Source organism: Eutrigla gurnardus, assembly GCF_963514095.1.
Source record: "Eutrigla gurnardus genome assembly, chromosome: 2".
In the NCBI taxonomy this organism is placed as follows: Eukaryota; Metazoa; Chordata; class Actinopteri; order Perciformes; family Triglidae; genus Eutrigla; species Eutrigla gurnardus.
In genome coordinates, this window is record NC_139916.1 from 4,947,291 (window position 1) to 5,019,379 (window position 72,089).

At 44.9% G+C, this 72,089-nt stretch overlaps 4 protein-coding genes across 4 annotated transcripts; all 4 read left to right on the forward strand.

Moving 5' to 3' along the window:
• Positions 1–12,501: 12,501 nt before the first annotated feature.
• On the forward strand, positions 12,502–15,170 carry LOC311031171 (tripartite motif-containing protein 16-like). The gene has a single exon (XM_084037315.1). The coding sequence runs from the start codon at positions 12,532–12,534 to the stop codon at positions 14,194–14,196; it is 1,665 nt and encodes a 554-aa protein (XP_083893441.1). The 5' UTR covers positions 12,502–12,531; the 3' UTR covers positions 14,197–15,170.
• A 20,096-nt stretch (positions 15,171–35,266) lies between these two features.
• LOC311031241 (tripartite motif-containing protein 16-like) lies at positions 35,267–37,473 on the forward strand. Its single transcript, XM_084037425.1, has one exon. The coding sequence runs from the start codon at positions 35,285–35,287 to the stop codon at positions 36,941–36,943; it is 1,659 nt and encodes a 552-aa protein (XP_083893551.1). The 5' UTR covers positions 35,267–35,284; the 3' UTR covers positions 36,944–37,473.
• A 5,772-nt stretch (positions 37,474–43,245) lies between these two features.
• On the forward strand, positions 43,246–45,986 carry LOC311027335 (dynein axonemal heavy chain 1-like; the record flags this gene model as incomplete). Its single annotated transcript, XM_084031324.1, has 10 exons — positions 43,246–43,340; positions 43,551–43,670; positions 43,775–43,857; positions 44,000–44,141; positions 44,323–44,478; positions 44,649–44,847; positions 44,958–45,211; positions 45,354–45,566; positions 45,658–45,822; positions 45,981–45,986. Exons 4-10 carry the CDS (start codon positions 44,040–44,042, stop codon positions 45,984–45,986), a joined length of 1,095 nt encoding a protein of 364 aa, XP_083887450.1. The 5' UTR covers positions 43,246–43,340; positions 43,551–43,670; positions 43,775–43,857; positions 44,000–44,039.
• Positions 45,987–58,046: 12,060 nt separating this feature from the next.
• Positions 58,047–60,329, forward strand: LOC311031196 (tripartite motif-containing protein 16-like). The gene has a single exon (XM_084037351.1). It carries the CDS (start codon positions 58,077–58,079, stop codon positions 59,739–59,741), a length of 1,665 nt encoding a protein of 554 aa, XP_083893477.1. The 5' UTR covers positions 58,047–58,076; the 3' UTR covers positions 59,742–60,329.
• The last annotated feature ends 11,760 nt before the right edge of the window (positions 60,330–72,089 follow it).

Genomic DNA, 72,089 nt, shown 5'->3' on the forward strand with positions numbered 1-72,089 from the left:
TGCAGTACTGCATTGCTGTTATGTACTGAAATGTTTTGATAATTCATTTCTTTTTTAACCATTACTCCTAAATGTACTTCAGTTTGCAAGTGACCTTGTTTTGACTTTGGTTGTAAGTTCTTGTCTCATATGTGCGTAGGCGGATGAAGTGTGCAACACATTGAGTACCAAGCTACATGAGAGGCCAAACAGCGTTGAGGAACTGACTGAAAAGAGAGAGTGGATAAAGCAAATCCCAGAACAGCTCAAGAGCTACAAGGTACACATGCACATGCATGGACTGGCTATTTCTGTTAACCGTCATATGGAGGGTTCTTTGTTCGTAGACCTGATTTTTTATTTTATTTTCAATCTTTCCAAAGCAGAAAACCCTTGGCACAACCCTGTCAGAATATGAGCTAATAGAATCACTTTTCTACTGTCTCTCAGATGATGATGCTCATAAAAAGTAAGTGTAAAATCATCCACATGCTCATGTTCTAATCTTTGAATTTGGACGCTCTGATATGAAATGAAACGTGAGTTGATGGGTTCTTAGTGGTTAGAGTGAATAGAGGAAACTGTCGACTGATTGCTTCACATGTCTGCAGGTTGACAGCTATTGTGTGGCCTCAAAGGATAATCAGCCAGATGGAAGCTGTCGCCGTCCAGCATGCGGAGGATGAGAAGCGCTTCCATGATATCCAGCTGGTCGACCAGAGCAACTATCAGAAGGACCTTGACTCCCTACAGGTCAGCTGAGCAAGACTCCGGAGAGTAGCCTCGTTTGGACGGATCCCTTTATTATATGTATTTTTTTGCTTGTGAGCTCTCATTTCTAAAGTCATCCACTCTAGAGCGTAATTTATTATTAGTTAATGTTAGAAATGTAAGGTTCAGTAGAAGTAAGTGTGTGTGTAACTGTTTTTATAGATGCTGGTTACTGGGTTTAGCGGTCATGCTGACGCTGACCAGGCCCATGTGATGGCCAACAAGGTGAGGCATATAAGCAAGAAACTTGAGGAGTGTCAGACAATGGCTCAGACCTACAACACCAGAGAACGTCTGTTTGGCATTCCTGTCACCAATGTAAGTGAAAGAGAATCCATCAAATGATGTCTAGATACATTTTGTCAATCAAGAGAATATATCCCCTTGTTTTGAACTGATAAACAAACAGGGAAATAATATACTATATATATACTATAATATTGGTCATGCTTTTTCTGACAAGGAAATTGTAAATATGTATTCCAGAATGATCAGCTGCAGAAGCTGCTTCAGGACTTCCAGCCCTTTAAAGACCTATGGATCACCACCTCTAAATGGCTATGTTGGCATGCGAGCTGGTTAAATGACCCCCTGTCTTCCATAGACCCTGAGCAGCTTGAGCGCAACGTTACAGATGCCCACAAGACCATGCAGAAATGCATTAAACAGTTCAAGGACATTCCTGGTCGGTGACACCTCTATCTGCATTCAAACTTGACAAAGTGTGATTGTTAATATGCCTGATGTATTTTATTTCTTGGCCCATTTTCACTTTTGTCTGACACACGTCCCCAGACTGCCTGATGGTCGCATCTGCAATCCACAGCAAGATAGAGGACTTCTATGCTCACGTTCCTCTGATCCGGAGCCTGAGGAACCCAGTGATGAGGAGCCGCCACTGGGAGAAGCTTTCAGAACTCATTCAAATGAAAGTTATGCCCAAAGCCAAGCTGACCTTCACCCACTACCTAGAGCTGGGCCTCCACAACCACGTGGATGACATCGCTCGGGTGGCTGAGGTGGCTGGGAAAGAGTATACCATTGAACAGGTACGTTTGAACAGAATTTCAGCAGTTACATTTTGATTTATTTAAACATTTTTTTTACAGAATGATGGTGTAACAGAAGCGTAGTGATTTGTGTTGTTTAGAAGCTCTACTCACTGATTTTTTCCCCACACTTTCTGTCTCAGGCCCTGGAAAAGATGGAACAAGAGTGGTCATCAGTAGACTTTGATGTGTTGCCCTACAAGGAGACGGGCACCTACATCTTGAAGAGCCCAGATGAAGTGTCACAATTGCTGGATGACCACATCGTCATGACACAGAGCATGTCCTTCTCTCCTTTCAAAAAAATATTCGAGAGCCGTATCAACACCTGGGAGAGCAAGCTCAGACTGACTCAAGTACGCACACTCACTGGTGGTCGCTTAGGGTCTTCTATCACTGCCGTGTAGTGTCTTGTGTTGTGCTACTGACCTCTTGTGGTGGTTGCAGGATGTGCTGGAGGAGTGGCTGACGTGCCAGAATTCCTGGCTCCACTTGGAACCCATCTTCGGCTCTGATGATATCATCCAGCAGCTGCCTGTGGAGGGGAAAAGATACCAGCAAATGGATCAGATATGGAGGGCCGTCATGAAACGGGCCTTCAAGAATCAAAAGGTCAGAGCTTCCATAGTACTTCGTATTGATAATGCATGTGGCAGATATTTTTGGCAACAAATTTTCAGGAATTCAGACTTATTTTCTGTAATAAGTCTATAATAAACTAAATGCAGCCTCAAATCAGTCCCCATTGTTTGATCCCACTTCCATTATAGCATAAAATCATACATATTATTATACTAGGCTCTCAGTTTAGAGTCCTGGCTTCACAATTGTAGTTTTTACTGGTATTTAAAATCACAACTGATATTGTTTAGAATAATAAATCAGTGAAAGTGTAAAATAATATTCATATATAACATATATAATGTTATGGCAGTTTGAATAAAAATGCTTGCTCGATTGTTGTTAACTGTTAATGTGTGTTTCTGCATTTCTCTTTAGGTGATTGAGCTTTGTCCAGATTCTCATCTACTAGCCAAATTGAAAAAGTGCAACGCACTATTGGAACAGGTACAGAAGGGTCTCAGTGAATACTTGGAGAAAAAACGAGGCTCCTTCCCAAGGTGAGCCTCACTGAAAGTGTCCTGAAGTTCCCCTGGATTTCTGGTGATAATAATAATAATAATACTACTAGAGTTAGGGTGCGTTGATCTTTTTTCATATGATGTGAACAAACTTGCCAGAGAGCAGCCAAAGAAACTTTGGGGGTGGCTGTGAAAAGAACTAGCAATACCTTGTATCAAAAACGAAATAACGCTACTTGAACAAACAAAGTATATGGGGACTGATTTGCTAAACTTTGACACACTTTTAGGTTTTACTTCCTGTCGGATGATGAGCTCCTGGAGATACTCTCCCAGACCAAAGATCCTACTGCTGTACAACCGCATTTGCGCAAATGCTTTGAGAACATTTCATTGGTTTGTTGTTTCTTTGATTATTAATTATACCGCTCATATATAACTAAAAATATAACATGCTTACTACATGAGACTGAAGCTCTTGTTGGTTCTCAGCTTAAATTCCAGCCAGATCTCCAGATCACACATATGTACTCTGGAGACGGGGAGGAGGTGAAGCTGTCTCTGCCGGTGTGGCCGACTGGAAACGTGGAGGACTGGCTAAGGGATGTGGAGAAATCTATGAAGACCACATTGAGGGATAACATTGACCGCTCGCTCAAAGTCTACGCTGAGGTCTGTGACACTAACTCTCACTTTGATGTGCTTTCTACTCTTGTATCACTTGTTTGTACAATTTCAAGGCAGATTTAAATTGTCCAGTTTTTGTATAATCTTTCTGTGCATCCCTCAGCAACCTCGTGAGAAGTGGGTGTTATCCTGGCCTGGTCAAGTGGTGATAGCTGGCTGTCAGGTTTTCTGGACTGCTGAGGTGTCGGAGGCCCTGGAGAAGGAGGACTTGGCCAAACGCCTTTATCCCCAACTACAAACACAGGTGTGGAATATGGGACCCCTATTCAAACTAAATAACACTTTAAATATCCATAACTGGTGAAAAATATACACGTTTACAAGTAACATTAACATAGTATGCTGACATTCACTTTCCCTTTTGTTTCTGAAGCTGGAAGACTTGGTGCAGCTGGTGAGAGGAGGTCTGTCTAAGATGCAACGAGCTGTGCTGACGGCCCTCATCGTCATAGACGTCCATGCTAAGGATGTTGCAGCCAACCTGGTCCAGCAGAAAGTCTCCAGCATCAATGACTTTGAGTGGATCAGCCAGCTCAGGTTATCTGTTTGTTTGTCACTCCCGCTTTAGACTCCACTGCATTCTATTATTCTACAGTATGGATGCAGAATGAGGGAAACGCGATTCCTTAGCCGTTTACACATTCTGAAGCTGAAAGACACCATTTTGAGAGAGCCCGCTAGCGAGGCTGCCATAGCTGCAGATCCAGCGAAGAATGCAGATTGTTATGCTCAACTAGTGAATGCACTAGATGATAAGAGCCTATCATTGATAAGGCATGACGCCGCTGATGATGGAAGGAAAGCCTTGAGAACATTATTCTGGAAAGAACAAGCCCAGGATTCTAAACCTGTACACTTCATTGACCACCATACAAATGGAAGGGAATGAGACTGTGACTGATTATATGATAAGGGCTGAGAATATAATTTCAGCTCTTCGTGATGCAGGAGAGAACATGAGTGACGGGCTGCTTGTAGCCACCATTTTGAATGGACTGCCAGACTCATTCAGACCACTGGCTGTCCACGTTACACAAAATGAGGATAACGTGACATTCAAGGACTTCAAGAGAAGACTGAGGGTCTATGAAGAATCTGAGAAGATGAGGACAACCGGACCTGCAGACAGCGTGATGAAGACCATGATGAAGCCTAGCACAAAGCAAAGCAAACAAGGCACCAAGACACACTGGAAGGAAGGGGAAGCCACTCTGACGTGTTACAAATGTGGAGAAAAAGGACATATCAGAACCAGGTGTACCAAGAAAGTGTGGTGCAGTCACTGCAAGAGTAACGCACACGCAGAGTCTCTTTGCAGGAAAAAGGGAAAAGACGGAGCCAGAAAAGTTGCAGAAGAAGAGGAGGACATCGACGACGGGGATCAATGTTTCATGGCCAAGCATGCAACCAGCGAGAGGCCACCTGTCAACGTGAAGAAGAAAGGGATAATGGTGGACGCCGGAGCGTCATCTCATATTGTGAACGACATCGCCAAGTTCAAGAGCTTTGACAACACATTCCAGCCCGACACCCATTCTATCGAGCTGGCTGATGGGACCAAGTGCAGTGGGATGGCGCAACGCAGAGGGACGGCGCTGATCTATCTGCTAGACAACGAGGGACGACAACAAAGAGCGCAGCTACAGGAGGCACTGTACATGCCAACCTACCCACACGACATCTTCTCAGTGGCGAGGGCAACAAATGCTGGAACGACAGTGACATTCAAGAAGGGAGACAGCCACATGACCACCAAGAAAGGGGACAGGTTTGACTTCCATGAGAGTGGTAATCTGTTTTACTTACCAACTGTTCAGAAGAATGTTGATAAATGCAATATGTGCCACGACATGCAAACCTGGCATGAAATATTGGGTCACTGTAATTATGAGGATGTACAAAAATTAATGGGTGTGGTAAGAGGTATGGAAATCAGAGGCAGTACAGCCAGGCCGGCACAGCTGTGTGAAATATGTGCAAAGGGTAAATTCACACAGACAAGAAATAGAGAGCCAGACAGAAAGGCTACAGAGCCCTTACAACTGGTCCATACTGATTTAGCTGGTCCTATGAGAACCCCAAGCTTAGAAGGTCACAAATATGCACAGTCCTTTACGGACGACTATTCAGGTGCCATGACTGTATATTTCCTCAAATGCAAAAGTGATGCAGTACATGCCACAGAGAGGTTCTTAGCAGACTCCGCCCCTTTTGGGGAAGTTAAATGTCTACGCTCGGATAATGGTACTGAATTTACGAGCAAGGAATTCAAAGCACTGTTAACCAAAAATAAGATTAAGCACGAGACATCTGCACCCTATTCGCCTCACCAAAATGGCACGGCAGAGAGAGGTTGGAGAACCCTCTATGAGATGGGCAGGTGTATGCTTTTTGACAGTAAACTACCAGACAAAATGTGGAATTATGCTGTACAGACAGCTGCCTATGTGCGAAACAGATGTTACAGTAAACGCACGAAGAAAACACCTCATGAGATGCTCACAGGCAGGAAGCCAGACATGTCCAAACTTCAGAAATTCGGATCTGTGTGCTTCACATACACACAAGAGAAAGGGAAGTTAGATCCTAGATGTGAGCAGGGTCGTTTTATCGGGTACGACAAGAACAGCCCAGCTTATCTTGTGTATTACCCAGACACAGAAAAGGTCCAAAATAACAGGCTAGTAAAATTCACAAACAAGACGGTCAACGAAAAAGAAACACAAACACATGGACCACACACTGAGTATCAGGACAGAGAGGTACACCCCAGGGTCCTTGATAATGAGGAAAATGATGATGAAAAAATGGGAAATACATCAGGTCAAAGTGTTCAAGATGATGTTTCTGTTTCTGAGATTGAAGGTGAACAGTCTAGCGCTGGGGGTCAGGGAAGAAAGAACCCAGCTAGAGCTAGGAGAAGGCCTGTGCACCTACAGGAATATGACATGGAAGACACAGCAGACAGGCTGGTAACTTGTATAGACGCATGTTATAGAGCAGTTTGCGACATACCACAAAATTACCAGGATGCCATACGATCAACCAGGTCACGGCAGTGGATAAGACCAATGAATGACGAAATGCAGTCTCTAAAAGAGAATGATACATTCAAAATCACCCAGTTTGCCACCAGGCAAAAAGGCAGTGGGGGGTAGGTGGGTGTATACACTCAAGAGTAATACGGATGGGTCAGATAAGTATAAAGCAAGATTTGTTGCAAAAGGTTATAGCCAAAAACAAGGCATCGATTATGAGGAAACATTCTCGCCTACTGCTGACATGACAACTGTCAGAGTAGTCATGCAAAAAGCAGTGCAGGAAGATCTAGTTTTACATCAAATGGATGTGAAAACCGCATACCTACACGCACCAATTGACTGTGAGGTCTATCTCGAACAACCTGAAGGTTATGAGAAAAAGTCAAAAACAGGAGAGAAGCTAGTATGCAAATTAGAGAAGTCCTTATATGGTCTCAAGCAGTCAGGCCGAAACTGGAATTCTCTGTTGCATGCATATCTCACTGAAAACGGTTTTGATCAAAATCCTGCTGATAACTGCCTATACACAAGGGAAAAAGAAAATGAAAAAGTGATTCTGATTGTGTGGGTTGATGATCTGATAATTGCTGCTAACAATGAGGAGGTTGTGAAAAATGTCAAAGTGATGCTCACTGAGAGGTTTAAAATGAAAGACCTGGGGAAATTAAACAGTTTTCTAGGGATAGATTTTAAACAGTCAGAGGATCAAGTCACAATGTCACAACACAGGTATGTGAACAAAATTCTCTCCAGATTTGGGATGCAGGATTGTAAGGCCAGAGAGACCCCATGTGAGTCAAAACTCGAATACACAGAAAATGCTGTAAAAATGGAAGAACCACGGATCTATCGAGAGGCAGTGGGGAGTTTGATCTATTTGGCTACTTGCACTAGACCAGACTTAAGTTATGTGGTCAGTAAACTTTCCCAGCATTTTGCTGAGCCAAGTGAGGAGCAGTGGAACACTGCAAAGCATGTGTTCAGGTATCTTAAAGGTACAACAGACCGCGGGTTATGTTTTAAAAAGGATGACACAGGTGAACTTGGTCTAATAGTCCACAGTGATGCTGACTGGGCATCTGAGGTCACAGACAGACGTAGCACCACAGGGTACTGTGTCAGTTTAAGTGAGAAAAGTGCACTCATTTCATGGAAGAGTCGAAAGCAACCAACAGTTGCACTGTCTACCTGCGAGGCAGAATACATGGCCTTAGCGTCAGCCATACAGGAGTGTATGTATTTGCAACAGTTACTCAAGGGTATTGATAAGTGTCAGTATGCACAAACCAAGGTTTACGATGATAATCAAGGAGCTATTGCATTAGCTAGAAACCCAGTAAACCGACAAAGGTGCAAACATCCATCCATCCATCCATCCATTTTCTACCGCTTATCCTGTATTTAGGGTCACGGGGGGGGGGGCTGGAGCCGATCCCAGCTATCATTGGGCGAAGGCAGGGTTCACCCTGGACAGGACGCCAGTCTATCGCAGGGCCGACATGTAGAGACAAACGGGCAATTTAGAGTCATCAATTAACCTATCCCCATGCATGTCTTTGGACTGTGGGAGGAAGCCGGAGAACCCGGAGAGAACCCACGCTAACACGGGGAGAACATGCAAACTCCACACAGAAGGAACCCAGGCCGACCCGGGAATCGAACCCAGGACCCTCTTGCTGTGAGGCGAGAGTGCTACCCACTACACCACCGTGCAGCCCAGGTGCAAACATATTGATATCAAATATAATTTCATACGTGAAACTGTGAATAGTGGGAGAATATGTTTGAATTATTGTCCTACTGACAACATGATTGCTGACTTGATGACAAAACCAGCCACTAAACTACAACTGAAGAAGTTTGCTCAGTATTTGTTTGGCACTTAGAATGCAAGAAAAGTATAACGTGTGCCAAAATGTGTTTTTGTTGTTTTATTTTCTATCAAAAATAATGTACCACAATAAGCTAAGAGCGAGTGGGGGTGTTAAGTATAGTACTGTTGTACGCCCTTACTCATCGTGTCCAATAGGGGGCAGTGTCGTTTTTACCTCTGTGTTACCTGACACCTACACTACCTGTTCCGGTGTCTCAGTTATTTTCCATGTGTGGTGATGCCGTGGAGAGCGGTAGCACGTTACGTTACTCCCGCCTGTTGATATAATAAATATGCCTACAAGGCTAAAGATAAAAGGTGTCTGATGAGAGTTCTATTACATCTCCACCGCAACGCACCAAGCTCATCAAGAAGAACAAAAAACCAACATGGGGTAGAAATAGAGGATTTCTTCCCGGATCTAACTTTGTTTTGCTCCTCGGCCCGGCTCCATATTAGCCAGCAAGAGTTGTCCGGTTTCACCAACCAAGAAGTCTATAGAAATTTGTAGTCAAGGTAAAAAAACAAATGAACAGTGATGGAAAATGCTCTAATGTGTGTTTTAATTAATTTATTGTTTTTAAGCCTCGTTTTTAACCTCTCACTCAACATGGATTGTTTTAGAGTGGGAAGTGTTCATGTGAACGGAGCCAGAGAGGACAAAAAAAGAGCAAGTATTTATGAAACAGCAAAAATGAAATGAATAGATATTTTATTTTTTTACAAGAAACACACAGAGACAAAGGCAATGAGGCAGACTGGAGGAGAGAGTGGGAAGGGGAAGCCATTTTGAGTCATGGCACTTCTCTGAGTGGAGGAGTAGGCTTCCTCTTCTCCAAGGCTTTTACTCCAGTCTCACTGGAGGTTGAGCATTTTATCGAGGGGAGGCTACTATTAGTCAAAGCTCCATTTGACAATTTTACAGGTGTTTTTATTCATGTGTATGCTCCAACAATCGGTGCAGAGAGGAAGGTTTTTTTAGAAAAAGTACGTGATGTTTTAAACGGCTGTGCCACGGAGGATTTTTTATTCTTGGGTGGGGATTTTAATTGTACTGAAAATGAGGGTTTAGACCGAAACCATGCAGAGCCACATCCAGCATCCCAGCATGCTCTGAGGCGGCTGGTCTCTGCTCATGGCCTGGTGGATGTGTGGAGGAGGATGCACGCAGACTGCCGACAGTACACATGGTCCCACCTTAGAGAGAGCAGGATCTCCTCAGCCAGACTAGATCGTTTTTATTGTTTTAAGCATCACTTTAATATTTATAAATCATGCACAATTACCCCAGCTATTTTTACTGATCATTCTCGGGTCTTGGGACATCACTAGATCTATGAAGGACCTGGAGATAGATATAGTGGAACTTGAGAATTGAAGTGAATCCACAGGAGATCGAGAACATATTGAAGTCCTCAAAGTCAAAAAGCTAGCTTTAGCTGACCTGCTGGAAAGTAGAGCACAGGGCGCACTGGTCAGGTCCCGGTTTCAAGCCATCGAAGAGATGGATGTCCCCTCTAGTTATTTCTTCGGCCTGGAGAGAAAGAATGGGCAGGGGCGAGTAATCCACACACTGCTTTCAGACACAGGGCAGGAGATTGTGGAGCCAAGCCAGATCCGAAGGCGTGCGGTGGAGTTTTATACCTCCCTCTACACAAGCGAATATGAGGAGCAGGACGCTCTACTGGAGGGGTTCACTGGTGGACTGCCTCAGGTCTCTGAGGAGACCAACACCTGTCTCGAGGGGCCGCTGCAGATGCAGGAGCTACACGCTGCCCTGCAGGGCATGCAAGGGCGGCGGGCTCCCGGCATCGACGGCCTCACAGTCGAGTTTTATAAAGCCTTCTGGGACATCTTTGCAAATGATCTTTTAGATGTTTTTAATGAAAGTCTGGCCTCTGGCTCCATGCCCACTTCCTGCCGCAGAGCAGTTATCACTCTCCTACCAAAAAAAGGTAACCTGCAAGAAATCAAAAACTAGCGCCCTGTGTCTTTGTTGTGTGTGGATTACAAACTTCTGTCCAAACTCTTTGCCTCCAGGCTGGGGAAAGCTATGGAGCAGGTCATCCATCGGGACCAGACCTACTGTGTGCCCGGCAGGTCCATGGTGGACAATGTCCACCTCATTCGGGATGTTTTGGACGTCTCCAGCTCATTGGGCAGTAACACTGGTCTGATTTGTCTAGACCAGGAAAAGGCTTTTGACCGCGTTGAACACAATTTCCTCTGGAAAGTTATGGAGAAGTTTGGGTTCAGCGCTGGTTTCATAGCTAAGATCAAGGTGTTGTACAGTGGGGTTGAGAGTGTGCTGAAGATAAACGGTAGTCTGTGTGCTCCTTTTAGAGCATGTAGAGGCGTTCGGCAGGGCTGTGCTCTGTCTGGCATGCTCTACACGCTCTCCCTGGAACCCCTCCTCAACAAAATACGTTTTAATATTGAAGGTCTCATTTTACCTGGTTTTAATGGAAGCATTGTTTTATCAGCCTACGCTGATGACCTCATTGTTTTTATTAAAAATCAGGGTGAGATGGACATTTTAGAAAATATTGTAAACAATTTTACTATTTTATCAGCAGCGAGGGTGAACTGGAGAAAGAGCGAAGCCCTCGCTGTTGGTGAATGGGCTGACGGTCTCCCGGTTCTCCCCCAGAGCCTTGCCTGGAAAAAAGACGGGCTGAAATATCTTGGGGTGTTTCTCGGGAATGAGGCTGTGGTGCTGAGAAACTGGGAGACCGTCCTAGAAAGAGTAGAGAGTAAAATAAAAAAATGGAAATGGCTGCTCCCTCAAATGTCATACAGAGGTAGAGTTTTAATCTGAAATAATCTTGTTGCATCCCTCCTGTGGCATCGTCTGTCGTGTATAGACCCCCCTCTGGCCTGAGCCCAGAGTTTGGAGAAGAGACTGGACCCCTGTTAACTGTCACTAGCCCGGGCAAGCTCAGCCTGCACAGAGCCGACAAGGCAACGCTGTATACCAACATTGTCAAATCAGTCAACAGAAAAGGACTGGAAAGTAGGCCCCCCCACAGCTTGGAGCAACAGAGCGGGGTGGGACGGGGCCTGCCCACAGTGGAGGGTTTTATACAAGCCTCCCCTTAAAAAACGGACAGCTGACCTCCAGTGGAGGGTACTTCATGGTGCCATCGCCTCAAATGCCTTTGTCTCAGTTTTAAATCCTGCCGTTTCAAACCAATGTCCTTTCTGTGGCCTAAGAGAGACAGTTTTCCATGTTTTTACTGAATGCCTGAGACTCACAAGCTTTTTTTCTTTTTTAACGTTGGTTTTTAGCTCTTTTAATGTGTTTTTTTCAGAGAGAGTTTTTATTTTTGGTGCAGGATAGAAAAAGACAGATTGTGTCAAATGGCAGCTGATAAACTTCCTATTAGGAGAAGCAAAAATGGCAGTCTACATCAGTCGGAGAAACAAGGTAAAAGAAAGAGGGGGCATGAGGCCCTTCCTGTGTTTCTCTGTAACATTAAGTCAAGAATATGTCTAGAGTTTAAGTTTTATAAGACCATTGGGGACGTGGAACATTTTAAACGGCGGTGGTGCTTCGGTGATTTTATCTGCTCTGTCAAAAATAATGATTTAGTATTTGCACAGTTTTTTATCAGATAAACTCCTCTTTTTATTAACCTTATGCACAAATAGCACTTTATTGATGCATTGCATATTCTCTGTTGAGATATTGATGAATATTGTATGTATATGTATATATGAATATTGTAAATAAAGTGTTTTTTGTAAAAATAAAAAAAATCTCTCTATCTCTCTCTCTCTCTCTCTCTCTCTCACTCACTCACTCTCTCACACACACACACACACACACACACACACACACACACACACACACACACACACACACACTTCCTTGTTCCCTCCCCTTCAGATCTACTGCGTGTGGACGGGTGTAACCAACATGGCGGTGAAGTGCAGCAGCTGACAGGCCACCTTCACTCCACACACACAGTGTTGTTGAGATCAGACCTCAGACCAGTTTCACTTCTCACTAAGTGAAACTCAGACAGTCGTCGTCGCTGAGAGGTGAAATGGCGCAGAAAGGAGTTCAGCTGGACCGGGAAACCTTCTCTTGTTCCATCTGTCTGGATCTACTGAAGGATCCGGTGTCTACTTCCTGTGGACACAACTACTGCATGAAGTGTATTGGAAGCTTCTGGGATGAGAAGGAGATCTACAGCTGCCCTCAGTGTAGGCAGACCTTCATACCGAGGCCTGTCCTGCTGAAAAACACCATGTTGGCAGATCTGGTGGAGGAGCTGAGGAAGACTGGACTCCAAGCTGCTCCTGCTGGTCTCTGCTATGCTGGACCTGAAGATGTGGCCTGTGATTCCTGCACTGGGAGGAAACTGAAAGCCCTCAAGTCCTGTCTGGTGTGTCTGGCCTCTTACTGTGAGAAACACCTCCAGCCTCATCATGAATCAGCAGCATTTAAGAAACACCGGCTGGTGGAGCCCTCCAACAAGCTCCAGGAGAACGTGTGCTCTCGTCATGATGAGGTGATGAAGATGTTCTGCCGTACTGATCAGCAGTCTATCTGTTATCTCTGCCCTGTGGACGAACATAAAGGCCACGACACAGTCTCAGCTGCAGCAGAAAGGACCGAGAGGCAGAGAGAGCTGGAGGGGAGTCGACTAAACATCCAGCAGAGAATCCAGGACAGAGACAAAGATGTGAAGCTGCTCCACCAGGAGGTGGAGGCCATCAACCACTCTGCTGATAAAGCAGTGGAGGACAGTGAGGAGATGTTCACGGAGCTGATCCGTCTCATGGAGAGAAGACGCTCTGACGTGAAGCAGCAGGTCAGATCCCAGCAGGAAACTGAAGTGAGTCGAGTCGGAGAGCTTCAGGAGAAGCTGCAGCAGGAGATCAGTGAGCTGAAGAGGAGAGACGCTGAGCTGGAGAAGCTCTCACACACAGAGGATCACAACCAGTTTCTACACGACTACCCGTCACTGTCACCACTCAGTGAGTCCCCACACTCATCCAGCATCAACGCCCGTCCTCCTCGCCGCTACTTTGAGGACGTGACGGCGGCGCTGTCAGAAGTCAGAGATGGACTACAGGAAGTTCTGACACACAGATGGACAAACGTCTCACTGGCAGGGACTGAAGTGGATGTTTCACTGCCACAACCAGAACCCAAGACCAGAGCTGGATTCTTGAAATATTCACGTGAAATCACACTGGATCCAAACACAGCATACAAATGTCTGTTATTATCTGAGGGGAACAGAAAAGCAACAGGGAGTCAAAACCAGTCTTATTCTAGTCACCCAGACAGATTCACTAGAAGTCATCAGGTCCTGAGTAGAGAAAGTCTGACTGGCCGTTGTTACTGGGAGGTGGAGTGGAGAGGAGGTGGTGAAGTTGGTGTAGCAGTCGCATACAAGAGTATCAGTAGAACAGGAGACTGGCATCAATGTATGTTTGGAGACAATGACAAATCCTGGTCGTTAGATTGTATCAACAACATATATACGTTCTCCAACAACTCAGTTCAAACTCGCGTCTCAGGTCCTCGGTCCTCCAGAGTAGGAGTGTTCCTGGATCACAGAGCAGGTATTCTGTCCTTCTACAGCGTCTCTGAGACCATGACTCTCCTCCACAGAGTCCAGACCACGTTCACTGAGCCCCTCTATGCTGGACTTTATGTTTATTTTGGATGCAGTGGTGAGTTCTGTCAACTCAACTAGACAGAAGGCATTTAAGAGTTGAATGATTTCACCTCCTTCTTCTTCTCCCTCCTCCTCCTCCTCCTCTTGTCCTTCTCCTCTCCGCCTCCTTCTCTCCTCTATTTGAATCCCATTAAAAATAAAATAACTGTTTTGCTGATGTTTTCTTTTGAGAATGGAACACAGCTTGAAAATGTTACATTTTACAAGTCCCTCCTTATTGTGGGTCTTGAAAGAGTAACACCAGTAACACCAGTACTTTTTTTATTCTGTTGATATTTTTGCTAACTGAGCAGCAGATCTTGTACTTGATGGTGTGAGCGGGAGGTGGACAAAATAACAGGAACAGCTGACGATCTAATGCGACCCAGAACAACAACAACACGCCTCAAATCTCATCATCAGCTTCACAGGAAGCGATCGCTCCGGGTTTAGTTACACTGCCAGGTGTGTTTGTTTTCTCCACCTCCTGTAAGACTCTTTGTTTGTTTTTGGGACGTCGATCACAGATGCTGAAAAGTTTTGTTTTAAAGAGTTTTTTTTATATGAATTATTGATGCTTATGTGATTATGATATTGAATATAAATGATTTCCCCCGAGCTTCGTCGTGTGTCTTTAACTCTCAGATTGGCGGTGCAGATGTTTCCTGGTTGTGGGTTTCATCACACGGGGTTTCCTTTCATCGGGTCCAGGTTTCATCACCTCCTGTGTCATTAACCGAAGAGCTGATTTCTTATTTTTGCAAGGATTTTGTTATTCTGAGGTTGATTGACTTTCCATGCATCACACACACTAACTGTCGGGCTCTTTATGTCCTTTTTGTAAATGTGAAAGGGTTTGTTTTTGCACACATGTAGCCTTGTTTCCTTTTTAATGGGGGACAGAATAAAACACTGGCTCTGCATTCAGTTTAACGTGTGGTATAAGTTAACACTTTATAGATTTATATTTGCTTTCCCACGTGCAATGTAGAGAATTTGTCCACAAACGTTCTTGGTTCTCCAGCGTCGGTGTGTTTCAGTAACACGTAGCCAAATAAAGAACTTCTTTTGCACTTCTCTCAGAAGCATCGGAGCTCTAGTTGGACGTTTGTGACACCGAGAATCCCAAACCGTCCTCCTGAAAGTGGAGCAGGTTTTTTTTATTATTTGTTTTCCTGGTCAGTGGCGCCGCCAGCCGGAATCCTGTACGCACTGCGCGTACTTTTTTTGAAGGTGAAAAAAAAAATCAGCGGGTAGATATTTAAATTTCAGCGGGTGACACCAAACAACGTCTGCCCAAGCAAGTCAGAGCTTTTCTTTCTCTCACACAGTGACCTGGAGAGACGCAGCCGCATTTGAGAGGACGATCGCGCGTGTGTGCGCAATTACGCATAGCGTGTGTTGGCCCCTCTCCACTACACAATACAGCTCGGCTCTAGTCTCGTCACCTCTCTGCTGCTGAGCACTGTGGGCCGAGCCGATGCATGTCTCTCTCCCCGGGCCGGGAGAGTTATCATACCGTACTGTGCGTGCGTGTCCAAGCGTGTGTGTGCGTGCGTGGAGTGCTCACAAGCGTGCGCTTGTGTTTAGGGCGGATGGAGGGCACAAAAAACTATTTGCACCGGGGCCTATCACCATGATATACACTACTGATTTCACTGATACTGAAAACATTAGATTCTGTCTTAAAAAGGTATTTTTCCATTTGTTGTTGTATTTGCCGTTTCTGTGCGTACATTGAAATTGAATCCTGGCGGCGCCGCTGGGTGAAACGGTGGGAAGTGTAGTGGTGGGAGAAAAGGAGGAAAAAACGAGTGAAAATGCAGGTGTGGAACAGGGTGAGATCAGTGGAAAGGGGCAGGCAGGGGAAACAGGTGAAGGGCAGGCAGATGAGGTTAATGAAGGAAACATAAATGAAGAGATTGGGCAAGGTAATACAAGATGGAGTGATCTGGGAGAAGAGGATGAGATGGAGGAAGAGGAGGCTGCAGCAGAGGTTGTTAGAGAAAAACCTTCTATAAAACGTAGAAGAATGTTAAAATGTAAGCCTATTTTTATGTTCTCAGGTTACATGACTGTAAATATTGTTTACTCTTAGAGACACAAGAGGGCGCAAGAGCACACACAATAATTAATGTAATGAATGTTCATGTATTGTATTGTGACCTAATGGACTTCCCGTACATGGACATTTTTATGCGGGACGTTTTTCATATTCCAGTCAGTCCGCGCTCAACCCAACCGTCAGATGGCCACATTTCATTGTTCTGAAATAAATGTTCTATAATGAGAGAAGTCGTCAGCCTCCTTCCTACGCATCGTCAGCAGCACCACTCTGCTGATAAAACTCAACAGGTTATGGGCCCAGGAGACGTTTGGAGGAGAAGATAGTCGACGAAAGCCAAGAAAGTTGCAACGGATCGCGTGCTGAGGAAGGCTGCTAACCTGAGGAGAGGGGCAAGCTAGCATGGCAGAGCAACGAAGGGCAAGTAGCAGCAGGCTACATCGACTGGTATTCGACGGCGACGAGGCAAAATATGAAGTTTGGGAAACTAAATTGTTGGGACACTTTCGTTTATTAGGGCTGAACAACACTGTGTTGAATGAGCCAGTAGAAGAAGCTGAAATAGCAGCAGATCCTGAGAAAAACGCGGACGCGTATGCAGAGTTGATCCTACTGCTAGATGACAAAAGTCTGTCTCTGGTAATGAGAGATGCGCAAGATGATGGCAGAAAAGCATTAAATATTCTGAGAGACTATTATGCAGGGAAGGGAAAGCCTCGTATAATTAGTTTGTACATCACGCTGACCTCACTTCAAAAGTCCATCGGCGAAAGTGTAATAGACTATATCATTAACTTCAACTTTACTTTATTTATAGAGCACTTTTCATACAAAAACATGTAACGCAAAGTGCTTTACACATCAAAATAGAAAAAGAAAAAACAATTACAAATAAAGCCCCTCCCTCCCACCCTCCACACTACACACGCACACACACACAAACACACACACCTGCACACTCTCACTACTGACAATAGGGAGACATGGCATGACACTGATGATTGAGGAAACGCTATCTATGGGGCCATCCACACTGGGAGGAGTCGCAGGCCGTGCCACAGGGGCACCAGTGCCCAGGCCCCCCGACACCGACAGACAACAGTCAGCCGAGCCAAAGGGACCCAGGGACAGCGCCCCCAGCAGCAGCCCAGACACAGCTCCCAGTGTGGAAGACCCCCCTGAGGAAACACTGGAGTTAAAGCTAAAAACTAAAACACATGAAAAAATAAGTGACCAGCTTATTAAAAGATAATAAAGATAATAACATAAAACAATACCAATGATAAGTAAAACAACTAAAATTATTTAAGATCAATATCATCTAAAAACAAGATAGAAGCAAAAATATAAAATAAGATAGAATCACATAAAATAAGATAAAATCACATAAGAACGTTAAGAAGAATTTAAAATACTAGTTAAAAGCCTGATTAAAAAGGTGTGTCTTTAACCTTCCTTTAAAAATATCAACTGTCTCTGCGGTCCTGAGGCTCTCTGGCAGGCTGTTCCACAGGTGGGGGCCATAGTAGCTAAATGCCGCCTCACCATGGGTTTTAGTTCTGGGTTTTGGTATGGATAAAAGGCCGGTGCCGGAGGACCTCAGGGTCCGCGAGGGTTGATATGGTAAAAGCAGGTCAGCTAAATAAGAGGGCGCAAGGCTGTTAAGACATTTAAAAACTAGTAAAAGAACCTTAAAATCGATCCTGAAGCGTACAGGGAGCCAATGCAGCGACGCTAAAACTGGTGTAATGTGCTCCCGCCCTCTTGTCCTCGTCAGCACGCGTGCGGCTGAGTTCTGTAATAGTTGGAGATTTAAAATACTCTTTTTGGGAAGACCAGAGAGCAGGGCATTACAATAATCTAAACGACAGGAGATAAAAGCATGCATCAGCACCTCCGTACTGGCCTGAGAGAGAAACGGGCGGACTCTGGCTATGTTCTTAAGATGATAAAAACCTATTTTCGTCATATTTTTGATATGTGGAATAAAATTCAGCTCAGAGTCAAAAATTACGCCCAGATTTTTTACTGACTGTGCTGGTTTAAGATCTTGTAGTTTTGGTAAAAGTTTCTCTCTCTGGCCTTCAGGACCTATAACTAAAACCTCAGTCTTGTCCTGGTTGAGCTGTAGGAAATTCTCTGCCATCCATGACTTAATGTCTAGAATACAGTTAAAAAGGGCGTCAATTGGCCCTGTGTCATCAGGAGACACGGCAATGTACAGTTGCGTATCGTCAGCATAACTATGGAAGCTGATGCCGTGCCTCCTGATGACGTCCCCAAGGGGCAGCATGTAAAGATTAAAAAGAAGTGGACCTAAAATTGACCCTTGGGGAACCCCACATTCAATTTCATGGGTTCTTGAGGAACATGTATCCATACTTACATAAAAACATCGGTCTGTGAGATAAGAACAAAACCAGTTAAGAACAGTACCAGAGATGCCCACCAGGTGTCTGAGCCTATTTAATAAAATGTGATGGTCCACTGTATCAAAAGCTGCGCTTAGATCCAGTAGAACCAACACTGTGAGCTTTTTATTATCAAAATTCCACCTGATGTCGTTTAAAATCTTTAAAAGTGCTGACTCGGTACTGTGGTTTTTCCTAAAACCAGACTGATGTTTCTCTAAAATGTTAATTCTGTTTAAAAAGTCGTTAACTTGGTTAAAAACCAGTTTTTCTAAAATTTTACTTAAAAATGGTAAGTTGGATACAGGTCGGTAGTTATTAAAAACACTTGGATCTAAATTGCTCTTCTTCAGAAGGGGCTTCACCACCGCAGTTTTAAAGGCGGTGGGGAAGACACCCGTCTGAAGAGAGCAATTCATGATATTTAAAAACTGTTCCTCGAAGAATCCATAAAACGATTTTAAAAGTGATGTGGGAATGGGATCTAAAAGGCAGGTTGTTGGGTTTACTTGGGAGAAAACTCGACCAAGTGTCCTTGCATCAACCAGGGCAAAACTCTCCAGTGTTTCCTCAGGCAGGATCTGATGTCTTTGATTTTGTTTCTGAAGTGGTCTGCAAAGTTCTCGCAAAGATCATCTGTGGGTGTCTTAAAAACTTTATTAGAATTAGTATCTGTTAAAATATCAAAAGTGGCGAAGAGGAACCGGGGGTTGTTTTTATTGATGGTGATGAGTTGTGAGAAATGTGAAATTCTGGCCTTTTTGACTGTATTATTGTAGGTTTTGAGTTGTTGACGTAAAATCTCGTAATGAATTGTCAGTTTACTTTTCCTCCATCTTCTCTCTGCACTCCTGCATTTTCTTTTCAGTTCACTGATTTCAATGTTTTTTCTCCACGGGGGTATAAGTTTTCTTTTTATTGTTTTAGTTAAAAGTGGAGCTACTGAGTCCAAGGTTGACTTCAGTCTGCTGTTAAAATTATCAACGATAAAATCACAAGGTGCAGGTAGAACTTCAGCAGGAGTGCTCTGTAAAATCTCCATAAAATTTGCAGCCACTTCAGAAGTAAGGTAGCGCCTCCTCATCGTTCTCACCGGGGCCTCCTCTTGGTTAAAACTGGTGATGTTAAAAAATACACAGTAGTGGTCAGACACAGCCAGGTCGACAACAGAGGACACACCGATGGCCAGGCCATGGGTTATGACCAGGTCCAGGGTGTGTCCTCTGTTGTGAGTTGGCTGTGCGACGTGCTGCTTAAAATCAAGACAACTTAAAAGATTTAAAAACTCTCTGGATATCGGATCCGAGATATCGTCAACGTGTAGATTAAAATCACCAGTTATTAAAATCCTGCTAAAAGAAGTGTGGATAATTGATAAAAGTTCAGAAAATTCACTGATAAAAGAGCTAGAGTGATGGGGTGGTCTATAAACAGTAAGGCAAAGAATTGGAGGACTGCTAAAAGTAAAGGCATGGTGCTCAAATGATGAGTAACTGTTAAAAAACACTCCATTTGAGGTCAATGAGTTATCTAAAATCGATGCCGTCCCTCCTCCTCTTCTACCCTCTCTAGTAGAAAATAAAAAATTAAAATTTGGTGGGGAAGCCTCGGTGAGAACAGCAGGTGCGTCAGTGCCAAGCCATGTCTCAGTTAAAAGAAGACAGTCTAACTTGTTATCTAAAATCACATCATTCATTAAAAAAGTTCTATTTAAAAGAGAGCGAACATTAAAAAGTGCCAAGTTTATGGTGACAGGTGGTTTGTTGACTGGAGTGGTGGATTGTTCTGTGAGTGGTCTGAGATTATGAGCAGAGACCGCCATAACTGCCCTGAGAAGCGCGGGAGAAACGCTGGGGGACAGTTTGCTGGTGGCTATGGCGCTGAAGGGATTGCCAGAGAGCTTCAAGCCATTCGCAATTCATGTGGCGCACACCTACGATAACATCACGTTTGCTGACTTCAAGACCAAATTGCGGAGTTTCGAGGAAACCGAGAACATCAGAGCAACCGGGTCGAACGATGACAGCGTGATGAAGACCCAGGGGAGAACCGGACGGCGACCTCCCAGTAGCAGCGCACATGGACCGGGCAAAGACGACAGCGAGATGGTGTGCTTCAAGTGCGGGACCAAGGGGCACCGAGCGAGAGCGTGTCGACAGAAGACGTGGTGTAGTGTTTGCAAAAGTGACACACACAGGGACGCGACATGCAGACGAAAAGACAAAGACAGAGACCGAAGGGACGGCGTGAGCCAAGTGTCGGAGAATACTGAGGTAAAGGAGGACTTCGCGTTCAAGATGGCGGACGGACGGGCCAGTGACCAGCAGCAGCCGGCGCGCACCATCCAGGAGAGGGGCCTGATGGTGGACACCGGGGCCACATCCCACGTCATCAACGACATCGCCTTGTTCACAAGTTTCGACAGCACCTTCAGGCCGGAGACTCACAGCGTCGAGTTGGCTGATGGGACCAGATGCAGCGGCGTCGCTCAGCGGACAGGCACGGCAGTGGTTACCCTCATCGACAGCAGTGGACGGCGGTGCAATGCGAAACTGTTGGACGCTCTGTATGTGCCGTCGTACCCGCAGAACATTTTCTCGGTGAAGGCAGCAACCACGAATGGGTCCACAGTCGTCTTCAAAGAAGATAATGATGTCTTGATAACCACCCAGCAAACATTTTGACGTCTATTTGACGTCTAATCGACGTCGGTCAGGCAGGTCGATTCGACGTCTACCAGAGGTGCTGAAATGAAAGTTTTTCTGACGTCGGATTTCGACGGCTCTTCGACGGCATCAATTCACGTCGTTTCAACGTCGTTTCGACGACATATCAACGGCTCACAGAGCAGGCTACTATGTCATTATTACGTCGTATAGACGACTTTTCCACGTCTCTACGTGACGTCTATTTGACGTCTAATTAACGTCGGTCTCATGACGGAAGTCATTTCGACGGCTCTTAGACGGCATCAATTCACGTCATTTCAACGTCGTTTCGACGGCATATCAACCTTTGTCAAAATACACATGTAATGTATTGCATTTAAAAATATGTTAAATCTAGTTTCAACTAGTGCCTACATAACTGGCATTACCACATCCATACATTCTATGACAAGCACAGCTCTTGTGCTGTATACATGTGCAATTCTTAATGCTCTAATCTACAACTATTTAAATTAACTTATACATTTCAGCAAAAAAAATCCTTAAAATGCAAAGAGGTCAAAAAGTCCAATAGACAACACCAGCAAATTTCACATTTGCCAACTAAAAATATCACAGGAATGGTGAACCTGGTGGAAACTTTCATAGTAAATAAACTCACCTGTGATAAAGTTAAAAATACTTGAGTAATGTTCACCCATACTGTAAAATACAAGTAGTACATGGACTAATCTCAGGTAAAAAAAAAAAAAAAATCAGCATTCAGGACCAGATATATGTAGTTATCTATATATTGAATAATTGAATAAAAAACGAACATGTATATTGGAACAAATGTTTTATTGACTTCCTTTTTATTGCAGTCTGCCCCTTGCCCCCACTCCTTGCTGGGGAATGTTTAAGGTGGTTCTGAATCACACTCTCCATTTCTGCATCTGTGGCCTTTGGACTCCATCTCTTCACAGCAGCTGGAGGGAGGGCATAAGAAATGTGTTAAATGCACTTTATAGATGGCAAGAACAAATTATAGAGCGAAAACCTTCTGCGCATGCTCCGTCTCTCCGTCTCCTTTTTGGTGTATGTCAAGCGACACCTATAGGCCTGGCATATGAACTACAGCGTTTTCGGTGGATCCGTCTAGATGCAAATATTCTTGAAACAATGCCGAGGAAGAGAGAGGAAAAATAACGTTTTCACCCCCGTCTGGACGGCGCCTTAAAGTGTTATGGTTCTGTAACGATGCTAAACCGAGAGTTGCACAAATGTTCGGCTCGGTTTAGCATCGCACCTCACTAGCCTGTGAGCTAACTCAGGGCTAGTTTCACACGGCAGCTAACTCGGCTGCTAGCCGCCGCTCGGTTACGGATAAAAGCAACAAAAAAACAGCTATCTGTAACAATACACGATGCAGCAAGAAAATCAAAACTCTAACATGCAACTGATAAACGTATAATGTCTTACCAAACACGGTTTCATTTTAAACTACAGTACTTTTAGTAACTCACCTTTCACAGGTGTCTGTGTCTCCTCCTCGTCAATTCAATTTTATTTATTTATATGGCACCATTCATGCAGGTAAATGCAACACAAAGTGCCGTACAGAAAATACAAATTTAGAAAATAAGAACAAAACAACAACAACAATAAAAACAACAACAACAACAGAAAGAAAGACCCGACCCCCCACCCGGAACACACTCGCACACTCACACTAACATGCACGCAACTCGGCACACCACACACACACACACACACACCCCCACGCACTGCATTGGCTAAAACTGTAGAGACATGGCTCGGCACTGAGACATCGGTGAGTGAAAGGCCATCCACACCATGAGGGACTCTGGTTCCCGTCAGTCGACGGTAAAAGAGATAAAATAATGTAAAATAGAACAAGATAGCAGTAATAAAATAAATAGCAAAAACTAGATAAAAAAGCTAAATAGCTAAATAGGATAGAATAAAATCAGTATAAACTACTAAAATAAGCAAACTTAAAATAATAGATTAAAACTTGGGGAATAAAATAGCAGACTTAAAATAATAGAAAGTTAATTAAAAGCCAGACTAAAAAGATGAGTCTTGAGCCGTTTATTAAAAACATCAACATTCGCTGCGGCCCTGAGGTTCTGCGGCAGGCTGTTCCACAGTCGGGGACCATAATAACTAAAAGCCGCCTCCCTGTGTGTTTTCAATCTGACTTGTGGAACGGTTCAAAGGCCGGTGCCAGAGGACCTCAGGGTCCGTGAGGGTTGATATAATAGGAGTAGGTCAGATAAATAAGAGGGCCCAAGACCATTAAGACATTTAAAAACAAGTAAAAGAATCTTAAAATCGATCCTGAAACGGACAGGGAGCCAATGCAGCGACTTTAAAACTGGTGTAATGTGCTCCCGCCCTCTGGTCCTCGTCAGCACGCGTGCGGCTGAGTTTTGCAGCAGTTGGAGAGTATGGATGCTCTTTTTAGGAAGACCAGAGAGCAGGGCATTACAATAGTCTAGACGACTGGAAATAAAAGCATGCATCAGCACCTCTGTACTGGCCTGTGAGAGAAACGGGCGGACTCTGGCTATATTCTTCAGGTGGTAGAAACCTACCTTTGTTACATTTTTAATGTGTGGAATAAAACTGAGCTCAGAGTCTAAAATCACGCCCAGGTTTCTCAGAGATTTCGATGATTTAAAATTATTTAATTTTGGTAAAAGTTTCTCTCTCTGGCCTTCAGGACCTATGACTAAAACCTCTGTTTTGTCCTGGTTGAGTTGTAGAAAGTTTGCTGCCATCCATGACTGGATATCTAAAATGGAATTAAAAAGGGCATCTAAAGGCCCTGTGTCATCAGGAGACACAGCGATGTACAGTTGTGTATCGTCAGCATAGCTGTGGAAGCTGATGCCGTGCCTCCTGATGACATCACCCAGGGGAAGCATGTAGAGATTAAAAAGGGTTGGGCCTAAAATTGACCCCTGGGGAACCCTGCACTTAAGGTTGTGTGTTTTGGAGGAACAGGTATCCAGACTTACGAAGAAGCTTCGGTCAGTGAGGTAAGAGGAGAACCAATTTAAAACAGCACCAGAGAGACCAACCAGGTTCCTCAAACGGTTTATTAAAATGTGATGGTCCACTGTATCAAAGGCGGCGGTTAGATCTAGCAGAACCAAGACTGTGAGTTTATGATTATCTAAATTGAACCTGATGTCATTTAAAATCTTTAAAAGGGCTGTCTCTGTGCTGTGGTTTGTCCTAAAACCAGACTGACACTTCTCCAATGTATTGTTTAAATATAAAAATGTATTTATCTGTGTAAAAACCAGTTTTTCTAAAATTTTGCTTAAAAATGGTAAGTTGGATACTGGACGGTAATTATTAAAAATGGTGGGGTCTATGCCACTCTTCTTCAGTAGGGGCTTCACCACCGCCGTTTTAAAGGATGTGGGGAAGACACCCGTCTGAAGAGAGCAGTTCACCATATATAAAAGCTATTCCTCAAAAACGTCATAAAACGTTTTAAAAAAGCGTGTGGGAATTGGGTCTAAAAGGCAGGTTGTGGGCTTCACTTGGGAGAAGACTCGACCAAGTGTCCTTGCGTCAACCAGGGCAAAAGAGTCCAGAGTCTCCTCAGGTGGAAGCATTGATCCAGGAATGTCGGAGTTTGAGATTTGGTGAGATAAAAGACTGGATCTAATGTTATCGATTTTACTTCTGAAGTGGTCAGCAAACGCCTCACAAACGGAGTCTGTTGGTGTTATTGGTGACCTGTTCCGGTCACCGTTGGTTAAAAACTCAATTGTGGAGAATAAAAATTTGGGGTTATTTTTATTTTCGGAGATTAGATTTTTGAAATGTGAAATTCTTGCCAGTTTGATGGTTTTATTGTATGTTTTGAGGTGTTGACGAAATATGTCGTAGTGTACTGTCAGCTTTGATTTTCTCCATCTCCTCTCAGCACTCCTGCACGTTCTTTTCAGTTTTTTGATTTCTTCATTTCTCCATGGTGGCATTGGTCTTGTTTTTATAGTTTTAGTTAAAAGAGGAGCCACTGAGTCAAGTGTTGACCTTAGTTTGTGAATAAAATTGTCAATGATAAAATCACATGGTGCTGGTAAAATTTGTGCAGGAGTGTTCTTTAAAATCTGGATAAAATTTGCTGCCACTTCAGAAGTAAGATGGCGTTTCCTCACTGTTCTCACAGGGTCCTCCAGCTGGTTAAAACTGGTGATATTAAAAAACACACAAAAATGGTCTGACACGGCCAGATCCACGACAGAGGGCGCACCCACAGACAGGCCATAGGTTATGACCAGGTCCAGGGTGCGCCCCCTGTCGTGGGTTGGCTGGCAGACATGCTGTTTAAAATCCAAGCAGTGAAGGAGGTTTAAAAATTCTCTAGATGCTAGGTCTGAGGTCTTATCGATGTGTAGATTAAAACACCAGTTATTAAAATCCTATCATACTTAGCGTGAATGATTGTTAAAAACTCTGAGAAGTCGCTGATAAAAGCAGTAGGGTGCTGGGGTGGTCTGTAAACAGTCACACAAAGAATAGGAGGGCTGCTAAAAACAAAGGCGTGGTATTCAAATGATAAATAGTTGTTAAAAGGAGCTTCCTTTGGTGATAATGTTGACCTTGTGATCGAGGCAGTTCCCCCTCCTTTCCTGCCCACCCTTGTTGAAAATAAAAAGTTAAAATCTGGAGGACAGGTCTCTGTGAGAACAACACGTGCGTCAGTGCCGAGCCATGTCTCAGTAAGGAGAATACCGTCTAATTTTCTGTCTAAAATTACATCATTTATAATAAAAGATTTGTTAGACAGCGAGCGCACATTTAGTAGGGCCATCTTGATGTCTTCATTGATTGTGCGCTCAGTATGTCTCTTTATGGGGACATTAAAACGATCAGTCGGTCTAAAAACAGTCCTGGGTTGATGTCTGTGAGTGATAAGTGTTTCAATGTGATGGATGTCCTGTGGTTCTGATGGGGGTGGTGATGGGTGGATGTGTGGGCTATGTATGGTGCAGGGAGTGGGGGGTGAGTGTGGGTGGGAGGGACAGCGTGGGGCAGAGTGTCCGTGTGTTAGTCAAGAGGTGGGTGTGGTGCATGAGCGGATGGTCAGGTCAATGTTCACAGATAAAAGCCGGGATCCCTCCTGGTTGGGGTGAAGGCCGTCCCGATTAAAAAGTTGAGGTCGGTTTAAAAAGGCCGCGTAGTTGTCAACGAAAGGGATACTGTTGCCCAGGCAGTATCCCTTTAGCCACAGGTGCAGCTGGCGGATGCGGCTGGTGATGACATCACCGTAGCGGGGCGGGGGAAGCGGACCCAGAACAATTAGCCGCTTCCCCGTGTCCAGCACGCTATCCACCATGGCGACGAAGTTCGCTTTGAGCACCTCCCACTGCTGAAATTTGAGGTCGTTGATGCCGGCCTCCACGCTGGGATGTTGGGCACTCACCTGCTGAGCGGAGGATGTGACCTCCGTGACACAGGCACCAGGCCGGCAGAAAGTCCGTGCGTTGCGCACGGACACGTGCCTCACCAGCGAGGTCCCGACCACCAGCACCTCGGGAGTGCGCCGAGCCGGAGCGGCCGTCGCCGCGGGCCTGGAGACGCCGCGCTCCTCGGGGGGAACCCGCGGGTGGCGGGCTGTAGCAGGTGCCAACTGGAGGGAAGTCCTTAGCAGGCTTAGGATGTTGTACCTGTTGTCGAGCGGGATTTCCGGGGGCGGAGGCGGGGGAGATGGACGAGCCCCGGCGCCCCTTCCCACCACCGACCACGGGGCCCTCGGCTTGACAGGCGTCAAGCTCACCGGTGCTGGGGCCACCGCTCCATCCTCCCTGATGGAGCACTGCCATTCCGGCAGGCGGAGGCGTGAGGTGGAGGCTGCCGTTCCCTTCGGCTTGGCTCCCAGGTGGTGCCAGCGGGACTCGGCGACAGCTGGTGCCGGCGATCCAGCGATGGCGGAGCCGGTCCACGGCAGGGTGGTGTTGTTTGTGGCCAACATGCTCCGGTCGCCAGCGCCGGAAGCTTTCAGGTGGGCGATGAGCCTGGACTGGGTCGTGGCGACGGTGGAGAAGTTCATTAGGATTTTGTCCTTCTCCCTGAGATCAGCCTCCAGGCCGTTTACGCTCTCTCTCAGTTTTGAGAGGGTGGGAAAGCAGGATTCGCACACCACCATCATGCTGTGGCCGGCGCTAGCTATAGCAGCTAGCTCCGTTTAGCTGCTAGCCAGACACACCACGGGACTGTTGCACGGCAGGATCGTTGAATTTGCCACTGAATATTCCGCCAAGATCACTGGGAGGTACTAACCTTTGAAGCTGAACCAGCTTCTGTTCTGTTTTGTCACTGACGCTGCAAAGTTCTTCTTGCGCATGCGTAGGAAACCGCTAGGTGCGCTAACTACGCGAGGAAAAATAGTTCCTAGATGGACGCTAGAATCACAAACATTTTAGCCCACATTGCCAATATGATACTACATTATTTTCTTAAATTCACGAACATATTTCCATTATTTTGAATAGTTTTTAACATTCGTGCGTTGATATGTCGTTGAAAAAAAGTCTAAATGACGGTCATTTCAGCCCCTCAGGTAGACGTCAGATCAACCTGCCTGACCGACGTTGATTAGACGTCAAATAGACGTCAAAATGTTTGCTGGGTATTTTATGATGTCGAAAAACAGTCGAATTAAAGTCACGTCGTGACGCGACGTCGATTGGACGTCTTCATCTGGACGCAGGTCGAGCAAACGTTTTCTGGCCATGTTTATTCAGTTAAACCTCTCTAAAATGCATATTTAATAAGGTCGTATTTGCCATGATATTATTTTATGATGTCGAAAAAAAGTCGAATTAAAGTCACGTCGTGACGCGACGTCGATTGGACGTCTTCATCTAGACGATGGTCGAGAAAATGTTTACTGGGCAGGTATGGTACCAGGTTTGACATTCATGTGTTTGGCAGATTGTACTACCTGCACACTGAGATTGAGTCAACTGATGATAAGTGTAATGCAACCCACGACATCCAAGCATGGCATGAGATACTAGGCCACTGTAATTATGATGATGTGCTTAGGTTACATGATGTTGTTGATGGTATGCAGATCAAGGGAAAAATGAGTAAGCCTGAGCAAGAGTGTGAGGTGTGTATTCAAGGGAAGTTTACACAAACTAGAAATAGGAACCCCGATGCCAGAGCAAAGGCTCCTTTAGAAATGATACACACAGACCTTGCAGGTCCAATAGCCACTGAGTCATTAGATGGGTACAAATATGCACAGTCTTTTACCGATGATTACTCAAATGCAGTATTTGTTTACTTTCTAAAGAAAAAGAGTGACGCAGTGCAGGCAACTGAAAAATTCCTTGCAGATGTATCCCCTTATGGGAAGGTGAAGTGTATGCGATCTGATAATGGAACTGAGTTCACAGGTGGTGATTTCCAGGCGCTGCTGAGGAAAAGCAAAATTAGGCATGAGACGACAGCTCCGTACTCACCGCACCAAAATGGAACAGCAGAACGTGGGTGGCGTACTCTTTTCGAGATGGGCAGGTGCATGCTAATTGAAAGTGCGTTACCAAAACACCTTTGGCACTACGCAGTACAAACAGCAGCAACGGTACGCAACAGATGCTTGAACAAGCGCACAGGGCTGACTCCTTACGAGATGTTGACAAACAAAAAGCCCAATGTGTCCAGAATGCAACGATTCGGGTCCGTTTGCTACAATTATGAGCAGGAAAAGGGAAAGCTTGAATCCAGGTGTGATCAGGGGCGTTTTGTGGGGTACGATAAAAATAGCCCAGCGTATTTGGTGTATCACCCAAATACAAACAAAGTGCAAAAACACAGGCTGGTGAAATTTGTGAGCAAAACAGCTGCAGAAAAACAAACACAGACAGATGAGCCAGATCTAAACTAGGGGGACGCAGGGGGTCAACAGGAGTGCAGAAAAGGCTCTAGAGCAAAATGAACCCGGTAAAAGTCCACATTGCGATAGTCCAAGGGCAGCAAATGAGTCTACTGAGCATAACGAAACTGGAAGTGTTACAAGCATCGATCCTGAGAGTAGGCGGTATCCAACAAGAGAAAGGAGGGCACCAAATTACCTAGGCGACTTCGTGAGAGAAGACAGTGATAGTGACGGGATGCATGTCACAGTAGACTACTGCTGCAGAGCAGTATGTGGCATTCCGCAAACTTATGGTGAAGCAATGCAGTCAGACAATTCAAAAGAATGGAGAAAAGCAATGAATGAGGAAATCCAGTCTCTAAATGAGAATAAAACCTTTACCCCGACAACACTACCCGTGGGCAAGAAACCAGTGGGGGGTAGGTGGGTTTACGCAATCAAGTCTGGTGTAGATGGGAATGACCAGTACAAGGCTCGATTCGTCGCCAAGGGCTACAGCCAGAAAATGGGGGTAGACTATGGGGAAACGTTTTCACCTACAGCAGACCTAACCAGTGTTAGAATTGTGCTACAGAAGGCAGTGCAGGAAAATTTACTGGTCCACCAAATGGACGTGAAAACCGCGTTCTTACACGCCCCCATCGACCACGAAATCTACAGAAATCCACCAGAGGGCTATGAAGAAAAAGAGGGTGTAGTGTATAGGCTAGAGAAATCGCTTTATGGTCTCAAACAGTCTGGAAGAAACTGGAACCGGGTTTTACATGATTGCTTAACTGAAAATGGTTTCACACAAAACCAAGCTGACAACTGTGTTTATTCCCAAGAGTCTAAAGAAGGGAGAGTGATCATAATTGTGTGGGTCGATGACTTGATCATCGCTGCAAGCGATGAAGGAAAACTGAAAAAGGTGAAAGGGATGCTTGCAGAGCAATTCAAGATGAAAGATTTGGGGCAACTCAAACATTTTCTTGGTATTGATTTTGATTTTTCTGATGAATGCATTAAGATGTCACAAGAGAAGTACATTAACAAAATTCTACAGCGTTTCAACATGTCAGAATGCAGGGTGAGAGATACCCCTTGTGAGCAAAAGCTCGAATACAGTAATGATGCAGTTAAAATGACAGATATCAGGATGTACAGAGAGGCCGTGGGCAGTCTGATATACCTGACGACCTGCACTAGGCCTGATCTGAGTTTTGTGGTGAGCAGGCTGTCACAGTACCTAGCTGAGCCTACAGAGGAGCAATGGGTTACTGTGAAGCATGTCCTGCGATACCTTAAAGGTACAGCAGACAAAGGTTTAACCTTTAGGAGAAGCACTGAGAATCTTGGTATAAAAGCCTACAGTGATGCAGACTGGGCGGCTGATACCAGTGATCGCCGCAGTACCACAGGATACTGTGTTAGTCTTAGTGAAAACAGTGCACTTGTTTCATGGAAGGCAAAGAAGCAACCTACTGTTGCACTTTCCACATGCGAAGCAGAGTATATGGCACTTGCTTCTACTGTTCAGGAATGCCTTTACCTAGAACAATTACTGGAGAATATGGATGGTTACCAATACACACAAACGGTAATACACGAAGACAATCAGGGGACGATTGCTCTTGCCAGAAATCCTGTGAATAGAAAGCGTTGTAAACACATAGACATTAGGTATCACTTTATTAGGTCTACTGTGAATGAGGGTAAGGTGAATTTAATGTATTGTGCTACTGATGAAATGGTCGCTGATGTGATGACGAAGCCTGTCAGCAAGTTCAAACTGGGAAAGTTTGCAGGTCTTCTTTTTGGTGACTAATATGTGTAAGCCAAAGGTACACATTTGTTTAATCTTGTTTTGGTGTTTTTGTGTTACCAACCTGAGTACAAGTGGGGGTGTTAAAATGTAAGCCTATTTTTATGTTCTCAGGTTACATGACTGTAAATATTGTTTACTCTTAGAGACACAAGAGGGCGCAAGAGCACACACAATAATTAATGTAATGAATGTTCATGTATTGTATTGTGACCTAATGGACTTCCCGTACATGGACATTTTTATGCGGAACGTTTTTCATATTCCAGTCAGTCCGCGCTCAACCCAACCGGCAGATGGCCACATTTCATTGTTCTGAAATAAATGTTCTATAATGAGAGAAGTCGTCAGCCTCCTTCCTACGCATCGTCAGCAGCACCACTCTGCTGATAAAACTCAACAAAGAAAAACAAAAAACACAACAAGTGATGCTAAAACGAGTAAAGCCAGTGAAGAAGACGGGCAGACGGATAGGAGGGCCAACACAGACGAGAGCAGTGATGAATATGTGTCCGACGGCAGTGAAGCTCCTAGCCTCAGCAACAGCCAAAGAAAATCACAATACACTCCAGAAAAAATCAGGAATTTTTTAAGAAAAACAAAAAACCAACATGGGGTAAAAATAGAGGATTTCTTCCCGGATCTAACTTTGTTTTGCTCCTCGGCCCGGCTCCATATTAGCCAGCAAGAGTTGTCCGGTTTGACCAACCAAGAAGTCTATAGAAATTTGTAGTCAAGGTAAAAAAACAAATGGACAGTGATGGAAAATGCTCTAATGTGTGTTTTAATTAATTTATTGTTTTTAAGCCTCGTTTTTAACCTCTCACTCAACATGGATTGTTTTAGAGTGGGAAGTGTTCATGTGAACGGAGCCAGAGAGGACAAAAAAAGAGCAAGTATTTATGAAACAGCAAAAATGAAATGAATAGATATTTTATTTTTTACAAGAAACACACAGTGACAAAGGCAATGAGGCAGACTGGAGGAGAGAGTGGGAAGGGGAAGCCATTTTGAGTCATGGCACTTCTCTGAGTGGAGGAGTAGGCTTCCTCTTCTCCAAGGCTTTTACTCCAGTCTCACTGGAGGTTGAGCATTTTATCGAGGGGAGGCTACTATTAGTCAAAGCTCCATTTGACAATTTTACAGGTGTTTTTATTAATGTGTATGCTCCAACAATCGGTGCAGAGAGGAAGGTTTTTTTTAGAAAAAGTACGTGATGTTTTAAACGGCTGTGCCACGGAGGATTTTTTATTCTTGGGTGGGGATTTTAATTGTACTGAAAATGAGGGTTTAGACCGAAACCATGCAGAGCCACATCCAGCATCCCAGCATGCTCTGAGGCGGCTGGTCTCTGCTCATGGCCTGGTGGATGTGTGGAGGAGGATGCACGCAGACTGCCGACAGTACACATGGTCCCACCTTAGAGAGAGCAGGATCTCCTCAGCCAGACTAGATCGTTTTTAATGTTTTAAGCATCACTTTAATATTTATAAATCATGCACAATTACCCCAGCTATTTTTACTGATCATTCTCGGGTCTTGGGACATCACTAGATCTATGAAGGACCTGGAGATAGATATAGTGGAACTTGAGAATTGAAGTGAATCCACAGGAGATCGAGAACATATTGAAGTCCTCAAAGTCAAAAAGCTAGCTTTAGCTGACCTGCTGGAAAGTAGAGCACAGGGCGCACTGGTCAGGTCCCGGTTTCAAGCCATCGAAGAGATGGATGTCCCCTCTAGTTATTTCTTCGGCCTGGAGAGAAAGAATGGGCAGGGGCGAGTAATCCACACACTGCTTTCAGACACAGGGCAGGAGATTGTGGAGCCAAGCCAGATCCGAAGGCGTGCAGTGGAGTTTTATACCTCCCTCTACACAAGCGAATATGAGGAGCAGGACGCTCTACTGGAGGGGTTCACTGGTGGACTGCCTCAGGTCTCTCAGGAGACCAACACCTGTCTCGAGGGGCCGCTGCAGATGCAGGAGCTACACGCTGCCCTGCAGGGCATGCAAGGGCGGCGGGCTCCCGGCATCGACGGCCTCACAGTCGAGTTTTATAAAGCCTTCTGGGACATCTTTGCAAATGATCTTTTAGATGTTTTTAATGAAAGTCTGGCCTCTGGCTCCATGCCCACTTCCTGCCGCAGAGCAGTTATCACTCTCCTACCAAAAAAAGGTAACCTGCAAGAAATCAAAAACTAGCGCCCTGTGTCTTTGTTGTGTGTGGATTACAAACTTCTGTCCAAACTCTTTGCCTCCAGGCTGGGGAAAGCTATGGAGCAGGTCATCCATCGGGACCAGACCTACTGTGTGCCCGGCAGGTCCATGGTGGACAATGTCCACCTCATTCGGGATGTTTTGGACGTCTCCAGCTCATTGGGCAGTAACACTGGTCTGATTTGTCTAGACCAGGAAAAGGCTTTTGACCGCGTTGAACACAATTTCCTCTGGAAAGTTATGGAGAAGTTTGGGTTCAGCGCTGGTTTCATAGCTAAGATCAAGGTGTTGTACAGTGGGGTTGAGAGTGTGCTGAAGATAAACGGTAGTCTGTGTGCTCCTTTTAGAGCATGTAGAGGCGTTCGGCAGGGCTGTGCTCTGTCTGGCATGCTCTACACGCTCTCCCTGGAACCCCTCCTCAACAAAATACGTTTTAATATTGAAGGTCTAATTTTACCTGGTTTTAATGGAAGCATTGTTTTATCAGCCTACGCTGATGACCTCATTGTTTTTATTAAAAATCAGGGTGAGATGGACATTTTAGAAAATATTGTAAACAATTGTACTATTTTATCAGCAGCGAGGGTGAACTGGAGAAAGAGCGAAGCCCTCGCTGTTGGTGAATGGGCTGACGGTCTCCCGGTTCTCCCCCAGAGCCTTGCCTGGAAAAAAGACGGGCTGAAATATCTTGGGGTGTTTCTCGGGAACGAGGCTGTGGTGCTGAGAAACTGGGAGACCGTCCTAGAAAGAGTAGAGAGTAAAATAAAAAAATGGAAATGGCTGCTCCCTCAAATGTCATACAGAGGTAGAGTTTTAATCTGAAATAATCTTGTTGCATCCCTCCTGTGGCATCGTCTGTCGTGTATAGACCCCCCCTCTGGCCTGAGCCCAGAGTTTGGAGAAGAGACTGGACCCCTGTTAACTGTCACTAGCCCGGGCAAGCTCAGCCTGCACAGAGCCGACAAGGCAACGCTGTATACCAACATTGTCAAATCAGTCAACAGGAAAGGACTGGAAAGTAGGCCCCCCACAGCTTGGAGCAACAGAGCGGGGTGGGACGGGGCCTGCCCGCAGTGGAGGGTTTTATACAAGCCTCCCCTTAAAAAACGGACAGCTGACCTCCAGTGGAGGGTACTTCATGGTGCCATCGCCTCAAATGCCTTTGTCTCAGTTTTAAATCCTGCCGTTTCAAACCAATGTCCTTTCTGTGGCCTAAGAGAGACAGTTTTCCATGTTTTTACTGAATGCCTGAGACTCACAAGCTTTTTTTCTTTTTTAACGTTGGTTTTTAGCTCTTTTAATGTGTTTTTTTCAGAGAGAGTTTTTATTTTTGCTGCAGGATAGAAAAAGACAGATTGTGTCAAATGGCAGCTGATAAACTTCCTATTAGGAGAAGCAAAAATGGCAGTCTACATCAGTCGGAGAAACAAGGTAAAAGAAAGAGGGGGCATGAGGCCCTTCATGTGTTTCTCTGTAACATTAAGTCAAGAATATGTCTAGAGTTTAAGTTTTATAAGACCATTGGGGACGTGGAACATTTTAAACGGCGGTGGTGCTTCGGTGATTTTATCTGCTCTGTCAAAAATGATGATTTAGTATTTGCACAGTTTTTTATCAGATAAACTCCTCTTTTTATTAACCTTATGCACAAATAGCACTTTATTGATGCATTGCATTTTCTCTGTTGAGATATTGATGAATATTGTATGTATATGTATATATGAATATTGTAAATAAAGTGTTTTTTGTCAAAATAAAAAAAATCTCTCTCTCTCTCTCTCTCTCACACACACACACACACACACACACACACACACACACACACACACACACACACACACACACACACACACACACACACACTTCCTTGTTCCCTCCCCTTCAGATCTACTGCGTGTGGACGGGTGTAACCAACATGGCGGTGAAGTGCAGCAGCTGACAGGCCACCTTCACTGCACACACACAGTGTTGTTGAGATCAGACCTCAGACCAGTTTCACTTCTCACTAAGTGAAACTCAGACAGTCGTCGTCGCTGAGAGGTGAAATGGCGCAGAAAGGAGTTCAGCTGGACCGGGAAACCTTCTCTTGTTCCATCTGTCTGGATCTACTGAAGGATCCGGTGACTACTTCCTGTGGACACAACTACTGCATGAAGTGTATTGGAAGCTTCTGGGATGAGAAGGAGATCTACAGCTGCCCTCAGTGTAGGCAGACCTTCATACCGAGGCCTGTCCTGCTGAAAAACACCATGTTGGCAGATCTGGTGGAGGAGCTGAAGAAGACTGGACTCCAAGCTGCTCCTGCTGGTCTCTGCTATGCTGGACCTGAAGATGTGGCCTGTGATTCCTGCACTGGGAGGAAACTGAAAGCCCTCAAGTCCTGTCTGGTGTGTCTGGCCTCTTACTGTGAGAAACACCTCCAGCCTCATCATGAATCAGCAGCATTTAAGAAACACCGGCTGGTGGAGCCCTCCAACAAGCTCCAGGAGAACGTGTGCTCTCGTCATGATGAGGTGATGAAGATGTTCTGCCGTACTGATCAGCAGTCTATCTGTTATCTCTGCTCTGTGGAGGAACATAAAGGCCACGACACAGTCTCAGCTGCAGCAGAAAGGACCGAGAGGCAGAGAGAGCTGGAGGGGAGTCGACTAAACATCCAGCAGAGAATCCAGGACAGAGACAAAGATGTGAAGCTGCTCCACCAGGAGGTGGAGGCCATCAACCACTCTGCTGATAAAGCAGTGGAGGACAGTGAGGAGATGTTCACGGAGCTGATCCGTCTCATGGAGAGAAGACGCTCTGACGTGAAGCAGCAGGTCAGATCCCAGCAGGAAACTGAAGTGAGTCGAGTCGGAGAGCTTCAGGAGAAGCTGCAGCAGGAGATCAGTGAGCTGAAGAGGAGAGACGCTGAGCTGGAGAAGCTCTCGCACACAGAGGATCACAACCAGTTTCTACACGACTACCCGTCACTGTCACCACTCAGTGAGTCCACACACTCATCCAGCATCAACGCCCGTCCTCCTCGCCGCTACTTTGAGGACGTGACGGCGGCGCTGTCAGAAGTCAGAGATGGACTACAGGAAGTTCTGACACACAGATGGACAAACGTCTCACTGGCAGGGACTGAAGTGGATGTTTCACTGCCACAACCAGAACCCAAGACCAGAGCTGGATTCTTGAAATATTCACGTGAAATCACACTGGATCCAAACACAGCAAACACATATCTGTTATTATCTGAGGGGAACAGAAAAGCAACATGCAGTCATATCCAGTCTTATTCTAGTCACCCAGACAGATTCACTGGTTATGATCAGGTCCTGAGTAGAGAAAGTCTGACTGGCCGTTGTTACTGGGAGGTGGAGAGGAGAGGAGGTGGAGTTGGTGTAGCAGTCGCATACAAGAGTATCAGTAGAACAGGAGACGGGCATCAATGTATGTTTGGATACAATGACAAATCCTGGTTGTTATATTGTAAAAACAACAGATATACGTTCTCCTACAACTCAGTTCAAACTCCCGTCTCAGGTCCTCGGTCCTCCAGAGTAGGAGTGTTCCTGGATCACAGAGCAGGTATTCTGTCCTTCTACAGCGTCTCTAAGACCATGACTCTCCTCCACAGAGTCCAGACCACGTTCACTAAGCCCCTCTATGCTGGACTTCATGTTTATAGAGGCAGTGGTGAGTTCTGTCAACTCAACTAGACAGAAGGCATTTAAGAGTTGAATGATTTCACCTCCTCCTTCTTCTCCCTCCTCCTCCTCCTCTTGTCCTTCTCCTCTCCGCCTCCTTCTCTCCTCTATTTGAATCCCATTAAAAATAAAATAACTGTTTTGCTGATGTTTTCTTTTGAGAATGGAACACAGCTTGAAAATGTTACATTTGACAAGTCCCTCCTTATTGTGGGTCTTGAAAGAGTAACACCAGTAACACCAGTAACACCAGTACTTTTTTTATTCTGTTGATATTTTTGCTAACTGAGCAGCAGATCTTGTACTTGATGGTGTGAGCGGGAGGTGGACAAAATAACAGGAACAGCTGACGATCTAATGCGACCCAGAACAACAACAACACGCCTCAAATCTCATCATCAGCTTCACAGGAAGCGATCGCTCCGGGTTTAGTTACACTGCCAGGTGTGTTTGTTTTCTCCACCTCCTGTAAGACTCTTTGTTTGTTTTTGGGACGTCGATCACAGATGCTGAAAAGTTTTGTTTTAAAGAGGTTTTTTTATATGAATTATTGATACTTATGTGATTATGATATTGAATATAAATGATTTCCCCCGAGCTTCGTCGTGTGTCTTTAACTCTCAGATTGGCGGTGCAGATGTTTCCTGGTTGTGGGTTTCATCACACGGGGTTTCCTTTCATCGGGTCCAGGTTTCATCACCTCCTGTGTCATTAACCGAAGAGCTGATTTCTTATTTTTGCAAGGATTTTGTTATTCTGAGGTTGATTGACTTTCCATGCATCACACACACTAACTGTCGGGCTCTTTATGTCCTTTTTGTAAATGTGAAAGGGTTTGTTTTTGCACACATGTAGCCTTGTTTCCTTTTTAATGGGGGACAGAATAAAACACTGGCTCTGCATTCAGTTTAACGTGTGGTATAAGTTAACACTTTATAGGTTTTATATTTGCTTTCCCACGTGCAATGTAGAGAATTTGTCCACAAACGTTCTTGGTTCTCCAGCGTCGGTGTGTTTCAGTAACACGTAGCCAAATAAAGAACTTCTTTTGCACTTCTCTCAGAAGCATCGGAGCTCTAGTTGGACGTTTGTGACACCGAGAATCCCAAACCGTCCTCCTGAAAGTGGAGCAGTTTTTTTTATTATTTGTTTTCCTATATATATATATATACATACACACACACTATCACTAATCACTATACTCACACTCATGTGGCTCACCAGTGGTAATTGCCGCATTCAGATGTTTTATTTGTGCAAAAGTATCCATAACCCTCAGTTCAAATATTTAGATATGTAAGTATTCATCAATAGTATTACATATTACATCTACAGATTACATATTATGATAACCAATAAAGTAAAAGTGAATAAAAAGTGTACTTTTGGTTTGAGTTCAGTATGTGCTGCTCTGCTCTGGCTCGCGCTCTTCACTTCTGGTGGAGGGTCTCCGTCTCTATGACAACCGTTGCTATGGCCGACATTAACTTCACACCGGCAGTTAGCTAACGTCCACTCGGTAACTGAGATTTCAGAAGTTCCCCTCGCCAATGTTTTAGCTGCGCAGAGGGTGAAAAAAGGAGCGTTAGAACTTCCGGCAGGATTTAAGGTAACGTTGTGTTAAAATCACTGTTTAGAAGATTACATTAGCAAACGTTACGCTGTGTCACTTGTTCACCCTTCAGATGTAAACGTTGCGTTACGTTGCTAGCCTTAGCAGCTAACACTAAACAGTTTACGGTATAATTAACAGGTTTGTTGTCCTGGTTCAGTATAGTTATTTGGAAACAGCGACAGAGTCACACACATGTCCTGTTATTACACAGTTGGTTGTTCATTTTCCAAATATAACGTTAGCTTATGTAAACGTTTATTAATGTTAATTAGTGTTCCTGGGGGAAAAAAACGTTTTCATCCACATCATGCCTGTAAAATAAAGCATACTCAGCTAATGGGCTGTACATATTATTTTCACCTAACAGGATTACATCCAGGCTTAATTGTTAAACATTAATAATGTTATTCTGCAGAAGATGGAAAGGAACTATTTGCCAGGTTTTGGTGTACACAGCAAACCTCCAGAGGCCAGGCGCAATGAACAGAGGGGCATCTACTCAGAGGACATCACCACATTCAACTTCCAGGTAAAATACATAATATGCATTTGCCTTTTCAAATTCTGACAGATATTATATCATGTTGTGCTCATTATCATGCTGCTGTGCTCTGGCCAAAACCAAAGGCTATAACTGTTAATTCATTAGTCTAGTACAGCTGGACCTGAGATCCCCAGGAGGTCACGGGGTCGATCCATCGTTGGGTTCAGTGATCTCAACACAACAAAAGGTGCGAAACTACTGTATAACATGACATTTTTTAGAAATGTAGGCATTTATTTCTGTAGCCAAATATGTATTTATAAGAGGAACATATAATGCTTCTCTAAAGTACAACTTTTTAGATGCTGTGTCTAAAATCTTTGTTCTTCCCCACTGTTTTCCTCAGTTACAACCTTCGAGGCTCCATGCAATCCTGTTGAAAACCATGGACCTGTCCCACAGCAAGCACAAAGTTGTTTCTTCTTTTGGGGTGGAGGTTCACCCAAGGTCCAGATACCCTACCAAACCGCTCCGGGCCAGATTCCCCGCAAGTTAGCGATAGAGAGGTGTGCAGTGTTTGTGTGCAAGACAGAAAGGACCCTTAGTCTCTAGTCCATTCATGACATTTCCTGTAGTGAACGTATTATACATATTCTAATGTCAGATTCACTGCTGAGTGATTCAGACACTGAGCTTCTATCATACGGCACATATGTATTAATTTATTTTATATCGCACATTAGCTGATTGAGTGGCATCCATTCATTGGTTTATTTTCTCTGCCTGTTGTTAAGACTTACTGTTTTCTGTTGTTCTCTCACAGATGTCGAAGGGAATATTTGAAACTAGACTTTGAACAGCTCTTGGCAGAAAAGGGTATATGTTCCAACCTCCTAATGCCAAGACACAAGAGCAGTCGTGATGAGCATATCACTACAACGGACGATCCTGTATCCCCTTACCTTCCCCTGGAGGTGAGTCTGTTACTGCTGCAATATTTTCTGTGGCATTTGGGTAGCCACTACATCTGATATTTAAGGCCAAAGTCCACTCCACACTCATGTTTCATATCTCTCTCCTTTAGATATTTGACAATGAGGAGTATGACTGCCGGACTCCAGAAGACTGGCTTGCCCTGGGCAATGATCAAGGATCACCTGGTGGAAAACCTATTGCTGCAAAAGCCCTGCTGCCTACAGATGACAAGAGTCCTTGTGGTACATTTTCCTCAGCAACACAGTACAATAGATGTGTAAAAACAGAGATGGTCACTATTTTCTTTCTTCTCTCCTTTTTAAAGACGACCCAAAAAGTGCCCCCGTGCAGTACAGCTGGCATGTCGTTGGGGTTCTTGACTATAGTAAGGAGACATGCCAGTACTTGGTACAGAAAGTTCACCAATGCAGCAAACTGACAGATGACGAAGGAAATCCTACTCTCAATGAACAATACAAAAAGAGCAAATCTCCTGGTTGGTTTTTCATGTTCTTTGAGTCTCATAACTTCATCTTGTCTCTGTCTTGTTCACCATGTATGTATGCCCTCCATCCCCCTCTTATTCATAGGAGTAAACTCCATGCTAGCAGGGTCTAAGGTCTGGGTACCCAGGATCAGATTGTTATTCAGTGCTGAGGATCCACGTGTCTTTGTTGAACGGATCCAGTCTGCCTTCAGTTTGAGGGAGGACACAGAAGCTGTGATTCTCTACCACCTGTCTGTGGACTGCATGCCCATCAGTAGGGGAACACCATCTCTTGATACCCACAGCCTCCAGCGTATCAAAAGACGTGCCCTTTCAACCCCTGGGCTCAATCTGAAAATGTGAGTAATGTCATCACGTTGCTGTAATTGTCTCTTTGTTCAGTGTTATCTGTTTTATAACACATGCCTCTGAGTTGAAATGTTAACTAAGGTAAAGGTGAATAACTGGAATATTATGTGTGCAGGTTGGAGAAGTGTATAGAGTATCTGGAGAAAGAAATCAAACTGGAATATCAGCGGACAATGAACCGCATGATCTTTGACAAAGTAGTGTTGAGACATCCAAAGGAGTTTTCACACATCGTCCTGCCGAAGAAGGATCCTGAATATGAACAGCAAAAAGGTATGACTGTTGTCCTTGTATACATTTGATTGAGTTAAGATTAAAGAAATGTATTACTCCCCTATATTATACTTCGAGTCATGTATATATTCTACCAGACAGGCAACAAAATGCCAGTTTTCACTCCCAAGGCAAAGAGTGATGAAAATATGGGATTCTTTCCCACTGTTATTGACTAAATAACACAAAAATCAATGTTTAATAAACAAATAAGAAAACACCTGGGCACATCATATTTGTAGGACGTTATGTATATTTATTTGTGTATATTGCTGGGAACTATGTTGAAAGAGAACATTTTTATTCATACATTTTAATGCCATTCTCTAATATGTTGACTGTAATGTTTAATGTATGTTTTAGGGCACAGCTGATGGGGATCCTATAATAAACTAAACTAAACCTAGCATTAGAATCAGCATCTAAACACTGGTTTGTTTTATCTATGCACAGGGCACGCTCCAGGTCCTGGCTTTGACTTTAAGAAACAGCAAGCTGCTTTTGTCCACCGTTCCCTGCTAACGAAGCCAGAGGTGATCCGTGTATTATCTGAAATAGAGTCAGAGTGCAACACCGTAGCAACCATGACGCTGTTCAGTGTCACCTCAGTCAAACCGCTGCGACTGGACAAGTTTGGAGACGCCCAGATACAAATACACACTCAGGTATTGTAGCATTGGGGTAGCTTTTCTTCTGTTCGACGATGACTTCAAAGTCATTTCTTTTAAATGAGAATTTCTATGTACCGTGTGATCAGTGCAGATATAGCACCCACGTTTAACCACTACAAAGCTAAAAGAATCAACCATCAGGGCAACTGAGGCTTTGTCATTCAAACTATTTATAAAGCAGCAACGCCTCTTCTTTTATTTTTCATCATTATGGCACTGGTAACGAAAAGGCCTGCACAAATCCCATTCAATCAAATGTAACAATAGATTTTGTTTTTGATGTGGATAACCAGAAAGAGAAACCTTGAATAACACACCTGGATTTCACATGAATATAGAAGCATTGAATGTTTTCCTCCTCCTGCAGATCAGCTTGTTTCTGAGGCAGGAATGGATAGAAACGCTCAGCAAGAAAATCCGTCACAACCTGGTTCACAGCGGCAAGGGTGCATACAATGTGAACGAGTCCTGCTGGGAGATGTACCAGTATTCCAAGCTGTGTAGGCTGATGGCTGTGGTGCGTTTAAAACTGCAAGACTCCCTGCACTTCCTGGTGCAGAAGTCGCTGGTCAGCCTGACTCAGCTGATGTTAAACGCCTGCCACAGTGTGCTAACATGTCCTGAGGACCTGGTCTGGGGGAACGACCTCATCACAAGCCCTTACAAGTAGGATAGCATGCAGTCGCATACATGGGCTCACATGTTTGAGTGTGACACAACCTATAACTCTGCTAAATATTGTAATATTACTACGTTCTCTATAACTAGGCCAAACATGAACCCTCTGTTCCTGGTGGACTTGGTTCTGGATCAGACTGGGGTTCATTACAGCACTGCTCTGGAGAACTTTGAGACATCTATCGTCAACCTGTTTGATCGAGCTATTCTGGCCACCAACAACATACCGCAGCCTGATCAGGTAAAATAAAATCGTTGATCTGTCCATGAGTGACGATAATGACTCCAGGGGAGGATAATTGAATGGTTTCTCTCTTGTCCATGCCAGTTTGTGATGCAGCAGCTGTACTTTGGTGGGGATCCAGTGCTGGAGTTGGGGGCATCTTGGGAACCAGAAGTAATGGAGCTGAGAGCGAAGGTCCGCAATGCTCTGGTGCAAGCAGCCATACCTCTCAGGGCTTATGCTGCTGAATATGAGAAACACTTAGACTTACACAACTTGGACATCGAAACGCTTCTCAAGTAAGCCTGATTCACGTTGCGTATGCAGGTTCTCCAAGTGTCAGATTCACGGCCCATTCAGGAGGCTTTCCTCGTTGAATCATGGAGTCATTTAACTCTTTTCTGACAGATCTCATACGCATGCAGAACAGACGGCCCAAGAAGTAAAGAAAGGTGTGGAACAAATTCTCAAAGACAAGGAAAGGCTCGAGCGCTCTCTGCCATCCTCCATTGTCATTGGTCCTTTTATTGTCCGTGTGGAGGCGGTACGTCAGGCTCTCTCTAACAAAAGAAGGGCTTTAGCCAATGCACTGCTGGACCAACTTGTCCTGAAACTACGCAAGCAGATTAATGATGTAAGTCATTTATTGATATGTGTGTGTGTGTGAGACAATGAGGAGTATGTAGTGTACATGTAGTGTATGTATGCAGTACTGCATTAGTGTTATGTACTGAAATGTTCTAATAATTAAATTATTTTTTAACCATTACTCCTAAATTAACTTCAGTTTGTAAGTGACCTTGTTTTGACTTTGGTTGTAAGTTCTTGTCTCATATGTGCGTAGGCGGATGAAGTGTGCAACACATTGAGTACCAAGCTACATGAGAGGCCAAACAGCGTTGAGGAACTGACTGAAAAGAGAGAGTGGATAAAGCAAATCCCAGAACAGCTCAAGAGCTACAAGGTACACATGCACATGCATGGACTGGCTATTTCTGTTAACCGTCATATGGAGGGTTCTTTGTTCGTAGACCTGATTTTTTTTTATTTTCAATCTTTCCAAAGCAGAAAACCCTTGGCACAACCCTGTCAGAATATGAGCTAATAGAATCACTTTTCTACTGTCTCTCAGATGAGGATGCTCATAAAAAGTAAGTGTAAAATCATCCACATGCTCATGTTCTAATCTTTGAATTTGGATGCTCTGAAATGAAATGAAACGTGAGTTGATGGGTTCTTAGTGGTTAGAGTGAATAGAGGAAACTGTCGACTGATTGCTTCACATGTCTGCAGGTTGACAGCTATTGTGTGGCCTCAAAGGATAATCAGCCAGATGGAAGCTGTCGCCGTCCAGCATGCGGAGGATGAGAAGCGCTTCCATGATATCCAGCTGGTCGACCAGAGCAACTATCAGAAGGACCTTGACTCCCTACAGGTCAGCTGAGCAAGACTCCGGAGAGTAGCCTCGTTTGGACGGATCCCTTTATTATTTGTATTTTTTTTGCTTGTGAGCTCTCATTTCTAAAGTCATCCACTCTAGAGCATAGTTTATTATTAGTTAATGTTAGAAATGTAAGGTTCAGTAGAAGTAAGTGTGTGTGTAACTGTTTTTATAGATGCTGGTTACTGGGTTTAGCGGTCATGCTGACGCTGACCAGGCCCATGTGATGGCCAACAAGGTGAGGCATATAAGCAAGAAGCTTGAGGAGTGTCAGACAATGGCTCAGACCTACAACACCAGAGAACGTCTGTTTGGCATTCCTGTCACCAATGTAAGTGAAAGAGAATCCATCAAATGATGTCTAGATACATTTTGTCAATCAAGAGAATATATCCCCTTGTTTTGAACTGTTAAACAAACAGGGAAATATTATACTACATATACATACTATAATATTGGTCATGCTTTTTCTGACAAGGAAATTGTAAATATGTATTCCAGAATGATCAGCTGCAGAAGCTGCTTCAGGACTTCCAGCCCTTTAAAGACCTATGGATCACCACCTCTAAATGGCTATGTTGGCATGCGAGCTGGTTAAATGACCCCCTGTCTTCCATAGACCCTGAGCAGCTTGAGCGCAACGTTACAGATGCCCACAAGACCATGCAGAAATGCATTAAACAGTTCAAGGACATTCCTGGTCGGTGACACCTCTATCTGCATTCAAACGTGACAAAATGTGATTGTTAATATGCCCAATGTATTTTATTTCTTGGCCCATTTTCACTTTTGTCTGACACACGTCCCCAGACTGCCTGATGGTCGCATCTGCAATCCACAGCAAGATAGAGGACTTCTATGCTCACGTTCCTCTGATCCGGAGCCTGAGGAACCCAGTGATGAGGAGCCGCCACTGGGAGAAGCTTTCAGAACTCATTCAAATGAAAGTTATGCCCAAAGCCAAACTGACCTTCACTCACTACCTAGAGCTGGGCCTCCACAACCACGTGGATGACATCGCTCGGGTGGCTGAGGTGGCTGGGAAAGAGTATACCATTGAACAGGTACGTTTGAACAGAATTTCAGCAGTTACATTTTGATTTATTTAAACATTTTTTTACAGAATGATGGTGTAACAGAAGCGTAGTGATTTGTGTTGTTTAGAAGCTCTACTCACTGTTTTTTTCCCCACACTTTCTGTCTCAGGCCCTGGAAAAGATGGAACAAGAGTGGTCATCAGTAGACTTTGATGTGTTGCCCTACAAGGAGACGGGCACCTACATCTTGAAGAGCCCAGATGAAGTGTCACAATTGCTGGATGACCACATCGTCATGACACAGAGCATGTCCTTCTCCCCTTTCAAAAAAATATTCGAGAGCCGTATCAACACCTGGGAGAGCAAGCTCAGACTGACTCAAGTACGCACACTCACTGGTGGTCGCTTAGTCTCTTCTATCACTGCCGTGTAGTGTCTTGTGTTGTGCTACTGACCTCTTGTGGTGGTTGCAGGATGTGCTGGAGGAGTGGCTGACGTGCCAGAATTCCTGGCTCTACTTGGAACCCATCTTCGGCTCTGATGATATCATCCAGCAGCTGCCTGTGGAGGGGAAAAGATACCAGCAAATGGATCAAATATGGAGGGCCGTCATGAAACGGGCCTTCAAGAATCAAAAGGTCAGAGCTTCCATAGTACTTCGTATTGATAATGCATGTGGCAGATATTTTTGGCAACAAATTTTCAGGAATTCAGACTTATTTTCTGTTATAAGTCTATAATAAACTAAATGCAGCCTCAAATCAGTCCCCATTGTTTGATCCCACTTCCATTATAGCATTAAATCATACATATTATTATACCAGGCTCTCAGTTTAGAGTCCTGGCTTCACAATTGTAGTTTTTACTGGTATTTAAAATCACAATATGATATTGTTTAGACCCCGTGACCCTGAATACAGGATAAGCGGTAGACAATGGATGGATGGATGGATATTGTTTAGAATGATAAATCAGAAAAAGTGTAAAATAATATTCATATATAACATATATAATGTTATGGCAGTTTTAATAAAAATGCTTGCTCGATTGTTGTTAACTGTTAATGTGTGTTTCTGCATTTCTCTTTAGGTGATTGAGCTTTGTCCAGATTCTCATCTACTAGCCAAATTGAAAAAGTGCAACGCACTATTGGAACAGGTACAGAAGGGTCTCAGTGAATACTTGGAGAAAAAACGAGGCTCCTTCCCAAGGTGAGCCTCACTGAAAGTGTCCTGAAGTTCCCCTGGCTTTCTGGTGATAATAATAATAATAATAATAATAATAATAATACTAGAGTTAGGGTGCGTTGATCTTTTTTCATATGATGTGAACAAACTTGCCAGAAAGCAGCCAAAGAAACTTTGGGGGTGGCTGTGAAAAGAAAAACTAGCAATACCTTGTATCAAAAACGAAATAACGCAACTTGAACAAACAAAGTATATGGGGACTGATTTGCTAAACTTTGACACACTTTTTTAGGTTTTACTTCCTGTCGGATGATGAGCTCCTGGAGATACTCTCCCAGACCAAAGATCCTACTGCTGTACAACCGCACTTGCGCAAATGCTTTGAGAACATTTCATTGGTTTGTTGTTTCTTTGATTATTAATTATACCGCTCATATATAACTAAAAATATAACATGCTTACTACATGAGACTGAAGCTCTTGTTGGTTCTCAGCTTAAATTCCAGCCAGATCTCCAGATCACACATATGTACTCTGGAGACGGGGAGGAGGTGAAGCTGTCTCTGCCGGTGTGGCCGACTGGAAACGTGGAGGACTGGCTAAGGGATGTGGAGAAATCTATGAAGACCACATTGAGGGATAACATTGACCGCTCGCTCAAAGTCTACGCAGAGGTCTGTGACACTAACTCTCACTTTGATGTGCTTTCTACTCTTGTATCACTTGTTTGTACAATTTCAAGGCAGATTGAAGTTGTTCAGTTTTTGTATAATCTTTATGTGCATCCCTCAGCAACCTCGTGAGAAGTGGGTGTTATCCTGGCCTGGTCAAGTGGTGATAGCTGGCTGTCAGGTTTTCTGGACTGCTGAGGTGTCGGAGGCCCTGGAGAAGGAAGACTTGGCCAACCGCCTTTATCCCCAACTACAAACACAGGTGTGGAATATGGGACCCCTATTCAAACTAAATAACACTTTAAATATACATCCATCCATTTTCTACCGCTTATCCTGTATTTAGGGTCACGGGGGGGCTGGAGCCGATCCCAGCTGTCATTGGGCGAAGGCAGGGTACACCCTGGACAGGACGCCAGTCTATCACAGGGAGACATGTAGAGACAAACAACCATTCACGCTCACATTCACTTAAATATACATAACTGGTGAAAAATATACACGTTTACAAGTAACATTAACATAGTATGCTGACATTCACTTTCCCTCTTGTTTCTGAAGCTGGAAGACTTGGTGCAGCTGGTGAGAGGAGGTCTGTCTAAGATGCAACGAGCTGTGCTGTCGGCCCTCATCGTCATAGACGTTCATGCTAAGGATGTTGCAGCCAACCTGGTCCAGCAGAAAGTCTCCAGCATCAATGACTTTGAGTGGATCAGCCAGCTCAGGTTATTTGTTTGTTTGTCACTCCTGATGTTAGACTCCACTGCATTCTATTATTCTACAGTATGGATGCAGAATGAGGGAAACGCGATTCCTTAGCCGTTTACACATTCTGAAGCTGAAAGACACCATTTTGAGAGAGCCCGCTAGCGAGGCTGCCATAGCTGCAGATCCAGCGAAGAATGCAGATTGTTATGCTCAACTAGTGAATGCACTAGATGATAAGAGCCTATCATTGATAAGGCATGACGCCGCTGATGATGGAAGGAAAGCCTTGAAATTATTAAGAGAACATTATTCTGGAAAGAGCAAGCCCAGGATTCTAAACCTGTACACTTCATTGACCACCATACAAATGGAAGGGAATGAGACTGTGACTGATTATATGATAAGGGCTGAGAATATAATTTCAGCTCTTCGTGATGCAGGAGAGAACATGAGTGACGGGCTGCTTGTAGCCACCATTTTGAATGGACTGCCAGACTCATTCAGACCACTGGCTGTCCACGTTACACAAAATGAGGATAACGTGACATTCAAGGACTTCAAGAGAAGACTGAGGGTCTATGAAGAATCTGAGAAGATGAGGACAACCGGACCTGCAGACAGCGTGATGAAGACCATGATGAAGCCTAGCACAAAGCAAAGCAAACAAGGCACCAAGACACACTGGAAGGAAGGGGAAGCCACTCTGACGTGTTACAAATGTGGAGAAAAAGGACATATCAGAACCAGGTGTACCAAGAAAGTGTGGTGCAGTCACTGCAAGAGTAACACACACGCAGAGTCTCTTTGCAGGAAAAAGGGAAAAGACGGAGCCAGAAAAGTTGCAGAAGAAGAGGAGGACATCGACGACGGGGATCAATGTTTCATGGCCAAGCATGCAACCAGCGAGAGGCCACCTGTCAACGTGAAGAAGAAAGGGATAATGGTGGACGCCGGAGCGACATCTCATATTGTGAACGACATCGCCAAGTTCAAGAGCTTTGACAACACATTCCAGCCCGACACCCATTCTATCGAGCTGGCTGATGGGACCAAGTGCAGTGGGATGGCGCAACGCAGAGGGACGGCGCTGATCTATCTGCTAGACAACGAGGGACGACAACAAAGAGCGCAGCTACAGGAGGCACTGTACATGCCAACCTACCCACACGACATCTTCTCAGTGGCGAGGGCAACAAATGCTGGAACGACAGTGACATTCAAGAAGGGAGACAGCCACATGACCACCAAGAAAGGGGACAGGTTTGACTTCCATGAGAGTGGTAATCTGTTTTACTTACCAACTGTTCAGAAGAATGTTGATAAATGCAATATGTGCCACGACATGCAAACCTGGCATGAAATATTGGGTCACTGTAATTATGAGGATGTACAAAAATTAATGGGTGTGGTAAGAGGTATGGAAAGCAGAGGCAGTACAGCCAGGCCGGCACAGCTGTGTGAAATATGTGCAAAGGGTAAATTCACACAGACAAGAAATAGAGAGCCAGACAGAAAGGCTACAGAGCCCTTACAACTGGTCCATACTGATTTAGCTGGTCCTATGAGAACCCCAAGCTTAGAAGGTCACAAATATGCACAGTCCTTTACGGACGACTATTCAGGTGCCATGACTGTATATTTCCTCAAATGCAAAAGTGATGCAGTACATGCCACAGAGAGGTTCTTAGCAGACTCCGCCCCTTTTGGGGAAGTTAAATGTCTACGCTCGGATAATGGTACTGAATTTACGAGCAAGGAATTCAAAGCACTGTTAACCAAAAATAAGATTAAGCACGAGACATCTGCACCCTATTCGCCTCACCAAAATGGCACGGCAGAGAGAGGTTGGAGAACCCTCTATGAGATGGGCAGGTGTATGCTTTTTGACAGTAAATTACCAGACAAAATGTGGAATTATGCTGTACAGACAGCTGCCTATGTGCGAAACAGATGTTACAGTAAACGCACAAAGAAAACACCTCATGAGATGCTCACAGGCAAGAAGCCAGACATGTCCAAACTTCAGAAATTCGGATCTGTGTGCTTCGCATACACACAAGAGAAAGGGAAGTTAGATCCTAGATGTGAGCAGGGTCGTTTTATCGGGTACGACAAGAACAGCCCAGCTTATCTTGTGTATTACCCAGACACAGAAAAGGTCCAAAATAACAGGCTAGTAAAATTCACAAACAAGACGGTCAACGAAAAAGAAACACAAACACATGGACCACACACTGAGTATCAGGACAGAGAGGTACACCCCAGGGTCCTTGATAATGAGGAAAATGATGATGAAAAAATGGGAAATACATCAGGTCAAAGTGTTCAAGATGATGTTTCTGTTTCTGAGATTGAAGGTGAACAGTCTAGCGCTGGGGGTCAGGGAAGAAAGAACCCACCTAGAGCTAGGAGAAGGCCTGTGCACCTACAGGAATATGACATGGAAGACACAGCAGACAGGCTGGTAACTTGTATAGACGCATGTTATAGAGCAGTTTGCGACATACCACAAAATTACCAGGATGCCATACGATCAACCAGGTCACGGCAGTGGATAAGACCAATGAATGACGAAATGCAGTCACTAAAAGAGAATGATACATTCAAAATCACCCAGTTGCCACCAGGCAAAAAGGCAGTGGGGGGTAGGTGGGTGTATACACTCAAGAGTAATACGGATGGGTCAGATAAGTATAAAGCAAGATTTGTTGCAAAAGGTTATAGCCAAAAACAAGGCATCGATTATGAGGAAACATTCTCGCCTACTGCTGACATGACAACTGTCAGAGTAGTCATGCAAAAAGCAGTGCAGGAAGATCTAGTTTTACATCAAATGGATGTGAAAACCGCATACCTACACGCACCAATTGACTGTGAGGTCTATCTCGAACAACCTGAAGGTTATGAGAAAAAGTCAAAAACAGGAGAGAAGCTAGTATGCAAATTAGAGAAGTCCTTATATGGTCTCAAGCAGTCAGGCCGAAACTGGAATTCTCTGTTGCATGCATATCTCACTGAAAACGGTTTTGATCAAAATCCTGCTGATAACTGCCTATACACAAGGGAAAAAGAAAATGAAAAAGTGATTCTGATTGTGTGGGTTGATGATCTGATAATTGCTGCTAACAATGAGGAGGTTGTGAAAAATGTCAAAGTGATGCTCACTGAGAGGTTTAAAATGAAAGACCTGGGGAAATTAAACAGTTTTCTAGGGATAGATTTTAAACAGTCAGAGGATCAAGTCACAATGTCACAACACAGGTATGTGAACAAAATTCTCTCCAGATTTGGGATGCAGGATTGTAAGGCCAGAGAGACCCCATGCGAGTCAAAACTCGAATACACAGAAAATGCTGTAAAAATGGAAGAACCACGGATCTATCGAGAGGCAGTGGGGAGTTTGATCTATTTGGCTACTTGCACTAGACCAGACTTAAGTTATGTGGTCAGTAAACTTTCCCAGCATTTTGCTGAGCCAAGTGAGGAGCAGTGGAACACTGCAAAGCATGTGTTCAGGTATCTTAAAGGTTTATGTTTTAAAAAGGATGACACAGGTGAACTTGGTCTAATAGTCCACAGTGATGCTGACTGGGCATCTGAGGTCACAGACAGACGTAGCACCACAGGGTACTGTGTCAGTTTAAGTGAGAAAAGTGCACTCATTTCATGGAAGAGTCGAAAGCAACCAACAGTTGCACTGTCTACCTGCGAGGCAGAATACATGGCCTTAGCGTCAGCCATACAGGAGTGTATGTATTTGCAACAGTTACTCAAGGGTATTGATAAGTGTCAGTATGCACAAACCAAGGTTTACGATGATAATCAAGGAGCTATTGCATTAGCTAGAAACCCAGTAAACCGACAAAGGTGCAAACATATTGATATCAAATATAATTTCATACGTGAAACTGTGAATAGTGGGAGAATATGTTTGAATTATTGTCCTACTGACAACATGATTGCTGACTTGATGACAAAACCAGCCACTAAACTACAACTGAAGAAGTTTGCTCAGTATTTGTTTGGCACTTAGAATGCAAGAAAAGTATAACGTGTGCCAAAATGTGTTTTTGTTGTTTTATTTTCTATCAAAAATAATGTACCACAATAAGCTAAGAGCGAGTGGGGGTGTTAAGTATAGTACTGTTGTACGCCCTTACTCATCGTGTCCAATAGGGGGCAGTGTCGTTTTTACCTCTGTGTTACCTGACACCTACACTACCTGTTCCGGTGTCTCAGTTATTTTTCCATGTGTGGTGATGCCGTGGAGAGCGGTAGCACGTTACGTTACTCCCGCCTGTTGATATAATAAATATGCCTACAAGGCTAAAGATAAAAGGTGTCTGATGAGAGTTCTATTACATCTCCACCGCAACGCACCAAGCTCATCAAGAAGAACAAAAAACCAACATGGGGTAAAAATAGAGGATTTCTTCCCGGATCTAACTTTGTTTTGCTCCTCGGCCCGGCTCCATATTAGCCAGCAAGAGTTGTCCGGTTTTACCAACCAAGAAGTCTATAGAAATTTGTAGTCAAGGTAAAAAAACAAATGGACAGTGATGGAAAATGCTCTAATGTGTGTTTTAATGAATTTATTGTTTTTAAGCCTCGTTTTTAACCTCTCACTCAACATGGATTGTTTTAGAGTGGGAAGTGTTCATGTGAACGGAGCCAGAGAGGACAAAAAAAGAGCAAGTATTTATGAAACAGCAAAAATGAAATGAATAGATATTTTATTTTTTTACAAGAAACACACAGAGACAAAGGCAATGAGGCAGACTGGAGGAGAGAGTGGGAAGGGGAAGCCATTTTGAGTCATGGCACTTCTCTGAGTGGAGGAGTAGGCTTCCTCTTCTCCAAGGCTTTTACTCCAGTCTCACTGGAGGTTGAGCATTTTATCGAGGGGAGGCTACTATTAGTCAAAGCTCCATTTGACAATTTTACAGGTGTTTTTATTCATGTGTATGCTCCAACAATCGGTGCAGAGAGGAAGGTTTTTTTAGAAAAAGTAAGTGATGTGTGGTGCCTGACAAGCAGCATAACCACTAAACTGTCTGACAACGCCACCCCCTGATAGTGGGCAGAGGGGACCCCTCAGCTTTTCTTCTTTATATGTAGTGTGACTATATATCTTGCCCGCAAAAGGGACAGTTGACAATGAGGCAATTGTGTATAAAAGATAACAAATTTATTACAATTAGTATAAATACAAAATATTCAGTATAAAAGCAATAAGTCTGGGATGCTATGAATAGAATGATTTAAAAGATAACTGGTCCTGAACTATCCTGCACCCCCAACATCACTGCTGTGGCCCGATCCTGCAGATTTGCCCTCTACAATATCCGCAGGATTCGGACCTTCCTCACAAAGGATGCAACGCAGCTCTTGGTCCAAGCACTGGTCATCTCCCGCCTTGACTACTGCAACTCTCTCCTGGCCGGACTCCCGGCCTCTGCGATTAAACCATTGCAGCGTATCCAGAACGCTGCAGCACGCCTTATCTTCAATCTACCCAAATTCTCCCACGTGACCCCCCTCCTCCGTGACCTCCACTGGCTCCCTGTTGCAGCACGCATCCAATTTAAGACGATGACACTGGCCTTCAGGGCCATCAATGGAACGGCACCTGCCTACCTTCAAACACTGGTCAAACCTCACGCCCCGAAGCGAGCACTTCGCTCCTCTACTTCAGCTGGCCGGCTGGTACCACCATCGCTGAAATCAAACAAATGTCGCTCAGCAAAGTCCAGACTCTTCTCTGTTCTGGCGCCTCAGTGGTGGAACGAACTCCCGACTAATGTCAGGACAGCTGAGTCATTTGCCATCTTCCGAAAAAGGCTCAAGACTCACCTGTTCAGACTTCACCTCGACTCTACATAGCATGACCCACTAACACCCTCCCTCGACACCCCCCCCCCCCCCCCCCCCGCAAAAAAAAAAAAAAAAAAACTTATAGCACTCAGATCGTAGCACTGTTGCTCTTGAAGTACTACTTTACTCAGATGAGGACCTAACACTTGTTCTATTTTTAGCTCTTACTGCATCGGCAATGATACGTCGTGGTTTCTTTGTTTCCTTCATTTGACAAAATGTACTTATTGTAAGTCGCTTTGGACAAAAGCGTCTGCTAAATGACCTAAATGTAAATGTGGAACTCCTCAATTAGGAAAGGTCGGACTGGCACGAGCAAAGATCCCTCTTCCTCAGGAGGCCCCTGGGGAGACCAGGAACGAGAGACAGCAAACCCAACACCGGTACACACATGCAACACAGCAAGCACTACACATAAAATATCAGCACACCACTACAGTATATCACACCGTGTTGCGGTTATAGGCATGCTACACACCACTTACAGTGTCTCACCCGTGTGGTCACCCCGAGGAGAGGAGCAGTACACCCGTGCGAGTCCGGCCTTATACAGAGACAGCCTAAGAAGAGAGCACATGTAAGAGGAGAACAACCAGCGTCAACAGCATTTAAATTAATTCACTCCAACTTATAACCGACCATTGGCCCCAGAGAGACACAAAAAAACAAAAGAAAGAAAACGAAACAAGTTGAATTCACAAAGGCCTATGATTTAACAGTAAAACAGTGGTTGGCCTGGTCCTTCCTCTAAAAGAGAAATAAAACACATTAGTTGCCAGCCTAGTTTAACACCACAGCATATTCAACCTTTAACATAATCAATAAATATAGGCCTACTTGGCAGGTATGCTCAATTGTCCCACATCGCAGTAACTATGCAGGTGTAGTTGAACATTCCAAGTGCTACAGACACAAAGAGAGGCTTTAAGTAGACATTTCAACACAGTTCTAAAACATTCAATAAAAGTGGGCATTATATAATTTACCAGCATATCAGTGTCGATATCTCCGCAGCTGGAGTCACAATGTGATGATCCCATCAACTTGAAAAGGCCATGCAGTGGTCTGTGTTCTCCGCAAGGAGTAAACACACTAGATTATCCTGATAAAATAGAATAAATACGTATTAAAGCTAGGTTATAGTAACTGAACGGACATACACCTAAATGACCCCCCATACCTGCATGTGAGGTGAACCCAGCTCAGCTGTGCAGAGTTGGCTGGCAGAACAAAGAGAGACTGACTGGCATCTCCCAAACATTTATCACTTCCTGATTTCAGTCATGTGATCATGAGACATCATGTGACCATGTAGGGTGTGTGAGTGTTGTCACTGAGTGTGTCAGACTTCCTGCCCAAATCCCCACAGATGTTTTAAACGGCTGTGCCACGGAGGATTTTTTATTCTTGGGTGGGGATTTTAATTGTACTGAAAACGAGGGTTTAGACCGAAACCATGCAGAGCCACATCCAGCATCCCAGCATGCTCTGAGGCGGCTGGTCTCTGCTCATGGCCTGGTGGATGTGTGGAGGAGGATGCACGCAGACTGCCGACAGTACACATGGTCCCACCTTAGAGAGAGCAGGATCTCCTCAGCCAGACTAGATCGTTTTTATTGTTTTAAGCATCACTTTAATATTTATAAATCATGCACAATTACCCCAGCTATTTTTACTGATCATTCTTGGGTCTTGGGACATCACTAGATCAATGAAGGACCTGGAGATAGATATAGTGGAACTTGAGAATTGAAGTGAATCCACAGGAGATCGAGAACATATTGAAGTCCTCAAAGTCAAAAAGCTAGCTTTAGCTGACCTGCGGGAAAGTAGAGCACAGGGCGCACTGGTCAGGTCCCGGTTTCAAGCCATCGAAGAGATGGATGTCCCCTCTAGTTATTTCTTCGGCCTGGAGAGAAAGAATGGGCAGGGGCGAGTAATCCACACACTGCTTTCAGACACAGGGCAGGAGATTGTGGAGCCAAGCCAGATCCGAAGGCGTGCGGTGGAGTTTTATACCTCCCTCTACACAAGCGAATATGAGGAGCAGGACGCTCTACTGGAGGGGTTCACTGGTGGACTGCCTCAGGTCTCTGAGGAGACCAACACCTGTCTCGAGGGGCCGCTGCAGATGCAGGAGCTACACGCTGCCCTGCAGGGCATGCAAGGGCGGCGGGCTCCCGGCATCGACGGCCTCACAGTCGAGTTTTATAAAGCCTTCTGGGACATCTTTGCAAATTATCTTTTAGATGTTTTTAATGAAAGTCTGGCCCTCTGGCTCCATGCCCACTTCCTGCCGCAGAGCAGTTATCACTCTCCTACCAAAAAAAGGTAACCTGCAAGAAATCAAAAACTAGCGCCCTGTGTCTTTGTTGTGTGTGGATTACAAACTTCTGTCCAAACTCTTTGCCCTCCAGGCTGGGGAAAGCTATGGAGCAGGTCATCCATCGGGACCAGACCTACTGTGTGCCCGGCAGGTCCATGGTGGACAATGTCCACCTCATTCGGGATGTTTTGGACGTCTCCAGCTCATTGGGCAGTAACACTGGTCTGATTTGTCTAGACCAGGAAAAGGCTTTTGACTGCGTTGAACACAATTTCCTCTGGAAAGTTATGGAGAAGTTTGGGTTCAGCGCTGGTTTCATAGCTAAGATCAAGGTGTTGTACAGTGGGGTTGAGAGTGTGCTGAAGATAAACGGTAGTCTGTGTGCTCCTTTTAGAGCATGTAGAGGCGTTCGGCAGGGCTGTGCTCTGTCTGGCATGCTCTACGCGCTCTCCCTGGAACCCCTCCTCAACAAAATACGTTTTAATATTGAAGGTCTAATTTTACCTGGTTTTAATGGAAGCATTGTTTTATCAGCCTACGCTGATGACCTCATTGTTTTTATTAAAAATCAGGGTGAGATGGACATTTTAGAAAATATTGTAAACAATTTTACTATTTTATCAGCAGCGAGGGTGAACTGGAGAAAGAGCGAAGCCCTCGCTGTTGGTGAATGGGCTGACGGTCTCCCGGTTCTCCCCCAGAGCCTTGCCTGGAAAAAAGACGGGCTGAAATATCTTGGGGTGTTTCTCGGGAATGAGGCTGTGGTGCTGAGAAACTGGGAGACCGTCCTAGAAAGAGTAGAGAGTAAAATAAAAAAATGGAAATGGCTGCTCCCTCAAATGTCATACAGAGGTAGAGTTTTAATCTTAAATAATCTTGTTGCATCCCTCCTGTGGCATCGTCTGTCGTGTATAGACCCCCCCTCTGGCCTGAGCCCAGAGTTTGGAGAAGAGACTGGACCCCTGTTAACTGTCACTAGCCCGGGCAAGCTCAGCCTGCACAGAGCCGACAAGGCAACGCTGTATACCAACATGGTCAAATCAGTCAACAGGAAAGGACTGGAAAGTAGGCCCCCCACAGCTTGGAGCAACAGAGCGGGGTGGGACGGGGCCTGCCCGCAGTGGAGGGTTTTATACAAGCCTCCCCTTAAAAAACGGACAGCTGACCTCCAGTGGAGGGTACTTCATGGTGCCATCGCCTCAAATGCCTTTGTCTCAGTTTTAAATCCTGCCGTTTCAAACCAATGTCCTTTCTGTGGCCTAAGAGAGACAGTTTTCCATGTTTTTACTGAATGCCTGAGACTCACAAGCTTTTTTTCTTATTTAACGTTGGCTTTTAGCTCTTTTAATGTGTTTTTTTCAGAGAGAGTTTTTATTTTTGGTGCAGGATAGAAAAAGACAGATTGTGTCAAATGGCAGCTGATAAACTTCCTATTAGGAGAAGCAAAAATGGCAGTCTACATCAGTCGGAGAAACAAGGTAAAAGAAAGAGGGGGCATGAGGCCCTTCCTGTGTTTCTCTGTAACATTAAGTCAAGAATATGTCTAGAGTTTAAGTTTTATAAGACCATTGGGGACGTGGAACATTTTAAACGGCGGTGGTGCTTCGGTGATTTTATCTGCTCTGTCAAAAATGATGATTTAGTATTTGCGCAGTTTTTTATCAGATAAACTCCTCTTTTTATTAACCTTATGCACAAATAGCACTTTATTGATGCATTGCATTTTCTCTGTTGAGATATTGATGAATATTGTATGTATATGTATATATGAATATTGTAAATAAAGTGTTTTTTGTAAAAATAAAAAAAATCTTTCTCTTTCTCTCTCTCTCTCTCTCTCTCTCTCTCTCTCTCTCTCTCTCTCTCTCTCTCTCTCTCTCACACACACACACACACACACACACACACACACACACACACACACACACACACACACACACACACTTCCTTGTTCCCTCCCCTTCAGATCTACTGCGTGTGGACGGGTGTAACCAACATGGCGGTGAAGTGCAGCAGCTGACAGGCCACCTTCACTGCACACACACAGTGTTGTTGAGATCAGACCTCAGACCAGTTTCACTTCTCACTAAGTGAAACTCAGACAGTCGTCGTCGCTGAGAGGTGAAATGGCGCAGAAAGGAGTTCAGCTGGACCGGGAAACCATCTCTTGTTCCATCTGTCTGGATCTACTGAAGGATCCGGTGTCTACTTCCTGTGGACACAACTACTGCATGAAGTGTATTGGAAGCTTCTGGGATGAGAAGGAGATCTACAGCTGCCCTCAGTGTAGGCAGACCTTCATACCGAGGCCTGTCCTGCTGAAAAACACCATGTTGGCAGATCTGGTGGAGGAGCTGAAGAAGACTGGACTCCAAGCTGCTCCTGCTGGTCTCTGCTATGCTGGACCTGAAGATGTGGCCTGTGATTTCTGCACTGGGAGGAAACTGAAAGCCCTCAAGTCCTGTCTGGTGTGTCTGGCCTCTTACTGTGAGAAACACCTCCAGCCTCATCATGAATCAGCAGCATTTAAGAAACACCGGCTGGTGGAGCCCTCCAACAAGCTCCAGGAGAACGTGTGCTCTCGTCATGATGAGGTGATGAAGATGTTCTGCCGTACTGATCAGCAGTCTATCTGTTATCTCTGCCCTGTGGACGAACATAAAGGCCACGACACAGTCTCAGCTGCAGCAGAAAGGACCGAGAGGCAGAGAGAGCTGGAGGGGAGTCGACTAAACATCCAGCAGAGAATCCAGGACAGAGACAAAGATGTGAAGCTGCTCCACCAGGAGGTGGAGGCCATCAACCACTCTGCTGATAAAGCAGTGGAGGACAGTGAGGAGATGTTCACGGAGCTGATCCGTCTCATGGAGAGAAGACGCTCTGACGTGAAGCAGCAGGTCAGATCCCAGCAGGAAAGGGAAGTGAGTCGAGTCGGAGAGCTTCAGGAGAAGCTGCAGCAGGAGATCAGTGAGCTGAAGAGGAGAGACGCTGAGCTGGAGAAGCTCTCACACACAGAGGATCACAACCAGTTTCTACACGACTACCCGTCACTGTCACCACTCAGTGAGTCCACACACTCATCCAGCATCAACGCCCGTCCTCCTCGCCGCTACTTTGAGGACGTGACGGCGGCGCTGTCAGAAGTCAGAGATGGACTACAGGAAGTTCTGACACACAGATGGACAAACGTCTCACTGGCAGTGACTGAAGTGGATGTTTCACTGCCACAACCAGAACCCAAGACCAGAGCTGGATTCTTGAAATATTCACGTGAAATCACACTGGATCCAAACACAGCAAACACATATCTGTTATTATCTGAGGGGAACAGAAAAGCAACATGCAGTCAAAACCAGTCTTATTCTAGTCACCCAGACAGATTCACTGGATGTTATCAGGTCCTGAGTAGAGAAAGTCTGACTGGCCGTTGTTACTGGGAGGTGGAGTGGAGAGGAGGTGATGGAGTTGGTGTAGCAGTCGCATACAAGAGTATCAGTAGAACAGGAGACTGGCAACAATGTACGTTTGGAGACAATGACAAATCCTGGTTGTTATATTGTAACAAGAAAAGATATACGTTCTCCTACAACTCAGTTAAAACTCGCGTCTCAGGTCCTCCGTCCTCCAGAGTAGGAGTGTTCCTGGATCACAGAGCAGGTATTCTGTCCTTCTACAGCGTCTCTAAGACCATGACTCTCCTCCACAGAGTCCAGACCACGTTCACTGAGCCCCTCTATGCTGGACTTTATGTTTATTTTGGAGGCAGTGGTGAGTTCTGTCAACTCAACTAGACAGAAGGCATTTAAGAGTTGAATGATTTCACCTCCTTCTTCTTCTCCCTCCTCCTCCTCCTCCTCTTGTCCTTCTCCTCTCCGCCTCCTTCTCTCCTCTATTTGAATCCCATTAAAAATAAAATAACTGTTTTGCTGATGTTTTCTTTTGAGAATGGAACACAGCTTGAAAATGTTACATTTTACAAGTCCCTCCTTATTGTGGGTCTTGAAAGAGTAACACCAGTAACACCAGTAACACCAGTACTTTTTTTATTCTGTTGATATTTTTGCTAACTGAGCAGCAGATCTTGTACTTGATGGTGTGAGCGGGAGGTGGACAAAATAACAGGAACAGCTGACGATCTAATGCGACCCAGAACAACAACAACACGCCTCAAATCTCATCATCAGCTTCACAGGAAGCGATCGCTCCGGGTTTAGTTACACTGCCAGGTGTGTTTGTTTTCTCCACCTCCTGTAAGACTCTTTGTTTGTTTTTGGGACGTCGATCACAGATGCTGAAAAGTTTTGTTTTAAAGAGGTTTTTTTATATGAATTATTGATGCTTATGTGATTATGATATTGAATATAAATGATTTCCCCCGAGCTTCGTCGTGTGTCTTTAACTCTCAGATTGGCGGTGCAGATGTTTCCTGGTTGTGGGTTTCATCACACGGGGTTTCCTTTCATCGGGTCCAGGTTTGATCACATCCTGTGTCATTAACCGAAGAGCTGATTTCTTATTTTTGCAAGGATTTTGTTATTCTGAGGTTGATTGACTTTCCATGCATCACACACACTAACTGTCGGGCTCTTTATGTCCTTTTTGTAAATGTGAAAGGGTTTGTTTTTGCACACATGTAGCCTTGTTTCCTTTTTAATGGGGGACAGAATAAAACACTGGCTCTGCATTCAGTTTAACGTGTGGTATAAGTTAACACTTTATAGGTTTATATTTGCTTTCCCACGTGCAATGTAGAGAATTTGTCCACAAACGTTCTTGGTTCTCCAGCGTCGGTGTGTTTCAGTAACACGTAGCCAAATAAAGAACTTCTTTTGCACTTCTCTCAGAAGCATCGGAGCTCTAGTTGGACGTTTGTGACACCGAGAATCCCAAACCGTCCTCCTGAAAGTGGAGCAGGTTTTTTTTATTATTTGTTTTCCTGGTCAGTGGCGCCGCCAGCCGGAATCCTGTACGCACTGCGCGTACTTTTTTTGAAGGTGAAAAAAAAAATCAGCGGGTAGATATTTAAATTTCAGCGGGTGACACCAAACAACGTCTGCCCAAGCAAGTCAGAGCTTTTCTTTCTCTCACACAGTGACCTGGAGAGACGCAGCCGCATTTGAGAGGACGATCGCGCGTGTGTGCGCAATTACGCATAGCGTGTGTTGGCCCCTCTCCACTACACAATACAGCTCGGCTCTAGTCTCGTCACCTCTCTGCTGCTGAGCACTGTGGGCCGAGCCGATGCACGTCTCTCTCCCCGGGCCGGGAGAGTTATCATACCGTACTGTGCGTGTGTGTCCAAGCGTGTGTGTGCGTGCGTGGAGTGCTCACAAGCGTGCTCTTGTGTTTAGGGCGGGGATGGAGGGCACAAAAAAACTATTTGCACCGGGGCCTATCACCATGATATACACTACTGATTTCACTGATACTGAAAACATTAGATTCTGTCTTAAAAAGGTATTTTTCCATTTGTTGTTGTATTTGCCGTTTCTGTGCGTACATTGAAATTGAATCCTGGCGGCGCCGCTGGGTGAAACGGTGGGAAGTGTAGTGGTGGGAGAAAAGGAGGAAAAAACGAGTGGAAATGCAGGTGTGGAACAGGGTGAGATCAGTGAAAAGGGACAGGCAGGGGAAACAGGTGAAGGGCAGGCAGATGAGGTTAATGAAGGAAAAATAAATGAAGAGAATGGGCAAGGTAATACAAGATGGAGTGATCTGGGAGAGGAGGATGAGATGGAGGAAGAGGAGGCTGCAGCAGAGGTTGTTAGAGAAAAACCTTCTATAAAACGTAGAAGAATGTTAAAATGTAAGCCTATTTTTATGTTCTCAGGTTACATGACTGTAAATATTGTTTACTCTTAGAGACACAAGAGGGCGCAAGAGCACACACAATAATTAATGTAATGAATGTTCATGTATTGTATTGTGACCTAATGGACTTCCCGTACATGGACATTTTTATGCGGGACGTTTTTCATATTCCAGTCAGTCCGCGCTCAACCCAACCGGCAGATGGCCACATTTCATTGTTCTGAAATAAATGTTCTATAATGAGAGAAGTCGTCAGCCTCCTTCCTACGCATCGTCAGCAGCACCACTCTGCTGATAAAACTCAACAGGTTATGGGCCCAGGAGACGTTTGGAGGAGAAGATAGTCGACGAAAGCCAAGAAAGTTGCAACGGATCGCGTGCTGAGGAAGGCTGCTAACCTGAGGAGAGGGGCAAGCTAGCATGGCAGAGCAACGAAGGGCAAGTAGCAGCAGGCTACATCGACTGGTATTCGACGGCGACGAGGCAAAATATGAAGTTTGGGAAACTAAATTGTTGGGACACTTTCGTTTATTAGGGCTGAAAAACACTGTGTTGAATGAGCCAGTAGAAGAAGCTGAAATAGCAGCAGATCCTGAGAAAAACGCGGACGCGTATGCAGAGTTGATCCTACTGCTAGATGACAAAAGTCTGTCTCTGGTAATGAGAGATGCGCAAGATGATGGCAGAAAAGCATGAAATATTCTGAGAGACTATTATGCAGGGAAGGGAAAGCCTCGTATAATTAGTTTGTACATCACGCTGACCTCACTTCAAAAGTCCATCGGCGAAAGTGTAATAGACTATATCATTAGAGCAGAGACCGCCATAACTGCCCTGAGAAGCGCGGGAGAAACGCCGGGGGACAGTTTGCTGGTGGCTATGGCGCTGAAGGGATTGCCAGAGAGCTTCAAGCCATTCGCAATTCATGTGGCGCACACCTACGATAACATCACGTTTGCTGACTTCAAGACCAAATTGCGGAGTTTCGAGGAAACCGAGAACATCAGAGCAACCGGGTCGAACGATGACAGCGTGATGAAGACCCAGGGGAGAACCGGACGGCGACCTCCCAGTAGCAGCGCACATGGACCGGGCAAAGACGACAGCGAGGTGGTGTGCTTCAAGTGCGGGACCAAGGGGCACCGAGCGAGAGCGTGTCGACAGAAGACGTGGTGTAGTGTTTGCAAAAGTGACACACACAGGGACGCGACATGCAGACGAAAAGACAAAGACAGAGACCGAAGGGACGGCGTGAGCCAAGTGTCGGAGAATGCTGAGGTAAAGGAGGACTTCGCGTTCAAGATGGCGGACGGACGGGCCAGTGACCAGCAGCAGCCGGCGCGCACCATCCAGGAGAGGGGCCTGATGGTGGACACCGGGGCCACATCCCACGTCATCAACGACATCGCCTTGTTCACAAGTTTCGACAGCACCTTCAGGCCGGAGACTCACAGCGTCGAGTTGGCTGATGGGACCAGATGCAGCGGCGTCGCTCAGCGGAGAGGCACGGCAGTGGTTACCCTCATCGACAGCAGTGGACGGCGGTGCAATGCGAAACTGTTGGACGCTCTGTATGTGCCGTCGTACCCGCAGAACATTTTCTCGGTGAAGGCAGCAACCACGAATGGGTCCACAGTCGTCTTCAAAGAAGATAATGATGTCTTGATAACCACCCAGCAAACATTTTGACGTCTAATCGACGTCTAATCGACGTCGGTCAGGCAGGTCGATTCGACGTCTACCAGAGGTGCTGAAATGAAAGTTTTTCTGACGTCGGATTTCGACGGCTTTTAGACGGCATCAATTCACGTCGTTTCAACGTCGTTTCGACGACATATCAACGGCTCACAGAGCAGGCTACTATGTCATTATTACGTCGTATAGACGACTTTTCCACGTCTCTACGTGACGTCTATTTGACGTCTAATTAACGTCGGTCTCATGACGGAAGTCATTTCGACGGCTCTTAGACGGCATCAATTCACGTCGTTTCAACGTCGTTTCGACGACATATCAACGGCTCACAGAGCAGGCTACTATGTCATTATTACGTCGTATAGACGACTTTTCCACGTCTCTACGTGACGTCTATTTGACGTCTAATTAACGTCGGTCTCATGACGGAAGTCATTTCGACGGCTCTTAGACGGCATCAATTCACGTCATTTCAACGTCGTTTCGACGGCATATCAACCTTTGTCAAAATACACATGTAATGTATTGCATTTAAAAATATGTTAAATCTAGTTTCAACTAGTGCCTACATAACTGGCATTACCACATCCATACATTCTATGACAAGCACAGCTCTTGTGCTGTATACATGTGCAATTCTTAATGCTCTAATCTACAACTATTTAAATTAACTTATACATTTCAGCAAAAAAAATCCTTAAAATGCAAAGAGGTCAAAAAGTCCAATAGACAACACCAGCAAATTTCACATTTGCCAACTTAAAATATCACAGGAATGGTGAACCTGGTGGAAACTTTCATAGTAAATAAACTCACCTGTGATAAAGTTAAAAATACTCGAGTAATGTTCACCCATACTGTAAAATACAAGTAGTACATGGACTAATCTCAGGTAAAAAAAATAAAAAATTCAGCATTCAGGACCAGATATATGTAGTTATCTATATATTGAATAATTGAATAAAAAACGAACATGTATATTGGAACAAATGTTTTATTGACTTCCTTTTTATTGCAGTCTGCCCCTTGCCCCCACTCCTTGCTGGGGAATGTTTAAGGTGGTTCTGAATCACACTCTCCATTTCTGCATCTGTGGCCTTTGGACTCCATCTCTTCACAGCAGCTGGAGGGAGGGCATAAGAAATGTGTTAAATGCACTTTATAGATGGCAAGAACAAATTATAGAGCGAAAACCTTCTGCGCATGCTCCGTCTCTCCGTCTCCTTTTTGGTGTATGTCAAGCGACACCTATAGGCCTGGCATATGAACTACAGCGTTTTCGGTGGATCCGTCTAGATGCAAATATTCTTGAAACAATGCCGAGGAAGAGAGAGAAAAAATAACGTTTTCACCCCCGTCTGGACGGCGCCTTAAAGTGTTATGGTTCTGTAACGATGCTAAACCGAGAGTTGCACAAATGTTCGGCTCGGTTTAGCATCGCACCTCACTAGCCTGTGAGCTAACTCAGGGCTAGTTTCACACGGCAGCTAACTCGGCTGCTAGCCGCCGCTCGGTTACGGATAAAAGCAACAAAAAAACAGCTATCTGTAACAATACACGATGCAGCAAGAAAATCAAAACTCTAACATGCAACTGATAAACGTATAATGTCTTACCAAACACGGTTTCATTTTAAACTACAGTACTTTTAGTAACTCACCTTTCACAGGTGTCTGTGTCTCCTCCTCGTCAATTCAATTTTATTTATTTATATGGCACCATTCATGCAGGTAAATGCAACACAAAGTGCCGTACAGAAAATACAAATTTAGAAAATAAGAACAAAACAACAACAACAATAAAAACAACAACAACAACAGAAAGAAAGACCCGACCCCCCACCCGGAACACACTCGCACACTCACACTAACATGCACGCAACTCGGCACACCACACACACACACACACACACCCCCACGCACTGCATTGGCTAAAACTGTAGAGACATGGCTCGGCACTGAGACATCGGTGAGTGAAAGGCCATCCACACCATGAGGGACTCTGGTTCCCGTCAGTCGACGGTAAAAGAGATAAAATAATGTAAAATAGAACAAGATAGCAGTAATAAAATAAATAGCAAAAACTAGATAAAAAAGCTAAATAGCTAAATAGGATAGAATAAAATCAGTATAAACTACTAAAATAAGCAAACTTAAAATAATAGATTAAAACTTGGGGAATAAAATAGCAGACTTAAAATAATAGAAAGTTAATTAAAAGCCAGACTAAAAAGATGAGTCTTGAGCCGTTTATTAAAAACATCAACATTCGCTGCGGCCCTGAGGTTCTGCGGCAGGCTGTTCCACAGTCGGGGACCATAATAACTAAAAGCCGCCTCCCTGTGTGTTTTCAATCTGACTTGTGGAACGGTTCAAAGGCCGGTGCCAGAGGACCTCAGGGTCCGTGAGGGTTGATATAATAGGAGTAGGTCAGATAAATAAGAGGGCCCAAGACCATTAAGACATTTAAAAACAAGTAAAAGAATCTTAAAATCGATCCTGAAACGGACAGGGAGCCAATGCAGCGACTTTAAAACTGGTGTAATGTGCTCCCGCCCTCTGGTCCTCGTCAGCACGCGTGCGGCTGAGTTTTGCAGCAGTTGGAGAGTATGGATGCTCTTTTTAGGAAGACCAGAGAGCAGGGCATTACAATAGTCTAGACGACTGGAAATAAAAGCATGCATCAGCACCTCTGTACTGGCCTGTGAGAGAAACGGGCGGACTCTGGCTATATTCTTCAGGTGGTAGAAACCTACCTTTGTTACATTTTTAATGTGTGGAATAAAACTGAGCTCAGAGTCTAAAATCACGCCCAGGTTTCTCAGAGATTTCGATGATTTAAAATTATTTAATTTTGGTAAAAGTTTCTCTCTCTGGCCTTCAGGACCTATGACTAAAACCTCTGTTTTGTCCTGGTTGAGTTGTAGAAAGTTTGCTGCCATCCATGACTGGATATCTAAAATGGAATTAAAAAGGGCATCTAAAGGCCCTGTGTCATCAGGAGACACAGCGATGTACAGTTGTGTATCGTCAGCATAGCTGTGGAAGCTGATGCCGTGCCTCCTGATGACATCACCCAGGGGAAGCATGTAGAGATTAAAAAGGGTTGGGCCTAAAATTGACCCCTGGGGAACCCTGCACTTAAGGTTGTGTGTTTTGGAGGAACAGGTATCCAGACTTACGAAGAAGCTTCGGTCAGTGAGGTAAGAGGAGAACCAATTTAAAACAGCACCAGAGAGACCAACCAGGTTCCTCAAACGGTTTATTAAAATGTGATGGTCCACTGTATCAAAGGCGGCGGTTAGATCTAGCAGAACCAAGACTGTGAGTTTATGATTATCTAAATTGAACCTGATGTCATTTAAAATCTTTAAAAGGGCTGTCTCTGTGCTGTGGTTTGTCCTAAAACCAGACTGACACTTCTCCAATGTATTGTTTAAATATAAAAATGTATTTATCTGTGTAAAAACCAGTTTTTCTAAAATTTTGCTTAAAAATGGTAAGTTGGATACTGGACGGTAATTATTAAAAATGGTGGGGTCTATGCCACTCTTCTTCAGTAGGGGCTTCACCACCGCCGTTTTAAAGGATGTGGGGAAGACACCCGTCTGAAGAGAGCAGTTCACCATATATAAAAGCTGTTCCTCAAAAACGTCATAAAACGTTTTAAAAAAGCGTGTGGGAATTGGGTCTAAAAGGCAGGTTGTGGGCTTCACTTGGGAGAAGACTCGACCAAGTGTCCTTGCGTCAACCAGGGCAAAAGAGTCCAGAGTCTCCTCAGGTGGAAGCATTGATCCAGGAATGTCGGAGTTTGAGATTTGGTGAGATAAAAGACTGGATCTAATGTTATCGATTTTACTTCTGAAGTGGTCAGCAAACGCCTCACAAACGGAGTCTGTTGGTGTTATTGGTGACCTGTTCCGGTCACCGTTGGTTAAAAACTCAATTGTGGAGAATAAAAATTTGGGGTTATTTTTATTTTCGGAGATTAGATTTTTGAAATGTGAAATTCCTTCCAGTTTGATGGTTTTATTGTATGTTTTGAGGTGTTGACGAAATATGTCGTAGTGTACTGTCAGCTTTGATTTTCTCCATCTCCTCTCAGCACTCCTGCACGTTCTTTTCAGTTTTTTGATTTCTTCATTTCTCCATGGTGGCATTGGTCTTGTTTTTATAGTTTTAGTTAAAAGAGGAGCCACTGAGTCAAGTGTTGACCTTAGTTTGTGAATAAAATTGTCAATGATAAAATCACATGGTGCTGGTAAAATTTGTGCAGGAGTGTTCTTTAAAATCTGGATAAAATTTGCTGCCACTTCAGAAGTAAGATGGCGTTTCCTCACTGTTCTCACAGGGTCCTCCAGCTGGTTAAAACTGGTGATATTAAAAAACACACAAAAATGGTCTGACACGGCCAGATCCACGACAGAGGGCGCACCCACAGACAGGCCATAGGTTATGACCAGGTCCAGGGTGCGCCCCCTGTCGTGGGTTGGCTGGCAGACATGCTGTTTAAAATCCAAGCAGTGAAGGAGGTTTAAAAATTCTCTAGATGCTAGGTCTGAGGTCTTATCGATGTGTAGATTAAAACACCAGTTATTAAAATCCTATCATACTTAGCGTGAATGATTGTTAAAAACTCTGAGAAGTCGCTGATAAAAGCAGTAGGGTGCTGGGGTGGTCTGTAAACAGTCACACAAAGAATAGGAGGGCTGCTAAAAACAAAGGCGTGGTATTCAAATGATAAATAGTTGTTAAAAGGAGCTTCCTTTGGTGATAATGTTGACCTTGTGATCGAGGCAGTTCCCCCTCCTTTCCTGCCCACCCTTGTTGAAAATAAAAAGTTAAAATCTGGAGGACAGGTCTCTGTGAGAACAACACGTGCGTCAGTGCCGAGCCATGTCTCAGTAAGGAGAATACCGTCTAATTTTCTGTCTAAAATTACATCATTTATAATAAAAGATTTGTTAGACAGCGAGCGCACATTTAGTAGGGCCATCTTGATGTCTTCATTGATTGTGCGCTCAGTATGTCTCTTTATGGGGACATTAAAACGATCAGTCAGTCTAAAAACAGTCCTGGGTTGATGTCTGTGAGTGATAAGTGTTTCAATGTGATGGATGTCCTGTGGTTCTGATGGGGGTGGTGATGGGTGGATGTGTGGGCTATGTATGGTGCAGGGAGTGGGGGGTGAGTGTGGGTGGGAGGGACAGCGTGGGGCAGAGTGTCCGTGTGTTAGTCAAGAGGTGGGTGTGGTGCATGAGCGGATGGTCAGGTCAATGTTCACAGATAAAAGCCGGGATCCCTCCTGGTTGGGGTGAAGGCCGTCCCGATTAAAAAGTTGAGGTCGGTTTAAAAAGGCCGCGTAGTTGTCAACGAAAGGGATACTGTTGCCCAGGCAGTATCCCTTTAGCCACAGGTGCAGCTGGCGGATGCGGCTGGTGATGACATCACCGTAGCGGGGCGGGGGAAGCGGACCCAGAACAATTAGCCGCTTCCCCGTGTCCAGCACGCTATCCACCATGGCGACGAAGTTCGCTTTGAGCACCTCCGACTGCTGAAATTTGAGGTCGTTGATGCCAGCCTCCACGACCAGCGTGGAGGCCGAGGGATGTTGGGCACTCACCTGCTGAGCGGAGGATGTGACCTCCGTGACACAGGCACCAGGCCGGCAGAAAGTCCGTGCGTTGCGCACGGACACGTGCCTCACCAGCGAGGTCCCGACCACCAGCACCTCGGGAGTGCGCCGAGCCGGAGCGGCCGTCGCCGCGGGCCTGGAGACGCCGCGCTCCTCGGGGGGAACCCGCGGGTGGCGGGCTGTAGCAGGTGCCAACTGGAGGGAAGTCCTGCAGGCTTAGGATGTTGTACCTGTTGTCGAGCGGGATTTCCGGGGGCGGAGGCGGGGGAGATGGACGAGCCCCGGCGCCCCTTCCCACCACCGACCACGGGGCCCTCGGCTTGACAGGCGTCGAGCTCACCGGTGCTGGGGCCACCGCTCCATCCTCCCTGATGGAGCACTGCCATTCCGGCAGGCGGAGGCGTGAGGTGGAGGCTGCCGTTCCCTTCGGCTTGGCTCCCAGGTGGTGCCAGCGGGACTCGGCGACAGCTGGTGCCGGCGATCCAGCGATGGCGGAGCCGGTCCACGGCAGGGTGGTGTTGTTTGTGGCCAACATGCTCCGGTCGCCAGCGCCGGAAGCTTTCAGGTGGGCGATGAGCCTGGACTGGGTCGTGGCGACGGTGGAGAAGTTCATTAGGATTTTGTCCTTCTCCCTGAGATCAGCCTCCAGGCCGTTTACGCTCTCTCTCAGTTTTGAGAGGGTGGGAAAGCAGGATTCGCACACCACCATCATGCTGTGGCCGGCGCTAGCTATAGCAGCTAGCTCCGTTTAGCTGCTAGCCAGACACACCACGGGACTGTTGCACGGCAGGATCGTTGAATTTGCCACTGAATATTCCGCCAAGATCACTGGGAGGTACTAACCTTTGAAGCTGAACCAGCTTCTGTTCTGTTTTGTCACTGACGCTGCAAAGTTCTTCTTGCGCATGCGTAGGAAACCGCTAGGTGCGCTAACTACGCGAGGAAAAATAGTTCCTAGATGGACGCTAGAATCACAAACATTTTAGCCCACATTGCCAATATGATACTACATTATTTTCTTAAATTCACGAACATATTTCCATTATTTTGAATAGTTTTTAACATTCGTGCGTTGATATGTCGTTGAAAAAAAGTCTAAATGACGGTCATTTCAGCCCCTCAGGTAGACGTCAGATCAACCTGCCTGACCGACGTTGATTAGACGTCAAATAGACGTCAAAATGTTAGCTGGGTATTTTATGATGTCGAAAAACAGTCGAATTAAAGTCACGCCGTGACGCGACGTCGATTGGACGTCTTCATCTGGACGCAGGTCGAGCAAACGTTTTCTGGCCGTGTTTATTCAGTTAAAACTCTCTAAAATGCATATTTAATAAGGTCGTATTTGCCATGATATTATTTTATGATGTCGAAAAAAAGTCGGATTAAAGTCACGTCGTGACGCGACGTCGATTGGACGTCTTCATCTAGACGATGGTCGAGAAAATGTTTACTGGGCAGGTATGGTACCAGGTTTGACATTCATGTGTTTGGCAGATTGTACTACCTGCACACTGAGATTGAGTCAACTGATGATAAGTGTAATGCAACCCACGACATCCAAGCATGGCATGAGATACTAGGCCACTGTAATTATGATGATGTGCTTAAGTTACATGATGTTGTTGATGGTATGCAGATCAAGGGAAAAATGAGTAAGCCTGAGCAAGAGTGTGAGGTGTGTATTCAATGGAAGTTTACACAAACTAGAAATAGGAACCCCGATGCCAGAGCAAAGGCTCCTTTAGAAATGATACACACAGACCTTGCAGGTCCAATAGCCACTGAGTCATTAGATGGGTACAAATATGCACAGTCTTTTACCGATGATTACTCAAATGCAGTATTTGTTTACTTTCTAAAGAAAAAGAGTGACGCAGTGAAGGCAACTGAAAAATTCCTTGCAGATGTATCCCCTTATGGGAAGGTGAAGTGTATGCGATCTGATAATGGAACTGAGTTCACAGGTGGTGATTTCCAGGCGCTGCTGAGGAAAAGCAAAATTAGGCATGAGACGACAGCTCCGTACTCACCGCACCAAAATGGAACAGCAGAACGTGGGTGGCGTACTCTTTTCGAGATGGGCAGGTGCATGCTAATTGAAAGTGCGTTACCAAAACACCTTTGGCACTACGCAGTACAAACAGCAGCAACGGTACGCAACAGATGCTTGAACAAGCGCACAGGGCTGACTCCTTACGAGATGTTGACAAACAAAAAGCCCAATGTGTCCAGAATGCAACGATTCGGGTCTGTTTGCTACAATTATGAGCAGGAAAAGGGAAAGCTTGACTCCAGGTGTGATCAGGGGCGTTTTGTGGGGTACGATAAAAATAGCCCAGCGTATTTGGTGTATCACCCAAATACAAACAAAGTGCAAAAACACAGGCTGGTGAAATTTGTGAGCAAAACAGCTGCAGAAAAACAAACACAGACAGATGAGCCAGATCTAAATGATGACGGTGTGGGGCACAGAGTCAGGACTAGGGGGACGCAGGGGGTCAACAGGAGTGCAGAAAAGGCTCTAGAGCAAAATGAACCCGGTAAAAGTCCACATTGCGATAGTCCAAGGGCAGCAAATGAGTCTACTGAGCATAATGAAACTGGAAGTGTTACAAGCATCGATCCTGAGAGTAGGCGGTATCCAACAAGAGAAAGGAGGGCACCAAATTACCTAGGCGACTTCGTGAGAGAAGACAGTGATAGTGACGGGATGCATGTCACAGTAGACTACTGCTGCAGAGCAGTTTGTGGCATTCCGCAAACTTATGGTGAAGCAATGCAGTCAGACAATTCAAAAGAATGGAGAAAAGCAATGAATGAGGAAATCCAGTCTCTAAATGAGAATAAAACCTTTACCCCGACAACACTACCCGTGGGCAAGAAACCAGTGGGGGGTAGGTGGGTTTACGCAATCAAGTCTGGTGTAGATGGGAATGACCAGTACAAGGCTCGATTTGTCGCCAAGGGCTACAGCCAGAAAATGGGGGTAGACTATG

Coding starts and splice junctions, on each gene's coding strand:
- LOC311031171 (XM_084037315.1), top strand. CDS start 12,532: ATGGCGCAGAAAGGAGTTCAGCTGGACCGGGAAACCTTCTCTTGTTCC.
- LOC311031241 (XM_084037425.1), top strand. CDS start 35,285: ATGGCGCAGAAAGGAGTTCAGCTGGACCGGGAAACCTTCTCTTGTTCC.
- LOC311031196 (XM_084037351.1), top strand. CDS start 58,077: ATGGCGCAGAAAGGAGTTCAGCTGGACCGGGAAACCATCTCTTGTTCC.